The sequence below is a fragment of the Dipodomys merriami genome, unplaced genomic scaffold, assembly GCF_024711535.1.
Source record: "Dipodomys merriami isolate MVZ:Mamm:240054 unplaced genomic scaffold, mDipMer1.0.p SCAF_71, whole genome shotgun sequence".
NCBI lineage: Eukaryota > Metazoa > Chordata > Mammalia > Rodentia > Heteromyidae > Dipodomys > Dipodomys merriami.
In genome coordinates, this window is record NW_027206302.1 from 2,037,958 (window position 1) to 2,108,928 (window position 70,971).

Below are 70,971 nucleotides of genomic sequence, written 5' to 3' on the forward strand. Positions count from 1 at the left end.
AGGTTGGTTTTGAACCACAATTCTCAGCCTCCTGAGTAGCGAGGATTACAGGCATGAGCCACCAGCACTGGATTCTTTGCTAAACTTGGTTTTTAGAAGAAAGTAAAGCAAATAGGTGGGTGCTGGCACCTTCTATCTGTAATCTTAGCTACTTAGGAGTGTGAGATCTGAGAATCCTGGTTCAAAACCAGCCCTAGCAGTAAAGTCCATGGTTAGTTGAAAACTCTTAGTGGTGGAGCTGTGGTTCAAGTGGCAGAGTGTCACAAAAAGCTAAGGGACAGAGACCAGACCCTGAGTTCAAGTCCCAGTACTGGCATGTGCACGTGTGTGTGTGTGTGTGTGCGCGCATGCACAGGCGTGCGCACACAGACAGACACACACACAGACACACACACAGAGATGGGCCTGGTAAAAGATTCAGAAGTCTGACTGAAGTTTTTCCAAGCACAGAATCCATATCACAACAAGTATACAATCAATTGGAAATGATACACATTAGACACATCCTGTGAGAAAATTCTTGTGGAATGAGCTAGAAGTTTTACTGGAAAATGACAGTTCAGAGCAGAGAGCACTGGGATCAGAAATATTTGAACTTACGGAACACCTACAATGCCTGGTGGTCAGAACTCTGTGGACTCTGAGTTAGGAAACTGTCAGTGGCAGAGACAGGCAAGTTAAGTGAGCAGGGGTGCTAAGACATGCTAACAAATGAGAACTGTTGGTTCATCCATCTATCCGTAATCCATTCTTCCACAAATGCTTATTTACTGGGCTGTCCTGCTATGCTAGTGACTGGGCATTTAGTATAAACAAGACAGGGCCATCCTTATCCTCTTGAGGTTAAGAGTCTAACAGATATGAGAAGTAGGCGCAAATTCCTGTGGGAACATTTAGCAGGGGCAAGTAACCTAAGGTAAAGTGGGATGAAGGTGGAATTATGGGATACATCTTTTAGAGGACATGGTCCCAGAACTGAGTCCTAAAGGATAAGAAGGAAGGAGGCAGAAAAGACTGGGAAGGGCATTTTGGGCAGAGGGAACCAGCATAAGCAAGAGCCTGAAGGCATGAATCAGTTTAGCTCATTAGACGAACACAAGGTGTTTGGCATGACCTGAACGCATGAGTATAAAGAGGGAGACTAAAGCTGGGTGCCAGTGGCTCATACCTGTAATCCTAGCTACTGAGGAGATCTGAGGATTACAGTTCGAAGCCAACCAGGGCATAAAAGTGCCCGTGAGGGGCTGGGAAGGTGGCTCAGTGGTAGAATGCTTGCCTTGCATGCATGAGGCCCTGGGTTCCATTCCTCAGCACCACATAAGCAGAAAAAGCCGGAAGTGGGGCTGAGGCTCAAGTGGTAGAGCGCTAGTCTACAGTTGAAGAGCTGAGGGACAGTGCCCAGGCCCAGAGTTCAGGCCCCACGACCGACAGAAAAAAAAAAAAAGTGCCCGTGAGACTCTTATCTCCAATTAACTATTCAAAATCTGGAGTGGCGCTGTGGCTCAAGTGGTAGAGCACTAGCCTTGAGCACAAAGAGGCTCAAGGACAATGCTCAGGCCCTGAGTTCAAGCCCCATAACTGATGAGAGAGAGGGAGAGAGAGAGAGAGAGAGAGAGAGAGAGAGAGAGAGAGAGAGAGAGAAGACAGATAGGGACTACGTGTGTGTGTGTGTGAGTGTGTGTGTGTGTGTGTGTGTGTGTGTGTGTGTGTGTTACTAAGGCTTAAACTCAGGCTTTTTGCTGGTTAATTAGAGATAAGAGTCTCATGGACTTTCCTGCACAGGCCCCAAAAGTAGGTAGAATTACAGGCATGAGCCACCAGTGCATAGCTGCTTTTTGGAATGATTTTTTTGGGGGGGAAGAAAGAAAAATGGGATAGATGGTAAGATATCAGAGCCAAGAAAACAATGCAAATAAGAGACATTGAGGCCTTAATAAAAGCAGAACTATCTACATTAGAGAAATGGCAGAAGGTTTGGGGGGCATATCTAGAAATTGAAGCATCTAGAAATTGAATGCACAGGGCATGGTGGTCAAGTGGTTAGACTTGGAGGATAGTCTAATTAATTTGCTTATCAGAGCCTGAAACTATAAATGTACTTGAGTAATGTCTTCCTTCTCTGGTAGATCATAAGCCCATGAAGACAGGGACTGAACCTCTTTTGCTCATCACAAAATTCTAGGATCAGTGTCAGGCACAATTCTTTTTTTTTTTTTTTTTTGTCGGTCGTGGGGCTTGAACTCTGGGCTTGGACGCTGTCCCTGCGTTCTTCAGCTCAAGGCGAGTGCTCTACCACTTGAGCCACAGCGCCATTCCCGGTTTTCTAGTGGTTTTTTATTGGAGATAAGAGTCTCACGGACTTTCTTGCCCGGGCTGACTTTGAACCGAGATCCTCAGATCTCAGCCTCCTGAGTAGCTAGGATTACAGGCGTGAGCCACTGGCGCCAGGCTTCAGGTACAATTCTTAACATACAGCAAATGCTTATGAGTGAATGAATAAACGAGCTTTCAAGATGGCTGGACCCCCTTGGTTATCATAGCTGCTCTGCACATTGTCTATAGACACAGTGCACATGTGGGGGAGGGTACAAAGGTGATGAAGTGATGGATACTAAGCGGATCTTCTTTGCTGCTGGCTTCTGAACTTTGCCTGCAGCAGGGCTTCATAGCTAATTTCTACAGCCCTAACTCTGGGGCTTGTGGACCACTTGATCCCTTGACCTATTATATTCTGGTAACATCCTTGGCTTTCTTTCTCCAGTGTCCATCCTTTCCCTTATTTTCAGTAGCACGAGGGCAGGTTGGCAAGGAAGTGTAGTAAGCCACTCAACAGGCATCAAGGAATGAGAAGTCAGACACCCCCTGGTGGCATTTCAAGGCAGATGACTAACTCATTTGGCTTTGTCCCAGTTATCTTCAATTGGGTAACATGTTACCCTAAACTTGGTAGCATAACATCATCACCATTTTTTATCATACTCATAGAGTTTGAGTCAGAAATTTGCCACAGGAGACATGACTGGTCTCTGCTCGTAATAGGTGGTCTCCAAAATGTCTCCCAGTGACGCTGCTTTCCTGGTATTCATGCAACATGTAGTTTTTGCCCACATTGGATTATGTCGGTCTATCTGACCAGTGGAGCATGGTGGAAGTAATGTTATGTGCTGTGGCTTGGGGATGGTCTTATTGTGTTTCTCAGCGTTTCATGTGCTGAAAGCTTGATCCTCAGTATATATTGAGATATGAAAACCTGGGGGAAAGTAATTAGGTCATGAGAGCACCACTCCCAGAGGGGATTAATGCTGGCATAAGTTAATTCTACTAAAAGGAGTTGTTATAAAGAGAGCAAACCCTGAAGCCTGAATCCCTCTGGTTTCCTGTCTTGTCCTTTTTTGTCTTCCTTCCATACATACATACTTCTGCTACTGTGGTGCTGCCCTCCACAAGACTCTCACCAGAGGCCAATAAGTCGGGCTGCTTGATGTGGACTTTTAGTTTCTAAACTGTGAACTAAAGAAATCTCTTTTCTTTAAAAAGCATCCAGCCTCGGGTATTTTGCTATAGCGATGGAAAAAAGACTGTAAGAGCCAGTGTGACTTTTGGCTCTTGTTTCTCAGATCATTTGTTTTGGGGAGAGCCAGCTGCCATATTGTAAGGTCTCTCCTTTGAGGTACTGTGCCAATGGCCATGTGAATGGATCTTAGAAGTGGATCTTCCAACTGTAGAGAAGGTCTTGGATGGCTGCTTACCTATTTTTTTTTTTTTAACAAATGCACTCCAGGCAGAGGAAGGAATTGTGCAAAGATTCTAACATGAAAGAGAGCTTGGATATTAGCAAAGCAAAGAAAGGGGATTCACTGTTGTTACTTTCCTTGCCTAGAATGTATCCTCCTTCTTTAGATAACAGACCTCCCATTCTTCCTTTGGGGAACTTACATTTTTCACTCTTTGCTCAAAGTAAGTGTGTGTGGGGGGTCATACCAACCTAAGCTGGTGGAGGGGACAACTGAAGATCCAGATGTAGACAGTTAGAGATGGCCATATCAAAGAACATGGCCAATGGTTGGTGCCAAAGGATAAGAGATAAGAGATGGTGCCAAGAGTCCGCCTGAAGGAGAAGCCAACTCCAACGAGGGCTGGTTCATGGAGCTGAAGGAAAGCTGGAAAAATGACTGTGGGAAGAGTGAGGAGATGGGCATAGATGGCTCTAGAACTGAGTCCCAGATGGAGGATATAAGGATCTGAGACTTTGTTCCAAGAATAATGGGCAGTCATGACAGAGTTTTATTTAAAAAAAAATTTTTTTTTGTCATGGTGCTTGAATACTGGGCCTGGGCACTGTCCCTCAGCTCTTCAGCTCTTCAAGGCGAGCACTCTAGCACTTGAGACACAGCACCACTTCTGGTTTTCTGGTGTTTAATTGGAGATAAGAGTCTCACAGACTTTCCTGCCCAAGCTGGCTTTGAACTGCAATCCTCAGATCTCAGCTTCCTGAGTAGCTAGGATTACAGGCATGAGCCATTGGCACCCGGCCTATTTTTAAAATTTTTAATTTAAAATTTTTATAGTCCTGGGGCTTGAACTCAAGGCCTGGACACTGTCCCTGAGCTTCTTTTGCTCAAGGCTAGTACTCCACCACTTAAACCACAGGACCACTTCTAGCCTTTTCTGTTTATATGGTACTGAAGAACTAAACCCAGGACTTGGTGCATGCTAAGCAAGCATTCTATCACTAAGCCACATTCCTATCCCTTTTTAAAACAAACAAACAAACAGAATCTCCCCATGTGGCCCAGGCTGGTCTCAAACTCATGCTCCTTTTGTCTCTGCCTCCTGAGGGCTAGAATTACAAACATCATCCCACCAGGTCCTTGATATTATTTTATTATGAATGTTCTCGCTGCATTGTGGGGACTAGACTGGCAGGAAGCCACAGCAAGACAGGGAGATGATTGATGACTCAGAATAGGGATAGTAGATATATAGACAACGGATGGATTTGGTGACAGTCTCCAATATGGCCCCCAGCAGAACATGCCCCTTCATAGTCATGCCTCAGGTAGTTCTGCCTCCTCATGGAATCTAGGACAAACAATAGAATGCAGAGGAAGTGATGCTATGCCAGCGCTGAACCCAAGACTTAAGAAGACTTAGCAAGCCAGGAGCCAGTGGCTCATGCCTGTAATCCTACCTACTCAGGAGGCTGAGATCTGAGGATTGAGATTCAATGCCAGCCAGGGCAGGAAAGTCCATGATATTCTTTTTTTTTTTGTGGGGGGGGGGTCCGGTCGTGGGGCCTGAAGTCTGGGCCTGGGTACTGTCCCTTAGCTCTTCAGCTCAAGGCTAGCGCTCTACCACTTGAGTCACAGCACCACTTCTGGCTTTTTTTCTTTTTGCTTATGTGGTGCTGAGGAATCGAACCCAGGGCCTCATGCATGCAAGGCAAGCGCTCTACTACTGAGCCGCCTTCCCGGCCTAAGTCCATGATATACTTATTTCCAATTAACCACCAGAAAACCAGAAGTGGCGCTGTGGCTCAAGTGGTAGAGCACTAGCCTTGAGCTGAAGAGCTGAGGGACAACGCCCAAGCCCAGGGTTCAACCCCCTTGACCAACCCCCCACCAAAGCAGAAGAAGAAGGAGAAGGAGAAGAAGAAGAAGAAGAAGAAGAAGAAGAAGAAGAAGAAGAAGAAGAAGAAGAAGAAGAAGAAGAAGAAGAAGAAGAAGAAGAAGAAGAGATGAGGAGGAGGAGGAGGAGGAGGAGGAGGAGGAGGAGGAGGAGGAGGAGGAGGAGGAGGAGGAGGAGGAGGAGGAGGAGGAGGAGGAGGAGGAGGAGGAGGAGGAGGAGGAGGAGGAGGAGAGGAGGAGGAGGAGGAGGAGGAGGAGGAGGAGGAGGAGGAGGAGGAGGAGAAGCAGGAGATGAGAAGGAGGAGGAGGAGGAGGAGGAGGAGGAGGAGGAGGAGGAGGAGGAGGAGGAGGAGACAAAGAAGACTTAGTATTTTCTCTTGACCTCTCAGGAGCTCTGTTCCACCGTAGACAAAGGCCAGCTCCTCTGCTGTAAGGCCAGGTGGAAGCTTTGACTTTCAAGGAGTGACAGAGAGGCCCAGTTACACCAGTGTCCCCAATGAGCTTCTAGATGACTCTAGTTCCAGCTGACATCAGATTACTATCATACAGGAGAATGTCTTAGTCAGTTTATATGTTACCACAAAGTACCTGAGGCTAGGTAAATTTCTAAACCCATGGACAAACTTTTGCAGTTCTGGAGGATAGGAAGTGCAAGATCAAGGCACCAGCAGGTTTGGTATCTAGTGAGGGCCCAATCCTCATAAACAGTGCCATCTAGATATCCTTGCACAGTGACAGGAACAAAAGGATAGGGCATTCTCTGAAGCCTCTTTATCTAAGGGCATTAATACCATTCATAGGCCCTAAAGGATAGGGCCTAATTACTTCCGAAGGCCTACTTTTGAATGCTGTCTAATTGGGGTATAAGTTCAAACATACAAATTTTGAAGGGATGCAAATATTTAAACCATAGCAGACCCTAAATGAGATCAGCAAAAAAAACAAAAACAAACCCTCAAAATCCCAGCTCAACAGGGACTGATCAAACTATTTGTATTGTAAGCAATAATAGAAATTATGGGTTGATGTTAGTGAAATGAGCCCCAAGATAAGTATTCAAATGTTTTTTTTTGTTTTTTTCCTTTCATGCAATTTTTTTTATCATATTTATAAGATGATTTCTATGTTGTATGTCCCTCCCCCACAGTATAACCCATACCTTCACTGTATTTGATGTTGGTATAATTTGTGGTGGGGAAGGGAATAAAACAAATTATTTAACTAGGGATACAGGTGGACCCATTGCAACAATGAGATGTACAAGTCGTTATATCGAAAAACGAAGTTAACAACTTTGGTGGGGGGGTGGGGGGAGGATCGGATGTGGGGAGGGGAGGAGTATGGGAAGGGATAGGAAGGGGAAACAATGAGGTGGTAACAATGCTTGATAAGAAATGTACTCGTTATCTTGCCCATGTAATTGTAACTCCTCTGTATGGTATTCTCACAATTAAAAAAAATATATATATACAACTTAAAATATATAAATCTCTAAAAAACAATTAAGTGAAGAAAATGAAAAAAAAAGAAATTATGAGTGATTTTTTTAAGCCACTGAGATTTGGAGTAATTTCTTGCAAAGCACTAGCTAATCGAAGCATGTGTAAAAACTATTCAAGAAGTGGAAAGGAGTGGAATGGAAGAAAAGGTATCAGAATGGATGTGAAGGAGTTTAGTTTGGGAATGAGTTCAGAAATGAGAAAGGAATCAAGCTGGAAAGAGGTGATGAGTAGGATTTTGGATACATTATTTCTAGATGCTAGGGATGTGCCAGGTCATAGTTACAACAATCCTGTCAAGTGCTTTTGTCCAGGTTGTACCCTGAGCTAGAGTCGAGCAAGGACAGATTATAAGGAACAAAAGTCCACCCAAGCCAATACAAATGACAGGCAGTAACAATGGAAATATTGATTGTTGAACATGTATATCCCCAATTAGATCAGTGACTTAGTCCATTTTGATGACTATATCTTGGACTAATTAGTTTTTTGTCAGTCATGGCACTTGAACTCAGAGCCTATACGCTATGAGCTATGGGCTTTTCTGCTTAAGGCTAGCACTCTATTACTCTGAGCTATATAGCTCCACTTCTGGTCTCTGGTGGTTTATTGGAGATAAGAGTCTCACGGACTGTCCTGCCTGGGCTGGCTTTGAATTGCGATCCTCAGATCTCAGCCTCATGAGTAGCTAGGATTACAGATTGAGTCACCAGAACCCAGACCGACTTGTTAATTTATAAACAACAAAAATTCACTGCTAATACTTCTGGAACTAGGAAGCCCAGTGTCAAGGAACTGTCAGATTTAGCGTCTGGTGAGGGCTGTTCTCTGCTGCTCCAAACATGGAAACTTCTGGTCATTCCTGTAAAGGCCACTTTCTAGAAGTTGATGTCACATTGTGGCTTCTTAGCCTCAGCCTCGAGAGCCCCAGGAAGGTTACAATCCAAGTCCAATTTATTTAGAACCTTCAGTCTAAGACCCCAACATCATGACCTCAGCTTGTTCTTAGTCTTCTGGCTTTGTGGCTTTTGGTGCTGTGTGTTGCTAAAGCAGAAGATGTGGTTGCTGTCTTGGTAGATGTGGCTGTGAGCAATCCTGATGCTGGTGCTTGCTTGGGGGTATATACACAGTGAACTGGGCAGATGTGACTTTGAAAAGCTCCTGAAGCAGGGCTGGGAAGGTGGCTCAGTGGTAGAGCACTTGCCTTGCATGCATGAGGCCCTGGGTTCGATTCCTCAGCACCACATAAGCAAAAAAGAAAAAAGCCAGAAGTGGCACTGTGGCTTAAGTGGTAGAGTGCTAGCCTTGAGCTGAAGAGCTAAGGGAAAGAGCCCAGCCCCCCCTCTCCCCGCCCCCCACGCCAAAAAAAAAAAAAAAAAAAGCTCCCGAAACAAATCTTGCTCTGAATACCTTTGTGCTATTGAGACAAAACCTGAACTTTAATCTTGGAAAGTTACCAAGAAATCATAAGAGTGGAGGGTGATTTCATTTCACATGCTTGGTTGTTTCCCATAAAATGGGTACAAACATATCTGTTCAAGAAAAAAAAAAAAATTCTTAGCCGGGAGCTGGTGGCTCACGCCTGTAATCCTAGCTACTCAGGAGGCTGAGATCTGAGGATCGCGGTTCAAAGCCAGCCCGGGCAAGAAAGACCGTGAGACTCCTATCTCCAATAAACCACCAGAAAACCGGAAGTGGCGCTGTAGCTCAAGTGGTAGAGCACTCACCTTGAGCTGAAGAGCTGAGGGACAACGCCCAGGCCCAGAGTTCAAGCCCCACGACCGACAAAAAAAAAAAAAAAGAAAAAAAAATTCTTTACAACAAAGGCAATGAAAAGGGAAGCCTATAAGTTATATTTATGGCTTAGGAAGGGAAGCAAAGAAGTAAAGATGGCTTAATTTGTAGTTTCGGAATTCTCAAAGCACACAAAAATGAAAGAAGCTTTTATGCAGAACCCCAGGGAGTCACTACTGTTCAGTTATAACAACTTCTTCCAGCATCACCAGAGTCTTTTCTTTTGGTTAAATCAACCAAGTTAATATTGTACTTAGAGACCTAAGAGTCTCCTAACAATTGAAAATTTTATCTCTGGGAGAAATGTACAAAAATATTCAATAGGTTGGATACCAAAATGGAGAAAAGATAGCAAGTACCTTCCCTTCCAGAGAGGGGCCGGGGCAGGAGGCTGATGGGTCTTTCCCTCCCTCTTTCCTTTCTTTCCTTTCCTCCTTCCCTCCTTCTTTTCTTTATTCCTTCCTTCCCTCCCTCCTTGCTTCTTTCTTCCATCCCACCTTTCTTCCTTTGAGACCTAGTCTATGAATCTCAGAGTAGCTTGGAACTCATGATACTCCTGTCGTTATCTTCTTTAGTGCTGGGACTACAAATGTATACCACCACCCTTAGCTGATGACTTCTTCCAAAGGTGCATTGCTTTGACCTATTTGCTGCCATACTTCAAGGTCTTTTATGTTGGTCTATATAGTTTTTCTTTTTTTTTTGTTGGTCGTGGGGCTTGAACTCTGGGCCTGGGCGTTGTCCCTCAGCTCTTCAACTCAAGGCTAGCGCTCTACCACTTGAGCTACGGCGCCACTAGGTCTTTTATGTTGGGAAGGGTGGTGGTGGTGGTTCCCAGGCCAGGAGCATCAGCAAATCTGTGGAGCTAACTGAATCAGAAACTTGGTGTGTGTGTGTGTGTGTGTGTGTGTGTGCTCTGTGGCTTCACAAGCTTCCCAGGTGGTTCTGATGCCTATCAAAGACAAAGAACCCTGGAGACCAGGACAGAGGCCCAGCTAGTAGGATCATCCACTGGGTTCTCTGATGGTCTGAAGACAGTAGGGTAGAAAGTATTTTCAGTTGAGTGGCATGTGTGTGTGTGTGTGTGTGTGTGTGTGTGTGTGTGTGTTTTATCAAGTTGTAAGAAGTGACTCAGGTCTAGTTGGAGGGAAAGTGTGTGAATTCCTTAACTGTCACATGTTGTACCTGTTTTTCACATTTGTCTGTAGCCCCCAAGAGAATGAAAATAAAAAGAAATCCTGCCAGTAGCTCACGTGTATAATCCTAGCTACTCAGGAGGTTGAGGTCAGAGGACTGAAGTTCAAAGCCAGCCTGGACAGGAACACTGTGAGATTGTTATCTCCAATTAACCACCAAAAAGCTAGAATGGGGCTGTGGCTCAAGTGGTAGAGCACCAGCCTTAAGTGAAAAATACTAAGGGACAGAACACAAGCCTTGAGTCTAAGTCCTAGTATTGGCACAAAACAAAACAAAAATCCCTAACTACAGAGTTTAGCATCTAAGCATATTTGTCCAGGAGAGGGCCATAAAGGCAATTCCCTATTCAGTTAACAACTTGGACTTTGTCTCCTTTGTTCCTGCATAGACAGGCTGCCTAGAGACAGATACCCCACTTATAACTAGATCTCAAAGGTTCCAAGAGCTGGGGTCCTGCGTTCTATTAAGAGGACCCTAGTTAACAAAACCCTGTTTTGAGTTTAGGCTCTGCCACTTACCTGCTGGGTGATTGTGGGCAAATTACTTGGTATTTCTGGGCCTTAGAATCCATTTTTTCCCCCAACGGGAGATAGGACACAATTCAACCCAAACTGCTACTGAACACTTCTTTTCATATAGACAAGACATAGAATTGGCCATATCTAGCTGCAAGGGAAGTGGAAGATGAAGGCTTTAGCTGAGTGTATTCCTGTTCCTCTCACCTCTATAAGGCCAAAATACTAAGAAAGCAAGGGAGAGTGGATGTGTGATGACTGGCAGTCTCTGTCTCAATAGGAAAGATTAGTTCCCCCTTTTAAATGTCAGTACAGTATACCACCAAGTATGGTGGTATATGCCTAAAACCCCAGCATGTAAAAGGTGAAATCAAGAGGACTTCAAGTTTCAGGTCATTCTGGGATATATAGCAAGACTCTGCCTCAAATGAACAGCAACAACAATAAAGTCAGTATACCCACTTTAGAATTATTATGCCATATATTCCATAGGGAGAGGTAGACAAAGAAGTAAATAAACATTTATTGAGAAACATGCTGCATAGATGTTGCCAAACAACTGATCGCCAACCCTGCAAGAAAGATGTTTTTACAGCCCTATTTTACAGATAAGAAAATGTGGACTCAATCCTTGATTTGAGTTTATACACCTAATGAGCAGTGACCAGGAATTTTGGTCTGTCAACTAAATGAGATGTGAGATGTGAGGAGATGCGCCCTGGGAATAGGGCATAAGGCCAGAATAAAGAATGAAAGGACCAGACAGAGAAAACCGCAGAAGGCCAAAGTAGTGGCTGGACTTCAAGGGAAGACACCAGATTAACTCATAGAAAAGTACTCAGTAAGTACTGCAAACTCCCAAGAGCATCAGTGACCGGAGGCCCTGAAGTCACAGAAGACAAGAAGCAGAGATTTGCAATGTAGTCAATTTGGTCTGGAACTTACCATCCTCCTGTCTCAACTTCTTCAGTGCTGGTATTATAGGAGGGAGTCACCATACCTGGCAGCCTCAGGACTTTTTGAGGTTGGAGCCATCCACATCTAAAGGATGAAAGCTATTCCTGATCACTGTGCTCTCTGCTTAATAGTAATTGCTAATATGCTTGCATGCTTGCTATAGTATATCTATATATTTATATGAAAATCTTTAAATAACCAAACACCAGTGGCTCATTCCTGTTATCCCAACTACTCAGGAGGCTCAGATCTGAGGATCCTGTCTCAAAGCCAGCCTTCGCAGAAAAAGTCTGTGAGACTCTTATCTCCAATTAACCAGTAAATACTGGAAATAGAGGTGTGGCTTAAGTGGCCTTGAGCAGAAAAAGCCAAACAAGAGCAAGAGGTCCTAAGTTCAAGTCCTCATATTAACACACACACACACACACACACACACACACACACACACACACACACACACACACACACACACACAATTTGTTTCCATCTTAAAAAACCTTCAAAGCCAGGCGTCAGTGGCTCATTCCTGTAATCCTAGCTACTCAGTAGGCTGAAATCTGAGGATCACGGTTCAAAGCCAGCCCAGGCAGGAAAGTCCATGAGACTCTTATCTCCAATTAACCACCAGAAAACTGGAAGTGGCACTGTGGCTCAAGTGGTAGAGTGCTCACCTTGAGCTGAAGAGCTGAGGGACAGCATCCCAGGCCAGAGTTCAAGCCTTACGACCAACCAACCAACAACCAACCAACAAAAAAAACCCTCCAAGATAGAAAGATGACACTTATTCCATAGTGTTCTATTCTATTGCTGTCTATTCTTGCTCACGTCATGGTTTTATTTCTTCTTCTAATGTCAGGGTAGAACGCAGGGCTTTGTACTCAGTTTGCTTAACTGGCACTTTACCATTTGAGATACACCTCTAGTCTGGCATTTTGCTGGTTAATTGGAGATGGAGCCTCATGGACTTTCCTGTCTAAGCCATTTTTGGATCATGATCCTCTAGATATCAGCCCCTATTATTCTATCTAAATAGCTAGGATTAGAGGCATGAACCACTGGTGCTTTGGCACCACTGGTAGTTTCTTTTCTTTCCGTGCTATATAGTAGAGGAAATCCCTTCTTTCTCTTTTTTCCTCCCTCATCTTTTTTCCTCTCCCTTCCCCTCCTGATCTTTTATCCTCTCTTCTCCTCTACCACTGAGCCACATCCCTGGCTCCTTCTACTTTTCCAATAATTTTTTTTTCTGTTGGTCATGGGTGCTTGAGCTCTTCAGCTCAAGGCTAGTGCTCTACCACTTGAGCCAAGAGTTTTTTTTTTTGTTTTTTTTTTGTTTTTGTTTTTTTTTTTTGTCTCTGGACCTGGGCGCTGTCCCTCAGCTCTTCAGCTCTCTACTACTTGAGCCACAGCGCCACTTCTGGCTTTTTCTGTTTATGTGGTGCTGAGAAATTGCACCCAAGGCCTCATGCATGTGAGGCAAGCACTATACCACTGAGCTATCTTCTCAGCACTCCAAGAATGTTTTTTCTCCTCCTCCTCCTCCTCCTCCTCCTCCTCCTCCTCCTCCTCCTCCTCCTCCTCCTCCTCCTCCTCCTCCTCCTCCTCCTCCTCCTTCTTTTCTTCTTCCTTCTTTCTTCCTTTTCTTGTCCTGGGGCTTGAACTCTGGGCCTGGGCACTGTCCCTGACCTCTTTGGCTCAAGGCTAGTATTCTACCAACTGAGCCACAGCATTACTTCCAGATTTTTCTGAGTAGTTTATTGGAGATAAGGTTCTCATGGACTTTTCTGCCCAGGCTGGCTTCAAAACACAATCCTCAGATCTCAGCCTCCTGAGTAGCATTACAGGTGTGAGCCACTGGCACTGTTCTTGAACAGCTGTTCAGATGCATTTTTTTGTGTGTGCCAGTCCTAGGGCTTGAACTCAGGATCTGGGTCCCATCCCGGAGCTTTTGTGCTCTACCACTTGAGCCCCATCTCAATTTCCAGCTTTTTAGTGGTTAATTGGAGTCTCATGGAGACAGTCTCATGGACTTTCCTGAAGGCTGACTTTGAACTTCAATCCTCAAATCTCAGCCTTCTGAGTAGCTAGTATTACAGGTCTCAGCTTGTTTATTTTTTTGAGATGGTTCTGATATGTAGCCCAGGTGGCCTCCAGTTCATGACCTTTCGGACTCATCCTCTTGAGTGTTGGGGTTACATGGTTACCTCCACACCAGGCACTTTCAGATATCCCAGGCTCCTCTACTACCATAAGGAGATAAACTTTCATCCCTGTCTTTGGAATTTACAGAGTAGCCAAGAAGTGTTATCATGACAAGAAGTGGAAAACATCGGGAACCTTAGCTACAAGTAGAAAGACTCCAATGAGTGAGATGTCCTGGCAGAAATAAGTACTATGAGTTATATCGTCTCTTGGGCTAGAACAACCACGGAAGGCTTAAGAGAGGAGGCAACACTATATTGGACTGTGATGGATGAGCAGGAGTTTGTTGGCATTGAAGAAGAGAAATGCTTTGAGCCGAGGAAGTCAGTCTCTTGGAGGAGACACATTTTACTTAACGACGGTGAATATGGATCGTCCTGAGTCTGGAAACTCACAAAAAGACTATCTGAACTCCTAAGAGCTGGAGCATGAATTTAAAAAACTGATTTTATTAGAAAACAATACAAGATGACATCCGACTTGGTCTTCAAGGGAGGAACAAATACTTCACCAGGCCAAGAGAGTTCTGCCGTGACGGAAAAGCCTTCCTGGATTCAGAGTGGCCGTCGTGCGCGCTCTCCCAAGACCCAAGATGCAGGATCGAAGGTTTCCATCCGCGCAGACGCTCGGAACTCATCGGTGACGGCCCCGCAGTTCCCGATTTCCCAGCGTGGACATCTACACGGAGAGGTCAACGCCGAGGTCTGTGGCGCAGGTTTGCCGAGCTGGCCGGCACAGCTGAATGCTTTATGTCCGAATCGACCAATGGGCTGGCGGCACCCGGTTGCCAAGGATACGGGGCAGGCGGAGGCGGGGTCTGAAGGCGAGGGGCGGGGCCGGGGCGGGGCTTATATAAGCGGGCCGCGGGCGGAAGGCGGGGCGTGGGGTCGGTGGCTGCTGGGCGCGCGGGGCGCAGGCCGCGGGGCCGGAGGCGGGGGGAGCGAGCGAGCGGAGGCGCCGAGGATCCGGTTCACTCGCTGGGGAGACCTATGGGCCGAAGCCGTGTAAATGCGTTTTAAGGCGAGTGCAGGGAGTGGCTTGGGGAACCCCGGGGAGCGAGCGCCCGGGGCTCCGGTGCTGACCGGTTCCCGGGCCCCTTTTGCCCCCTCTCAGCAGGGGCCTCGGCTCCGCAACTGCCACTCCTCCTCGGGGTGTTGCACAAGTTTCGAGGTCACCGGCGACCCCCCCTAGCAGCGCGCCTGGCTCTGGCCCCCGCGAAGGAGGACGGGGCTTGGTAAGGGGGTTCGGGGGAGGGCGGGGCGGGACTTTCGCCCTGCACTCGAGAGGGGTTACCCGGATAGAACCTCGGCTTTCAGCCCTCGCCCGGGAGCCCGCGGACCCCACCCGCTGTGTGGCGACCCCCCCCCCCAACCCCACCCCCCCACCGTGCACGCTTAGAATGATGTAGCACGGCAGGACCAATCGTTTACCTAGCGGGAAACTGAGGCCCCCAGAGCAGTCACGCTGCCGAGAGGGCTCGCCAACCTCAGCTCCAGTTCTTCGGCTGAGAATCTCTGGGCTGGGCCACCGGCGCCCCCTTTAGGTGGGCGTAGCCAGGACCGGGGGGGGGGGGCATCCTGGAAACTTGCACACCTAGGTTTCTCAGGTTCCTTCCTCCGTTGTTTAATCCTTTCCTTTCCAATCCAGACTTTTAGAACTGGAAAGGAGCTCCGAATCCATCCATCCCTTTTACAGATGGGGCAGCTGAGCTCGGGCTGGCGTGACACGGAGGCATACAATCCCATTGCGGAATCCAAGATTCCTGACCCATCCCCACTCCTCCCAGTGAACCTAGCCCCCCTCTCCCCTCCCAAGTGTGTGCCGAGGAGGGGAGGAAGAGGGGATTGGGTGTGCCTAGATTGGGAGGTGAGCCTGCCCGTAAAGGTCCTTCCATCTCAGCCTCCTCTCCCCCACCCACAGTGTGTTGCATACTTTCTAAGGCGGCTGAGGCGGCAGTTGCTGCCGGGGCTCCATCCAGCCAGTGGCTCCTGGTCGGCATGGCAGGCTACCTGAGTGAATCGGACTTTGTGATGGTGGAAGAGGGCTTCAGCACCCGAGACCTGCTGGAGGAGCTCACTCTGGGGGCCTCCCAGGCCACCACGGTGAGGAGCTGGGAGTGGGGATGGGCATCTGTCCAATCCTCTGGAAAAGGACCCTTCATCCTATACACTCACTTATATAGCATGCAGCCTTTGCTTTTGCAAGAGACAGGCTAGTTTTATCTCCACTTCCTTGGACCTTGACCCCAAATCCATCGAGTCTCCTGCCTTGATGAACAGCCTCTAACTTTGCAGTTCAGAAATCTGTGTATTCTCTCTCTCCACCTCCCACCTCATCTCTAGGTATTACCAAGCTCTCTGAAGTCCACTTCCTTAAATAACCCTCCAAGCAACTCATATAGAACTTACCTTTATAGCCCAGTTCCAGTCTCCCTAAGGGCCCTCTGACCTCAGTTTCATTCCACCCCCTCCAACTGTATTATACATAGCCCTCCTCAAAATCAGAATTCCTTGGCAGTTCCCCATTGCTACAGGATCAAGTCTACCTCATGAAGACTACATCAGCCCATTCCCTTCTCCATTCATGTTTCCCAGTGATGAGATACCCTTAATTCACATGCCTTTGCCTAGGGCTGTTCCCTTAGTCTGGAGCATCCTTCTGCTGGCCTCTCCCCTTTACCCATTTGTAGTGTTCCTTACTTCCCATCTGTGTTGCAACATCTTGGCTGCCCCAAGGAGGTTTTATATTTTCTTTTTCCATAGCCCCTAATACCTTTTATTTAAGTGCAAACCTAGCATTTGTTGAAGGGACTTGTAATTAGTTAAGCGTCCATGTTCCTCCAGACCCAAATTAGAGCTAGATCTCTCTCTGGTCTTCTCTGTCCCTTACCATCACCCCTGGCACCAGTGGGTTCCAGTAAAAATGTGTTAATGTGAAACAGGGAGGGTTGGATGATACGGTCTCATCCACCTGTTCATCATTCACACTCAGTGTCAGCCACTCTGTGATGCCCAGGTGACCACAGTGGCAGTGGGATGAGCCCTTGTATGTAAATTCCAGAGGGTTGTGGGCCACAGCTTCTGCCTTCCCCAAACTGACCTTTTTCTGGACCAGACAGATGGCTATACTATTCTAATACACATATGCTTTGAAAGCAAAAAATGCAACAGTTAGATGGGCACCAGTGGCTTACACCTGTAATCCTAGCTACTCAGGAGGCTGAGATCTGAGGATCATGGTTCAAAGCCAGCCTGGGCAGAAAAGTCCCTGTGAGATTCATCTCCAATTAATGAGACTCCTCTCTAATCAACCACTCAAAAAAATGAAAGTGGTGCTGTGGCTCAAGTGGTAGAACACTAGCCTTGAGCACAAAGAGGCTCAAGGACAACACTCAGGCTCTGAGTTTAAGCCCCACAACAGAGAGGGGGCGGTCAGGACAGTAGTCCTGAGAACCTTCATGACCACTTGCCTTTTGGACTTGAGGAAGAAGCATTTGAGCTGAAATTTGAAGGTAGATTGGGATTTCTCTAAACCCAGCAGAGAAGGCTTAGAAGCGACAATGTGATCCAGTATGAGTTTTGTCTGCGTTGGTAAAGAAGGTCTATAGTGCAGGATTACAGAGCCTTGAATTTCAGGCTGAGGAGTTTGCCTTCCATCCTCCTGGAGGCTTGGGGAACATCCTCCCCCTTCAATGACAACAGGCTAGAGCTGAACTGGGGAGGGGGAGGAGCATGTACAGGGAGGGAGCTGGGTGTGTGGGGGTGTGTGTGTCTCACATCCATATGCCTCTTGTATAGGATAAGGTTGCTGCCTTCTTCGTGGCTGACCTGGGTGCTGTAGTGAGGAAGCATTTCTGCTTTCTGAAGTGCCTGCCTCGAGTCCGGCCCTTTTACGCTGTCAAGTGCAACAGCAGCCTGGGTGTGCTGAAGGTCCTGGCTGAGCTGGGGCTGGGCTTCAGCTGTGCTAACAAGGTGAGCTCCTGACCCCACCCATGCACTGACCATTAACACCTGCCAAGTGTGGCCTTGTTGCTGGGGGTGGATCCTGGGGAACAAGAGTGACCTGCAGTTGGCCACTGTCCTTTAGGAAGGCCACCCACCAGGAGGAGGCAGCAGGGAGGAAGGAGGAGGAAATGCATATAAAATTTGTCAGCCTTGACGTTCCAAATTGGATCCTGTATATCCTTAAGTAGAAAAAGTAGAGGTTTTAATTTTGTTTTCTTTAAAAAAATTCAGTTGGAAGTTTTAATAGCTATCTATGCTATTTTAATTAAAACAAATACTTCTATATTGTTTTTTTTAAATAATCAACCATGTGTATTTTTCTTAAGTAATCCTTGTACAATTCTTTTTTGGGGGGATCCAGTCATGGGGCCTGAACTCTGGGCCTGGGTGCTATCTCTCAGCTCTTCAGCACAAGGCAAGCGCTCTATCACTTGAGCCACAGCGCCACTTCCGGCTTTTTTCTTTTTGCTTATGTGGTGCTGAGGAATCGAACCCAGGGCCTCATGCATGCAAGGCAAGCGCTCTACCACTGAGCCACCTTCCCAGCCCCTCCTTGTACAATTCTATTGCTGTTGTAGCTGCAAATTCTAACTTGATTTCTGCTGTTAATTAGAGGTTAATTTCTTACTGCTGTCTTTTGTGGACTTCGCTTACATATTGTGACTCAGCAGTCATTGAACTAGGGTGTTATAGCTGACTCTGCTTGGGGAGGGACTGCTGTAGAGCCAGGCAGACCTTGAGTTGAATGCTTGGTTCATCTACTTTCCTTCGGTCCTTACTAGCTTAAAAAAAAAAAAAAAGCCTTGATCTATGAAGTTTCCTCAAGGTACAGCTTTGGGCATGACTCATTTATTCATTTAGCAAATAATCACTAAGCAAATACTGCTGCCAAATATATACTAGGTGAGAATATAGGCCAGAATAAAACAAATTTCAAAAAAGCCTTTCCTTCTTGGAGCTGGTATTCTAAAGAATAAACAGACAGTGAAAATGTATGGTGTTATACGTGGGAAGCAGGGAATGCTGAATGACAGTTTGATCCAGGAAGGCTTGCCAGATTTGAATACAAACCTAAAGGAAGCAGGAGGTCAAGCCAGGTGGAGAAGTAAGGAAGAGCCTGCCAGGTAGAGGAACTAATAGATGTAGAAACCTGAGGTTGAAGCAAGTCTCTAGGCAGTGGTTTGTGACATTGGCACTGCCATCATTCACAACTAGTCATGATGGTTCTGAGGCAAACCCCTTTTAACTCCCTAGTTGGTAGTATGGCTTAGATGTTGTGAGGAGGGTTCTAGAAAGTATTCCCAGAGGAGAAGGGAGGAGAGCCAGCCAGGGAAGGATGACAGGGCTGGAGCCACAGCTGAGGGACAAGTGTATATAGGATAAGATGCTCAGAATGTATAAACTAACCTTTGCCAAAGGCCGAATGCTTTTGCTCTTTGCTGTTTATAGTCTATGAGCCTCCTCTTCTGGCCCTGGCTTTCTTACAACTTGTTTCATGTGTCTATTACATGAAAATCTATGAGGCACTCAAAGGAGACTGCAGAGCCAGAGCTTTGCCCTCTTTTGCTGCCTTCCATAACCTGGTGGGCCTCCCTGCAGAGTTACAAGGGACAGTATCCAAACCCCACTAAGTAGAATCCTGGTGAATGGCTGGTCCTCTAGTCTCAGGGACTGGCTTTCTAAGGGCACAGCTATTGGGCATAGAAGTCATTGAAGACAGTAGGGGACAGTAGAAGCTTCTACTGTTGGTTGACTGCAGCTGCTGGGCCCGGCACTTTGCCAAGCCTTTTCTGTGCATGATCTCACTTTATTCTTGCAAAAACCCCGTGAGGTGATTACTGGGATTCAGACAACAGTTCTGGGAAGATACATTGAACATAGAAGGGAAGGCAGAGATTGAGTGACTCACTAGGGTTATGCACTAGGAGGTCACAGCCTGAATTTACCAATGTGGTCCTCTCAGCCTCTATTACTGTTGTCTTTTCTAAGATCCTCAGGGAGGATGTGGCTGAGCTGGCACTTGTCCAATGAGGGACACCGTGCCCTCATTTTTCATCAAGGGCAAGAGGCCTAAGCCCCATCCCTGGAGTGGGGGTATGTGGACTTTTTGGTGCAGTTACTAAGATGGCTCCTGGAACTCCCTTGCCCCTTGTGCTGGAGAATATGGTAGGCAAATGCTTTCCCACTGGGCTCCATCCCCAGGTACCTGAATTAGAACTTTTTCTAATGGGGTATGTCTGCCCTCTTGTGGCCAGTTTTAGTGATTGGTCATGCATAATGGCACCACGGCTTTCTGGATGTTGACCAATGGGCTTGGCTTGATCTAAGGCTCATGGAAGGACAGACACACATTGGACAGACTCCAGGGCTAGGGACACAGGCTATTGCTTGGCAAAGGGACGCTGGCTTACCAGACCTCTTTCCTGAGTAACTTGTGTCATCCATTTCACCCACCTCCACCCCTTGCTCTTTTTTGCCTAGGTCCCTTGCCCTTCTCCCACTTAAAAACAAAACAACAAAAAAGCTTTCCTTGGATAACAGCTGCCTCCAATACAAACACTCCTTCCTCGTTACCAAACTCAGCCCTGCTTCCCAGCCTCTACTCTTACTCCTCCAACGAATTTCCTCTAATTAAAAGTACCCAGGAGCCTCTAGGATTCAACAAGTACTTTATGTTCAACAGTAATTGTGAACTATTCAACTAATACATCGATTCATTCACCCACAGAGAAAATGAGACACTAGCTTTATATCTCCATAGATAATCACACATCGTGGGTTTGGTGGGTATATAGCACTTCAAAATACACAAAGTGTCCAGAGAAAGTATTTAAAATATTTTGGGAATTTGTAACATTCCTGGTGTGCATCATGTTCCACAATAACTTTAAACCCAGTGGTTTTGGAGCTCTGCCCATGTGGATGTGGATGGATTTGGACCTGGGCTGAAGGACAGTCCTCGATTTTCTTCATCTCTCTTATCAACATTCAGCAGGGCATTCTTTTTTTTTTTAAGTACTTAATAATAAAATACACTCCCAGTTTTAAAGACTAAAGTAGTACCTAGGATGAGCGTGAACATTGCTCCAGATCTGCCTGCTCCCCCCGTCCCCCCAGACTCTCCCCCCCTCCCCCACCACTGAGGCTTCCCATAGGGCTCACATTCAAGTTCTGACCCCACAGCACTGTCTTTCCCCCACTTCCAATCACACCTTGGTCCACCTGTCTCTCATTTTGTTGTACTGCATCATAAACCCTCCCTTCATACTTTTGACTACTTGTCATTCTACCATGGATCAGAGTCCATTTTTGACTGCTGGTATTCCCCACAGCCTGAACACTGTGAACAGTCCAAGACCCTGGCTGCTTTCTTCACTTGTTTGCATCATACAGGTCAATGGATGATCGAAAGATACCTGCCACTGGAAACAGATCTGTCAGTTACTTTCTCAGCTATGCCATTATAAGCTGTGTAACTTTGGATAGTCACTTAACCTCTCTGAGCCTCAGCTTCCCACTTCATATGATTATGAAGATTGAATTAGAGTATAGATGCACTTTCTGTGCAAAGAGTGACACATAGTAAGCCTTCCTAGAATGATATGCTTATTTGCTGATCAAGGCCCAATCACAGCCTCTCAGTGCCATCATTGCTCTTTTCACTCACTGTGCAAAAAACACATTTGCGCAATCACCCAAACTCTGGATGGGGGCACATTTGCCTCAGGGAAGTGAGCTTTACGGCCATAAGTCCAATCCTGGAGATAGGCATTTGTGTCCCCCATGTTGTTCATTGACTGTCATCACAGGCAACAGACCCAAGACAGGTTTTTCCTCTATGAAATGGGGCCAGATAATACTTCCTAGGATACTTAAAGGAGTTATAAAATAATGCATATAAATACCTGGTGTTGAAAAGTTACCAAATCCAAATTCATCTTAGGATGGTTACAAATGGCTCTTCTGTCTCCTACCATGTTTCAAGACTGGCTCTCCTGACTTGTCCCCTTATTCGTGGTGAGTCAGACCTTGGTATGGACGTTGCTTTTGCCAGGTAGCTGCTTCATAGCCTTAGCATGTTTCTTTCTCTGTAGAATAGAGCTTAGACCATTCCAATAGGTTGCAAATCCAGTGTTCCCCTGATTTGTCCTATCCTAGCTATGCACATTCACTTTGGCACGTCTGTGGTTGCTTTCATGCCACCATGGCCGTTAGGTAGTCATGGCAGAGACTGTATGGCTTGCAAAACCTGCAACATTAACATGAGCCCTGTAGAGAAAATTTTCTCTAGCATCGAGGAACTTCTTGAGACTACACCCCTCCCCTCATTATATCTGGCCTTATAATGCAAAAAACAAGCTGCACCATGTCCTATAAAGGGAGGAAGGGCTGGATGTGGAGCTCGGGGGTAGAGCATCTGCCTAGCATGCATGAGGCCCTGGGTTCATCCTAGGCACCACAAATAAACAAGCCAGATGCTAGCAGCTCACATTTGTAATCCTAGCTACTCAGGAGGCAGAGAGCTGAGGATTTCAGGTGGAAGCCAACTGAGGCAGGAAAGTCTATGAGACTTTTTTTTAAGTATGTTTTTTATTGTGAAAATACTGTACAGAGGGGTTACAATCACATGAGCAAGGTAATGAGTACATTTCTTATCAAGCATTGTTGCCTCCTCCTTTGTTTTTCCCCTACCATCCCTTCCCTCCCAGCTTCACAACTACATTCCCCCCCTCCTGGGAATGACCAAAATGCTGGAGGTGGAGGTATGACTTAAGTGGTAGTGCTCCAGCTTTGAGCAAAAAAGCTAAGAGAGAGCATGGGGCCCCAAGTTCAAGCCCCACTACCAGCACAAAAACAAAACAACACAGAAAGGTGAGGAGGAAGAGGAAGCCCTGGGGAGAAGGCTGTGTGGACTCACCCAGCACAGCTCCCCATACAGCACAGAGCTTGGGAACTGAGTTGATCTGTGGCAGAAATACTCTTCATCTTGTAGACTTTCAAGTATACCAAATAACATTGTGATTTCTTTACTTAATAAGTTAATAATAGTTATATGTTTGTAGTATGCACATGATGTTTGGTGATTGTTTTTTCTTTTTTTTCCTTTTTTCTTTCTGGTCCTGGGGCTTGAACTTGGGGCCTGGGTTTGTCCCTGAGCTTTTTTGGCTAGCGTTCTACCACTTGAGCCACAGCATCACTTCCAGCTTTTTCTGAATGGTTTATTGGAGATAAGAATCTCACAGACTTTCCTGCTCCCAGTGGCTTCAGACTGTGATCCTCAGATCTCAGAGTAGTTAGGATTATAGGTGTGAGCTGCCTGTGCCTAGCTCACACATGATGTTTTGATATATGTATAAGTTGCTGAGTGGCTAAATCAAATTGACACATGAATGAATCACATTTTGTTGTATTTTTGTGATAAGAAAACCTAAGTTCTTCCTTTTTTAGCAATTCCCAAATATGTAATACTCTGCTACTACCTATTGTCACTATCATGTAAGGATCAGTCCTAAACTTATTCCCTCTAGCTGGAACTGGATATTCATTTACTCACATCTCCTCATGACTCCACCTCCCCTAACAGGCAATGACTATCCACTCTGCTTCTCTGAGTTTGACTTTGTAGATTCTGTATATAAGTGAGATCATGTAGTTTTGGTCTTTCTGTGTATGGCTTATTTCACTTAATTTAATATTCCTCTAGATTCATTTATGTTGTCACAGATGACAGAACTTTCTTCTTTTTCAAGGTGAAATATAATATTCCATTGTGTGCATGTACTACTTTTTCTTTTTTCTTTTTTTTTTTTTTTGCCAGTCCTGGGACTTGAACTCAGGGCTTGGGCGCTGACCCTGAACTTCCTTTGCTCAAGGCTAGCACTCTACCACTTTGACCCCACTTCTGGCTTTTTCTGTGTATGTGGTGCTGAGGAATTGAACCCAGGGCTTCATGTATGCGAAGCAAGCACTCTACCACTAGGCCACCTTCCTGGCCCTGCACTACCTTGTTTTTTTTTTTTACCTTTCTTTATTCCTTCTCTCCCTCCCCCCCCCCCCGCCTTTTTTTTTTTTTTTTTTTTTTTTTTTGTGAGCACTAGGGTTTGAGTCCAAAGCTTCATATTTTCCAGGCAGGCATGCTACCACTTAAACAATATCCCAAGTCCTTTGTACTTTAGTAATTTTCCAAATAGAGTCTCATTTTTGCTTAGGCTACAGTGGATAGCGATCCTCCTGTTCAAATTTATCACATAGGATCACAAGTGCATATCATTATACTCAAATTATTGCTTGAGATAGGGGCTTGCTAACTCTGCCTGGGCTGGCCTTGAACCATGAGCCTTCTGATTTATATTTCCCAAGTACCTAGGATTCAAAATATGAATCACAGGCCTAGTTCTTTTAGTTAGCTTTTTTTTCCTTTTCCTTTTTTCTCTTTCTTTCCTTCTTTATTTCTTTCACCAGTCCTGGGCACTGTCCCTGAGCTTCATTTGCTCAAGACTAGCATCCTACCACTTGAGCCATAGCACCACTTCTGGCTTTTTCTATTCATGTGGTACTGAGTGCATGCTAGGCAAGCACTCTACCAACTAAGCCATATTCCCAGTCTAGATTTTTTTATTTTCTTTACTGTTTATTTTTTTCTATTTTTGAGACAGGGTCTCATGTGTAGTTCAGGCTGGCCTTGAGCTTGCTATGGGCTTGGGCTGGCCTTGAACTCCCTATTCTCTTGCCTCAGCCTCCTACTATGCCTAGCTATACCACATTTTCCTTTTATTTCTTTCCTTCCTTCCTTCCTTCCTCCCTCCCTCCCCCTCTCCCTCCGTCCCTTCTTCCCTCCTTTCTTTTCCTTCTTTCTTTCTTTCTCTCTCTCTCTCTTTCTCTCTTTCTTTTTCTTTTTTTTTTTTTTTTTTTTGGGTCTGGTCGTGGGGCTTGAACTCTGGGCCTGGGACTCAAGGCTAGCGCTCTACCACTTGAGCCATAGCGCCACTTCCGGCTTTGTTCATTTTTGCGTATGTGGTTCTGAGGAATCGAACCCAGGGGCTCAGGCATGCAAGATAAGCGCTCTACCACTGAGCCATCTTCCCAGCCCCTTCTTCCTTCCTTCCTTCCTTCCTTCCTTCCTTCCTTCCTTCCTCCCTCCCTCCCTCCCTCCCTCCCTCCCTCCCTCCCTCCCTCCCTTCTTTCTTTCTTTCTTTCTTTCTTTCTTTCTTTCTTTCTTTCTTTCTTTCTTTCTTTCTTTCTTTCTTTCTTTCTTTCTTTCTTTCTTTCTTTCTACCAGTCCTGGGGCTTGATCTTTTTGCTCAAGCTAGTGCTCTATCACTTGAGACACAGCTCCACTTCCAGCTTTATTTTTGGTAGTTTAGTGGAGATGAGTCTCACAGACTTACCTGCCTGGGATGGCTTCAAATGGTGATCCTGAGATCTTAGCCTTCTGAGTAGCTAGGATTAATAGGTGACTTTTAAAAAGATATCTGATAATGAATATACTGATTTTGTTAGGATGTATTTTTTTGGCAGTATTGGGATTTGAACTTAGGGCCTCATGCTACCTATGCAGATACTCTTAACTGCTGACCCATGTCTCCAGCCCTGATTTTTTTGCTGGATTGTACCTTAGTGCAATCTACCCTCGTTAGAATTTGTAATATAGGTAGCTAGGCTAATAGGAACACTCCAGCTTGCCTGGCTCTTTGTTGAGAAGGAGGTCTCATGGATTTTTTTTTTTGTCCAGCTAGGCCTAGAATTGCTATCTCAACAATCTCAACTTCTCAAGTTGCTGGGATTATAGGTGTCAGCCAGTGGTGGCACACAGTATTAGAATGTGATGTTTTACTGCCAAGGAATTATAATAATATCTATTTGCCCCGTATTTGCTGTGAGCTGGCTCCCTGGAATTGTGCAGTGCACTCCCCATGTGCTGTATGTAGCCTGTCAGGGAGTGGTGGATCACAATAAAGTCCTAATGGTTGTGACTCTGCTGTCTTAAAGGGCTACCCATTTGTTATGGGCCTCCCCAGTAGCAACTAAGACTTTACCCCTTTATGTGCTTCGTTGTGCTCCATGGTCCAATAGGCCCTGGTACCTTCTTACCACTGTTCTTGGGACTCCACAGGCAGAGATGGAGTTGGTCCAGCGTATTGGTGTCCCTGCCAGTAAGATCATCTACACCAGTCCCTGTAAGCAAATTGCACAGATCAGGTATGCTGCCGAGCATGGGGTACAGCTGCTGAGTTTCGACAATGAGATGGAGCTGGCAAAGGTGGTGAGGAGCCACCCCAGTGCCAAGTAAGCCAAGAACTACTCATAGGGTCGGGGAGGCAGGCAGGGATACTGGGTGAGGGCAGTGGAGTGAAGGGACCCAAGGAATGAATAGAACATGGGGAGGGCAGAAATGGAAAGCTGCAGAAGCAGATGCATGGGTGTCAGGAACAGCAGGGGGCATCAGAGGGATAAGCAGAAATTTGCTGTGCCTCAAATGTGCCGTGTGTGTGTGTGTGTGTGTGTGTGTGTGTGTGTGTGTGTGTGTGTGTGTGTGTGTGTGTGTGTGTGTGTGTGTGTGTGTGTGTGTGTGTGTGTGTGTGTGTGTGTGTGTGTGTGTGTGTGTGTGTGTGTACACATTATGGGGAAGAGACACAATGGATGACACACTGGCCATGGAGCAGGTACCTGAAGCAAATAGATTCTGGAAGGGTCTAAGACTGGTCATCTTGTTCTGGCTATGGCTTTTACTGCTTCCTTGGCACCCTGGGGACCCAGAGAGGGTCAGGGGTAGGTTGCATGGTGGCCTACTCTGGTTCACCCAAAGCAGCTTCCATCATGTTATTGGGGCCCACTGTGGGATTTTGATTCCCTTCATCTATTGTGAGTTTGAAAACTGCTTGGAGTGGAGCCAGTTTGGAGGATTGGAGCTGTCTAGAAGAGACCTGATGGGGCTGGGGTGGTCAGGGGCTATGGGAATGGGTCCTGGGTTGTTTAGAGACTGGGTTGAACAAGACTTAGAGATTAACTGATATACAGGTAGAGGAGGGAGCAGGATTTCTGTGTGCCCAGTAGGACCCGAGCCACGTGGTTCACAGTCCTGGTTTCTCAGGAGATGTGGCAGGAGTGGGACAGGTGGGGCTTACCCTCTTCCATGTACTGTGTCTCCTCAGGATGGTTCTGTGCATTGCTACCGATGACTCCCGCTCCCTGAGCTGCCTGAGCTTGAAGTTTGGGGCACCACTGAAATCCTGCAGACACCTGCTTGAAAATGCCAAGAAGAGCCACATGGAGGTGGTGGGTGTGAGGTGTGCGCTGGGAGCCTTCCCCCACTCCCACCCACGCCACACCCGCTGTCTCTTTCCCGGGAATTAGTCATGCTGCATAAAACTTTTCCCCCAAAGGTTGGGCCTGGAATTCTGTCAGTTGGGAATTTCCTCTTTTTTGAAAGGAGGTTTCTAGATGTTCCCCTGCCCTAGCCCCACAGTCCAGAAGGTCTTGCTTGCCCATCCCGCCCCCCCATCTCCCCCCATCCCCCTTCCATCCCCCCTCCAGTCTCCCAGTCCCCCTCCCACACCTGGCCTGGAGGGAGTTGAACCAGCCTATAGGCAAAGGTTGTACAGCCAGGCCCTGGAACTGCCTCTTTTTTTTTTCTTTTCAAGGATATGGAATAACAATGGTCAATTATATAGCTTCATTTATTTAGTTTAGTCATTATTCATTATTCATTTATTCATGATTACTTCCCACACTGCTGAGAGTCTCATCTCCATCATTCCACAGCCTGTGCTACAGGCACTTATCCTTGCTTAGTAGAGAGGGAGACATGTAAAGGTCAAGCTTCGGTGGCTTGTCCAGGCCTTACACTGACAGGTACTCCAAGTCTGGATACCTTGGGGCCCTGGCACTCCTTCCATTTCTCTCTCAGGGAAGCATTGAAGGGTGGAAGGAGCACCAAGTACCTCCTGTCTACTCCTCACTTGCCATATGGCTCTTTGCCACCCATTTAATGTGTTAGGCGTCAGTCACTGTACCTGTAGCATGGGCACATTGTCCCATGCATCTGTTCAGGGTTGAGGTGGTGGCACCTGGGGCTCTGAATGTAAGCTGAAGGCTATTCTTCCCTTCCCAGTTTTCATGTTGGCAGTGGCTGTCCTGACCCTCAGGCCTATGCTCAGTCCATCGCAGATGCCCGGCTTGTGTTTCAAATGGGTGCCGAGCTGGGCCACACGATGCACATTCTGGACCTTGGTGGTGGCTTCCCTGGCACAGAGGGAGCCAAAGTGAGACTTGAAGAGGTAATCCTGGGCTGGAGACTCTTGCTGGGCTCTTTGGGTGGGGAGTGGGGAGAGTTTGCAGGGCAGGGAGAATAGAATGATTTTAGGCCCTACCTTGATTGTGTTACCACTTATTAATCCTGTTGCTTTCGCTGAGTAAACTGGAACTCATAGAGGTTTCAGTTGCCTGACACCACCAGCCCATGAACTTAACCAGCCTATTTGAGGCTTAGCCAATATATGGGCATGTTACAATGCTCCTTGAGGATCTGAGTATGTCCTATTCACCCTCTGACAGGCTAGGGAGAAATCTAGTAGAGAAAGGAAAACCCACCTGTGAGATGAGGGTAAGAAAAATGTGCAATAGCAGTCCCTACTCTAATTACTAAGGGCACTGCTCCTTAGAAACAGACTGCTTCTAAAATCTCCACATTTAGGAACTGACCATCCGAGACAATTCAGGAAAGGATCTAAATAATTAGCTTCATGGCTCACTCCTGTAATCCTAGCTATGGAGGAGGCTGAGATTTGAGGATCACAGTTCAAAGCCAGCCTAGGCAGGAAGTCCTTGAGACTCTTATCTCCAGTTAACCACCAAAAAGCCAGAAGTAGAGTTGTGGCTCAAGTGGTAGAGCACCAGCCTCGAGCAGAAAAGCTAAGGAACAGTGCTCAGGTTCTGAATTCAATCCAAGCTGGTTCATACTTACACACACACACACATACACACACACACACACACACGCGCGCGCGCGCGCGCGCGCGCACACACACACACACACACACACACACACACACACACACACACCCATGACAAAAGAATATACACACAGCCAGGCACTGGTGGCTCATGCCTGTAATCCTAGCTACTCAGGAGGCTGAGCTCTGAGGCTCTGCCAGCCTGGGCAGGAATGTCTGTGAGACTCATATCTTCAATTAGCTACCTGAAAACTAGAAGTGGCACTGTGGCTCAAGTGGAAGAGCACTAGCCTTGATCTGAAGAGCTCAGGGACAGTGCCCATGTCTAGAGTTCAAGCCCCACAACTGACCAAAAAAAAAAAAAAAAAAAGAATATGCACACAGTTTCCATCATATTTATAATAAAAATTGTGTTTGCAGATTGGGCATAGAAATAATTAATAGAACTACTCTTTTAAAAAGTCCACAATGTTTAGATTTATCTGGATAATAGAATTAGAAACATTTATCTTTTTATTTATCTATATTTTAATTTTTTCTATAATGTATTATTAACTGGTTATTTGTGAAAGAATGATCTACATCATGGCTTCTGGAATCTGGTCCCCAAGCATTACAGTAAGTGCCCCTTCCCACTGTGGGGTGTTGAGGAGGGTATCCACCAAGCCCTGTCCCCCTTCTGCCTTTCTGGCTAGCTGTCCCCAGTTACCAGCTGGGCCTTAGCAGCTGCCAAGTTCTTCCTAAAATCAAAACAACTCTCAAGAAATAGACTTGGATCAGTAGCAAGTCTGCACCAGAAACACCACATTTCAAGCACACAATTGTTCCCCACCCCCACCAGATTGGTTCTGTGATCAATTCAGCTTTGGACCTATACTTCCCTGAGGGCTGTGGTGTGGACATCCTTGCAGAGCTGGGACGCTACTATGTGACCTCCGCCTTTACTGTGGCAGTCAGCATCATCGCCAAGAAGGAAATTCTCCTGGACCAGCCCGGCAGGGAAGGTAGGTATTTGGTGGGCAGCAGAGCCCTGTTCTGCCCTGAGGCTGGCAACAGAGGGGTAGGGGGTAGTGAGCAGTGTCTGGTTTTGGGTGCAGTGACAGGTTGGGGAAATCTGGGTAAGGGGACTTGCTGAAGGGAGCTGTATTGTCTTTCCTTCTCATCCTCAAACAATATTTAGCATTTTTTTCTCTAGGTGTGTTCAAATTCTGTGCAGGTTGAGATCAGAACATTAGGGAGGTGAGATACTCTTTTGATCCCATTTGACAGATGGGGAAACAGAGTCAGAAGGAATACAAGTGAAATGATTAATAGCCAATCAGAGGTGAAGCCTGCATTTGACCCCATATCTATCTTCTCTGTGAAGTACAGGCTCAAAAATCATTATATTTGTTTAAGTCCATTTTACAGATGACAGAATGTAGGTTGGGAGAGGTTGAGTCACCAACTCAAGGTCATTCAACTGGTAAAGAATAAAGTTCAGGGCATGCTGACTCAGAGCTGTGTGCCCCACACTGCCAACATCAGTGTTCCTCCTTGCCTGCTCCAGGTAGATTAGACCTACCTGAAGGATCTTTCAGAAGCTTGTGAGTGGCAAGTGTCAGGGAATCTGGTCTCTTAGCTGAGGGGGATGGGGGAAGATAATAAACTTGTGTAGAGGGGTGGTGGGCTCTAGTTAGAATGGTGTGTGTGTGTGTGTGTGTGTGTGTGTGTGCACAAGCACATGCACATGCATGTGTACATGTGGGTGCACATATTGACATTCGTCTAGCCATCTCTATAAACTTAGGAGACTGTCCTGTCTAGTCCACCCAGGAGCCAGGAAACCTGGCTTCTTGTTTCATAGCATTTCCTGTTATGTGCTTCCTTCTTGGAATCTTGTGTCTGGGCAGGCCTGCTCTTCTGCCTTTGCTGGAGCTTTTAGGGGCTCAGGTGCAGAGGAGTGTGTTCTGGCAGAGAGTTTTGGCTGCAAAGGACAGTGTTCCCACTGTGGCAGTGAACCCTTGTCACTATGATGGCTGTTGGTGAGGAAAAGGCAGTTCTTTGCTCTTGCTGAGCCACCATGGTTCCAGCGACCTACTGCCAGGCCCCTCACTTTCTGCTTGTACTCCTCCTGTCACCTCCCTTCCCTGCAGAGGAAAATGGCTCCACCCCCAAGACAGTTGTGTACCACCTTGATGAGGGCGTATATGGGATCTTCAACTCAGTCCTGTTTGACAACATCTGCCCTACCCCCATCCTGCAAAAGGTGAGTAGGCTCACCTTTATGGGTCTCTTTACATTGTGTGTGTGTGTGCCTTTCAATAACATCTCGTGTTTATATCTCATTCTGTTCATTCTCTTCAGAGAAGCAAACTTAAGGCCTTGACATGCTAGGCAAGCATTCTAACACTGAGCTACACACCAAGCCACATATTTTTACTTTTTTAAAAATTAGAAACAGGACTGAGGATATAGTTTAATCATAGAGCACTTGCCTGACATGCATGAGGCCCTGGGTTAATCTTCCCTCAAAAAGTAGAAAAAAAATTGACAGAAAGAGGCTAGGTGTGGTGCATGCCTATAATCCCCACCTTCAGGAGGCTGAGGCAGGGGGATCTTGTCTGGTATTTGATGCCAATCTAGGCTTCACAATGAGATCCTTTCTCAAAAAAAGAAAAAGACAACAAGGTTAAATATTATATTTCCTTTTATTCTTTTAGAAAATTCATTTTAGGGGCTGGGAAGGTGGCTCAGTGGTAGAGCGCTTGCCTTGCATGCCTGAGGCCCTGGGTTCGATTCCTCAGCAACACATAAGCAAAAAGAAAAAAGCCAGAAGTGGTGTTGTGGCTCAAGTGGTGGAGCGCTAGCCTTGAGCTGGAGAGCTAAGGGACAGCGCCAGGCCCAGAGTTCAGGCCCCACGATCGGACCTCCCCCCCCCCCCCAAAAAAAAAGAAAAAAGAAAATTCATTTTATTTTGCTTTCATAAAGTTGGGATCATATGAAATATATATGTGTGTATATATATATACATATATATATGTGTATATATATATATATATATATATATATATATATGGAGTGTAATTATTTCCATGTCATTAATCTTTCACAAGTTTTTCCATTGCTACATAGTATTCAACCAATGTGACTCTAGTGGTTGGCCATTTGGTTTCTTGTTTTGAGCTTTGTGAGTCTGGGGACATACAACTTTGGTTACTACCCTGGGGTAAATTCCTAGAAGTAAAAGAATGTTAATCTGTGATGAGTTTTTCATATTGGTAGGGGAACAAGAATGACAAAACAACAAAACATTCCTGGGTTTCCAGTGGCTTTAGTGGGAATCTTAAGAGGGAAAAATTGGCTATGTTGTTGTGTTTTCATAGCTCTATGTCTTTGAAGTCAGCTTCTCCTGGGAGAGCTCTTCTTACCCCTCATCTCTCTTTGGGGGGTGGGGGGGGTACGGGGGGGGAGGCTGTGTCCCTCTACTTCTTCTAGGGGCCTAGATATTATGCATCAACATAGTGGGTCCTCATTCCATAATTAAATATGATTTTATGTTTGTATAAGGGAATTTCCCAGACATGCTACAGAATTCAGTTTTCTACTCAGACACACTACACCCTACTGGCTACATTCTTTATATATCCTATATCCAACAGGCCACACCATACCAAAAAAGGGACTGGACTAGCCTGGGGCAGCCAAGCCCAGCTGGTAGCGCAGGCAGCAGCTCTCCTCCAGTCACCTTCTTCTCATTTGATGCCATCTCTGACTCCACTCTCCATTCCTTTCATCAGCGGCTCAGAAGAGTAGATCTTAGTCCCTGCCTACCAGTGCCCCAACCCACTTGTGCACTGTCCTGCCAAGGGCTAGGCTTTAACCAATCTCTAGACGGCCTTTCTGGCTTGGGTACCAGGAAAGATGTTCGTGTTCCTTGTGGTTTGTGCTGTACCTTCTGTGGGTGACCTACCTGAGTTTACTCCTTTGGGCTGTCAAACACTCAAAGCAATGGTTACAACAGATTTGGGAATACTGTTTTTCCTTCCCAGGGACTTTGATTTTGATTTATGGTGTGAAAGGTTGCAGTAGCTGGGTGCCGGTGGCTCACACCTGTAATCCTAGCTACTTAGGAGGCTGAGATAGGAGGATTACAATTCAAAGCCCACCTGGGCAGGGAAGTCTGTGAGATTCTTATCTCCAAATAAACACCAAAAAGCCAGAAGTGGTAGAGTGCTCCCCTTGAGCACAACAAACAAACAAACAAAAGCCTCAGGGACAATGCCCAGGCCCTGAGTTCAAGTCTCAGGATTGACCCACGTTTATATGCAGGTCCATGTGCACGCGCATGCAGACACACACACACACACACACACACACACACACACACACACACACACAAAATATATAAGTAACTTAAAACCTTCAGGGAACTTTTAAAAAAGTAAAATCCTCTCCAACACTCTGCCCTGATGGAAGTCCTTCCATATCACAATCCCTTTTCTGTCAGCATGCACAGGTAGGGCTTTGTGTTTTTCACCACACATATGTGAAGGCTAACGTTAGGGTGTACCTATGGTAGCAGGTACTGTGCTAAGCACTGTACATGACAATTACTCTCTTCACATTTGCCAAAATCCTTTAGAGTAGATCCTATGGATCATTTTACACTGAGAAAACTGAGTTCAAAAAGGTGAGTTATCTTGTTTAAAGTCACATCCTTAATAGGAGGTGATGCTTGTTAACTACAGGTTGTGAGCCCTTGGGGGCTCATGGCTTAGTCATCTCTGATTATCTGTCTGGTGCCAGAGAAAGCTCTTAACTCTTTTCCTATAGACCTACACCTTCCTATAAAGTTGCTGTATCATTGGGCATTTAAGCATTGATTGCTCTGTTTTTTTCATGTTATTTTTATTAGTCTCCCACCAGTATTCCCATGAATATTGCTAGTGTGTTCTTTGCTAATCTTCCTGCCTAGATGGCTTATTCTACATGGTAGAATGAATGTATTCATTTAAAAAACTATTTTCATATGATGAGTTCTTGAATTATTACCAGGTGTTTCCAGCTGATCTTCCCACAATCTTAGTCTAATATGTACTGTAACCACATGTACCTCTTTCACAATAAGCTCACAGGCATTGCCTCCTGTGACCTTTTATTGATGGACAGTGTATCTGAAAGGTCATATTTTAGCACAACACAGGTCTTTGATAAACTAAAGCATTTTGTTTTGGTTATTGTTTTGTATGCTTTGATGTCAATGTTTTTTTATATTTTTTATTGTGAAAATACTGTACCGAGGGGTTACAATTACATGGGCAAGATAATTAATTTTTTTTTATATTCCCTGTTCTTCTAATTTTTTCTTGCCAATCCTAGGGCTTGAACTCATGGCCTGGGTACTGCCCCTGAGCTTCTATTGCTTAAGGCTAGCACTCCTACCACTTGAGCCAGAGCACCACTTCTGGCTTTTTCTGTTTATGTGGTACTAAGGAATCGAACCCAGGACTTCATGCATGCTAGGCAAGCACTCTACTACTAAGGCACATTCCCAGCTCTGTTCTTTTAATTTGAGATATCTTAAAGTGACTTTTGTTTTTTTATATTTTTTAAACAAATAGAGAAGATATTGCAAGGGCTTGCATGTGTTTTTCATGTGATAGTTGATAGTTTTTTTCAATCTGTTCATTTGTTATTCTAGTTTTGTGATTCTGATATACAATTACGTTATACTATCATGTGTTTCTAACTGTACTCTGAGTAAGTTGTAAAGAAATTTCTCTCACTTGTGTTATTCAAGTTGTAAATTATGTATGCATTACTCCAGTGTTTCTTGTTAAGGAAATAGAATGTTTACTGGAGAAAATTTAGCACAAACAATAAAATTAAAGAATTTATAAATCTCACTGGTAGCACATAACTCTGAAAATTTATCTTGATTCCTCCTTTTTAAAAGGTATTACAATCTGGACACTGGTGGCTCACACCTGTAATTCTAGCTACTTAGGAGGCTGAGATCTGAGGATCACAGTTCAAAGCCATCCTAGGCAGCAAAGTCCATGAGACTCTTATCCCTAGTTAACCACCAAAAAGCCAGAAGTGGAGCTCTGTAACTCAAGTGATATAGAGCTAGCCTTGAGCACTAAAACTGAGAGGCAGTGCCCAGGCCTTGTGTAGGGGCACACACACACACAGACACAGACACAGACACAGACACACACACACAGACACACACACAGACACACACACACACACACACACTCACACCCCCCCCAAAAAAGTATTATAAGTACATATTGTTTTCCAAGAGCACACACACACACACCAAAAAGTATTATATGGGAAGTGGCGCTGTAGCTCAAGTGGTAGAGCGCTCGCCTTGAGCTGAAGAGCTGAGGGACAGCGCCCAGGCCCAGAGTTCAAGCCCCACGACCGACCAAAAAAAAAAAAAAAGTATTATAAGTACATATTATTTTCCAAGAGGTTAATTTTATAAATTTTCAATAGTTAGGCCTTTCTACTCAAGATTATACTGCATTTCTTCAATTACTAAGATTTTAAAAACCTCTGTAAAAGTTATTTTCATGCAGGGCCTTCACCTTTTTTTCTTTTTTCTTCCCTTCTCCCTCCCTTCCCTCCCTCCTTTCCTCCCTCCCTTCCATCCTTCCTTCCTTCCTTCCTTGTTTCCTTCCTTCCTTCCTTCCTTCCTTCCTCAGGGTCTCATACTTGCTAGGCAGGTACTCTACCACTGAGCAAGAACTCTACCACTTGAGCCACCGCACCACTTCCATTTTTTTGGTGGCTAATTGGAGATAAGAGTCTCATGGACTAGCCGGGCGCTGGTGGCTCACGCCTGTAATCCTAGCTACTTAGAAGGCTGAGATCTGAGGATCGTGGTTCAAAGCCAGCCCGGGCAGGAGAGACCGTGAGACTCCTATCTCCAATAAACCACCAAAAAACCGGAAGTGGTGCTGTAGCTCAAGTGGTAGAGTGCTCGCCTTGAGCTGAAGAGCTGAGGGACAGCTCCCAGGCCCAGAGTTCAAGCCCCACGACCAACAACAACAACAAAAAAAAGAGTCTCATGGACTTTCCTGCCCAGGCTGGCTTTGAACTGTGATTCTCAGACCTCAGCCTCCTGAGTAGCTAGGATTACAGGCATGAGCCACCAGCACCCAGCTTTCTCTTTCTCTTTTTTTTTTTGTTCCAGTACTGGGGCTTGAACTCAGAACCTAGCTTTTTCCTTGTTAATTGGACATTGAGTTCCTGCCCAGACTAGCTTCAAACCACAATCCTCAGATCTCAGCCTCCTGAGTAGCTAGGATTACAGAAGTGCTACCAGGGCCTGGCTTTCTAAATGAGATTTTAATTATAAGGTTTTGTTCTATATTAACCCCCCCCCCTTTTTAATATTGCCTTGTTCATCACATTTAAAAAAATTTTTTAACACTTTATGTATACAAAATTTATTAGGAATTATTTATTTATTTTTAGAAGTTGAGGGATTAATGAGGAAGTGTATTAGGTCCTATATGGTTTTAGTGTTTGACTTTATTTCTTCTGGGGAACTATTCTCATTTTAGGCCTCAAAGGAAAGTAACTGGATTAGTGCTGGCTCAGAATTCTGTTCGTATAACTATGTCAGAACTTGCAGCAAGTCATGTCCCCTCTAAGTTTTCTAATCTCTAAGACCAGTTGTGCAACTGTGCTGTCTTACCTCCTAGATAGGATATGAAGTTGTAGTGGGAACACTTTATAAAAAATGAGGAAACCCTGACCCTTTTCACCGAGGGGCCCAATGTACAGATAATTAGGCATGTTGTTTAGTTGCCTTCAGTTGTCAGACTTGTAAACAAGGCTGAGATTATCATCTTTTTTTTTTTTTTTTTTTTTTTTTTTTTGCCGTGGGGTCTGAATTCTGGGCCTGGGTGCTGTCCCTAAGCTCTTCAGCTCAAGGCTAGCACTCTACCACTTGAGCCACAGCTTTTCTTCCGGCTTTTTCTGCGTATGTGGCGCTGAGGAATTGAACTCAGGGCCTCATGTATGCAAGGCAAGCACTCTACCATTGAGCCACCTTCCCAGACCCTTGTTGTCATATGCTTTGGAATATTTTTTTTTAATAGTGGGTTTAAATAGCGAAAAGGAGCCTTGCATACTGGTGTATGCCTATAATTCCAGCTACACAGGAAGCAGAGAGAGGAGGATTTTTGTTTGAGACCAGATCAGGCAAATGAATGAGACCCTATCTAAAAGGGAAAAAAAAATCCTAAATTAAAAACTAAAGGTGTTGAAGGTGTAGCTCAAGTGGTACTTTTTGCCCAGGAAGCTTGAGACTGAGCTCAAACCCCAATACTTCCAAAAAGAAAAGAAAATAGTAAAATGGTAGATTTGCTTTACTTTTTTGTAAAGTTTTAAAATCTTATTTTTATACTTTTTATTTGTACCACTAATAAAAAAATGACAGAATGCTAATGTATTAGAACTCCAGGGTGCCTTTTCTCTTTATTGTGGGAGAACTATTAAAGCCTGTTTTCTTAAACATCCTTGTGGATACATTTATAGAGTGTTTCTTTCCTAAATCTTTAAATGTTAGCTTAATGTTTCTTAATGATGGCAGCTAAGGGAGATGATTCAGAGAAAGCAAGATTAATTTTACTCATTATCCAAAAGCTTGTAACAAAAAGAACATTAAGTTAAATGAACAGTATTTGTTTCTCTCCCCTTCCTGGAACAGGAACTTGACAAGCATAGGAACCTTAGTTTTTTGTGAATGCACAGTCACTGATGCATCTTCACCTCTGGTACCAAAGCCTGGCACATAGCAGATGCTCAATTAGGACTTGGTAAATGAACAAGTCAAAATATAGAAGTGTTCTCTTTGTTTCTTGTGGCATATTGGGGTTTGAACTCAGGGCCTTGCATGTGATAGGCAGGTGCTGTACCATATGATACACGCCATCCAGCCCTTTTAGCTTTCATTATTTTTTGAATAGGGTCTTGCTTTTTCTCCTAGGTCAGCCTGGACTGTGATCCTGGACTGTGATTCTCCTGTTTACATTTCCTGCCTTAGCTTGGAGGACAAACCCCTACTATCAGATCCAGCTTTTCTTTGTTAAGATGAGGGTCTCCTGAACTTTTTGCCTGGGCTGGCCTTAAATAATAATCTTCTTAATTTTAGCCTCCTGAGTAGGTGGGATTACACATCCTTGCCACTGCCTTTAGCTCCATTCTTAGGTTGAGTAATGAATGCATGTTTTTTTTTATGGGTAGGACTGATTTCTTATTAACTAATTTCAAATATGTGAGTGTTATTTCTGCTTATAGAAGCTGAGACATATTTTTCCCTCAATTTTATTAATTCCTGTTCCTGCTAAGGTGTCAAAATGACTTTTCTTTTTTTTTTCTCCATTCGTCTTTACTACCTCCTTCTAGACTTCTCTATGGCTTTAATTCATATCTTTTCTCTTTTCCTTCTTGTTTTCAACATCTGTCCATTTAAAAATATTGCAGTGAGCAAGGCACTGGTGGCTCATACCTTTAAAACTTAGCTACTCAGGAAGCTGAGATCTGAGGATCATGGTTGGAAGCCAGCCTGGGCAGACAAATCCTGAGAGACTTTTATCTTCAAATAGCCAGCAATATGCTGAAAGTGGAGGCATGACTCAAGTGGTAAAGCACCAATTGTGAATGGAAAAGCTGAGCAAGAACATGAGGCCCTGAGTTCAAGCCCCAATACCCACACAAAAACTATTACAATGAACATCTACTTGGTGCTGGACTGCCAGGTCCACAGGAATTAGGGAAGACCTGTACTGATGACATCCCTGGACTTGTAGAGTTTTGAATTTGTCAAGAAATTTAGGCCAAACCAGATTCCTCACAACTGTCTCATTACTAACTATAGTAAGTGTTATAGAGATAAAACTTGGACAGTTTAGAGCTTTAAGAAAGGTTTCCAGAGCCTATCTCTTCTGGAATCTACAGGAAAGGTAGGAAGTGGCAGATTTCGGGTTCTCAGGGGACAGCCTGGGGCTTTAAAGGAAAGGGTTGGGAGAGGGAAGCTGTTGTTACTGGAGTGAGAATGCAGTGGAAGGTGGAATGGGGATGGGGACATCTTGTCCCTTGGTGCTCACCTTTCCTCGAGGGCTTCCTGGACAGAGGCTCCACACTGTGACTAACTGCACCTCTGGGTTGTCCAGAAATGATCTGTATCATAAACTTCTTCTCTGGATCTGGAAGTCATTTAGGAAATATTAAAAATACAATGTTCCTTATCATCTATTCAGTTGCTACATTTATTTTTTTCTTCTTCATTTTCTTCCATCAGATTTTATGTATTGCGGCACAGGGATTTAGTCCATTTTGCATTATTTGTAGGTAAATTTTATAGAAGACTTAGATAAATGGATGAAAATATGTTTATCTTCAGTGGAAGGCTGGATATTGTCCAGATTATCTGATTCTGTAGGGTCTCTATCTTTTATTGTCCCTGAATTATTTTACGTTATTGGAACTTACATGATACTTATGGTAATGCAGATAATTTCCTCCCATAGAAATGCAAATTTTATCTTTTGGGATTCAGCTGATTATTGCCCTATAGACATTGAAAAGATTTAAAATTTTACATCCATTAAGCAAATATATTTTGCTTTTCTTAATGACCTGTATATGTGTGGGTTTCTTTTGAATTTTCCTTTGAACCAGTTGTAATATCTTACTGTTTGCTTTACTGATGGAGTCACTAAAAGCTTTGACATATATGCATTTTATATGTACACAAAGGGATGATTTATTTTCCTTAAAAAACTACTTAAAATGAAAAAATAAGAAATGAATGTTCTACATATAGAACTCACCGGTCTTCTTAGCCTTATGAATATCTAGTAGGTACTATTTATCATTCACACTTTACAAATGAGGAAACTGAGGCAAAGAGTGATTATCTTGTCCAAGGTCACACAGCTAGCAACTGCTGGAACCTGGCTGCCAAGTGCAGGGGCCCACAAATTTGGGGAAGTGGGGAGGGCCTTGGATGCCAGCCTAAGAGGGCATACAGTCTTCACCCTGTTGGCTATGGGAGCCATGGAAGGCATTTAGGGGAGGAAGTTCCCAGGCTGTGGTATGTGCAGGAGGGCTGACACCATCTTTGTCTCCCACAGAAACCAGCTGCAGAGCAGCCCCTGTATAGCAGCAGCCTGTGGGGCCCGGCGGCCGACAGCCATGACTGTGTGGCTGAGGGCCTGTGGCTGCCACAACTACACGTAGGGGACTGGCTAGTCTTTGACAACATGGGCGCCTACACCGTGGGCACAGGGTCTCTCCTCAGGGGGACCCAGGCCTGCCGCATCACCTACGCCATGTCCCGAGTAGCCTGGTAAGGAGGCCTTGCTGCGATATGGGGGCGGGGGTGGGGTGGGGAGGCAATAGGGAAGCTTGGGGGACCTGAGACCCTGCTGCTCTGCAATCCAGTTTGACTGGGAGCCCCTGGCTGCTGGCTCTAGGTGAGGTCTGTGCCATGAATGAAAAGCTTACAACTCATGGCTCTGTGAAAAATGCCGTGCTGGGCAGGGCTGTGGCTCTCTGCAAGGCCCAGGCCTGTTCTTCAACAGGTGGAAGTGGTAGGCAGCAGTAGGTGGGAGGGGCAGACAGGAGTCCTGGCAGAAGGAACTCAGTGTGGTGTGTTTCATCCAAGGTACTGTTTCAGGTTGGCTATGACCAGAGAGGAGGTGGCAGGCAAGGCCTGGAGACCCAGTGAAGGGCTGGGGTGGTGGGAAGCAAGGACTGAGTTAACACCTAGAAAGACCACACTGGAGATACGGGGTTCATTAAGGAGGGCAAGGATAGACAATTCAGCAGTGATATTCACTAGACATTATATTGGAGACGAACTATACAACCAGAGGGGAGGGGAGACAGGAGAGGGAAAACAGAGAGAACAAGGTGTGGGGTGACACTGTTCAAAAGGAAATGTACTCACGACCTGACTGTAACCCCTCTGTAATCATCTTTGTGATTTTTTTAAGCATAGACAGAGGTGGCTGGTCAGGTGGCAGCTCTGTGACCTGGGAAAGGCTTGTTTCTACTCATCGAGCCTCAGTTTTCTCATCTAGGAAATGAGTCTAACACTAGCCCTCTCTGCTTCACCAGCTGGTGCTGGGATCCTGTAAGGCCAGAGGTGTAGGAGATAGAGAGTTATGCCTGTGGAACCCTGATGTCAGATCTTACATTACACAAAACCCTAAAAAGATCCATGTTATCACCAAGTGATGTAACTGTCCTGACAGATCCCACAGCTGGTTAGCAGTGAAGGGCCAAGGGAACAGGAGCACATTTGAAACTTCACATGGTGTCCTGAGGTCCCAGGAACACTATCAAACCCCAATCCCCAGGTCCTGATAAGACATCAGGAAAGTTGCATTTTTTTTAACCTGTGAGGGGCACAGATTGGACTTAGTCCTGAAGGGAGTCAGGACCCATTGAGGGTTTTTAAGAAATGGGGCCAAGCCATGTTTAAAGATAAGGAGATAGAGATTGAGACAGAAGGAGCTCTCCCACAAAGGTCACCAGCCTGACTGCTAATTTGCTGTTGATCTATACAGATCAGCTGAGAGGAAGGCCTTCCTGCCAGTGTGGGACTGGAACATGCGTGAAGTAGGGAAGGACTAAGGGGAAGCACTGGATAGAAGAGGGAGGGTCTTGTGGAAACGCAGATTCCAGCAGAAGCAAAGGCCAGGCTCTTGACATAGAACCCAGCCCTCCTTCTCTACCCACCATCCACCATTTCCCAGTCTAGTGGTGGCTTGCTGCCTGGCACACTGGCAGTGGGGGACACAGATGTCTTCCCTACTTTGCTGTAGGTGAAGCAATGTCAGGGATCTTGTTGTTTCCAGAGTGAGTCCCACTGTGTTTGGGTCTCTGGGGGTGTCTCCGCTCCCCTGAGCTCTGTCACTGAAGCTGAGATCTAGAAGTAGAGGAGGAGTTAGTCAGGAGAGGGCTGGATGATACAGGCAGGAGACAAGCACAGTACAGGCCCAAGAAGGTCCACTGAATGACAGGATAGCATCTGGAGCCACTCAGAACAGAATGAGGGCAAGGTAGGCTGGGTTGATCTCTTGGGGCCTCAGCATGGAGGGAGAAGCTGGCGACTCAGGAGCAGGAGTCTATCTTTTGGAAAGATGCACCAGTGCTGGATCCCTCTGGAAAGGCTAAGATTCAGTCAGAGAGCCTGTGCTGGCAGTGTGAATGGAACAGGGTCTGGATTTGCTGGGGCTAGGCTACGTGTGAGACAAGAGTTCCTGCGGTGGCGAGCAGTTGGCCCCATACTGGAGCTCTTTATCCATTAGGGGACAGAGGAGGAGAATTTGTGTGTGGGATTGTCAGAAGGGAGCAGGGTGTTGTAAGGTGACTTATCCCAGAAAAATGGAATATTGGAGCCCTTATACAGTTAGCAGGCTACAGGCAGCCAGTTATTACAAAGGCCTGCAGCCCCTAAATATACACAGCACAGCTAGGAAACAGGCTAGAGAGGAAAGGAAGAGTAAAAACAGAGTAAAAACCAGCAAACCACTTCAGCTCTGATGGAGAGCTGAGTAGGAATGCCATAATGACTGGAAACAAAACAGGAGACAGGACATGACCACAGAGAGACACATGGTATGGCATAATGGCGTCTGGGCTGGTCTGGGCCTAAATAGGGTCAAAGCAGGAAGTAGGTCCACAGGAAATCCCCAGTTCCAGCCACTGGACTGACAGAGTCAGTAACCTATCAGCCAAGGGCCTGGTGGGGGGGTTTCCTTCTCCCAGTCTGAAGACAAGATGCCGGACCCTACCAACCACTATGTGTCCAATATGGCACTGGCCAGACCTGACCTTACTTCAAGGGAATGAATTGTTCACAATCCTTAAGTCTGGGGGCTGGGGACTGGGGACTGGGATGTGAAAACTGGAATCCTAGTTCTGCCCCCTGCTAGGAATATGGTGCTGCATAGTTATTCTTGATCCTTAGATTCCTCTCCAGTAAGACAAAGGAGGTAATGTTTCCCTTAGAGGGGTTCCCATGGTTCAGGGGAAGATGTAATTAGACACATAGAAAGTGCACAATAAATGTAGGATCCTTTCTCTGGGCACTGGGGTCAGGTCATCAGGCTTCCCTGGCCTCTACCCTTGGATTGAGGCTTGGAGGCAAACCCACCCCCAATGGGGCCAGGACTATATGTATCTCTTGCCCCCAGGGAAGCACTTCGAGGGCAGCTGCTGCCCACAGAAGAAGACCAGGACGCTGAGGGCGTGTGCAAGCCTCTATCCTGCGGCTGGGAGATCACAGACACCTTGTGTGTGGGCCCTGCCTTCACCCCAGCGAGCATCATGTGAGCGGGCCTGCTCCCCCCCCAACCCCCGAACCCCAGCGGGGCCGCGGAGATGCCTCTGGGAGAGGTGGGGAAGGCGGTGAGCAGGCACCCTCTGGCCAGGACTCTGGTGCCTGCTCTGCTGCCCCCACACTCCACCTGTAGTGTTTCTGCCCTGTAAATAGGACCAGTCTTACACTCGCTGTAGTTCAAGTATGCAACATAAATCCTGTCCCTTCCATCCGTGTCTGCCTTCTCTGCAGCGCAAAGGGCCTGGTCAGTCAGGTGTGGGGGTGTTCTTGGGGTCTTCCTTAGTCTCCTTCCCACCTTTGTAAATATGAAACAAATAAATATTTAGTAGTTTTTTTTAATATTCCAGTGGAATCTGGAAGTTCAATTCACAAAGCAATCAGGGCCAGGCCTGGGAGAAACTTCCCTAGTCACCATGAATGAACCCCTGCACTTCCACTTCTGTACTGCCATGCTCTGAGCCCTGTCTACAGGGTGGCATCTCCCACTGGTACCCACCTCTCCCGATTTTCCCCTGTCTTCTTCACAGGCCTCTATGCCTGGTCTCCTGAGGAAGGGTGAGATGTTGGGGCAAGGCAGGGGTCAGAACAGCTTCATTTCATGGACTCATGACAAGCTAGTGGCCTCGGTGTGATCCACCACTCAGCCTGAGGTCTGGCTCAGAGCAAAGAAAACTGATGACTTGATACAGCTGTGGAGCAAAAGGGGCAGAGTCCACATAGATTGCTTTTTTGTTTTGCGGTGCTGGACCTTGAGCATGCCAAAAGCAAGTGGTCTACCGTTGAATTGCACCCCCGCCCCATAACCCATTTTTCTTCTGGGAGGTTTTAGTAAGCCCTGTGTCCTTTCAGTAGAGTAATGCCAATATATTGTGGTTGGTTTGGCTCTCAGGCAGTGAGTGTTAGAATGAGGCCAGGCATAAAGTTTGTTGTGTCCAGTGCCAGCGGGCACTGCCTCACTCTGGCACGCCTCAGATGGGCAGTTCTTACCAGGACAAAGTCTCTTTCATACTGCCAGGATTCTAAGCTATGAGCCTTGAGAGTGTGAACTGCTGAGAAAAAGACATCAGATTTTAGACTGCCCTCAGCTGTAGGGGAACCCTAAATTCTTTTATCTACTTAGCTTTCTTTTTGTGCTGCTACGAGGCTCGAGCTCAGGGTCTTTCACTCTCGCTTGGCTTTTTCCACTCACAGCTTGTTCTTTACTTTTGGAACCACATTTTCAGTTCTGGCCTTTTGATGGTTAACTGGAGACTAAGAGTCTTTTAGATTAGTCAGCCCAGACTGGCTTTGAACCACCAACCTCAGATCTCAGCCTCTTGAGTCGCAGGATTATAGGTTCAAACCACTGGAACCCAGCAATTTTTATTTTTAAGTGAAAAAAAAAGATATAACTCAAGTAGCATAAAAATCTAGCCCTTTAAAGCATAAAAGTGAATGGTCTTCAGTGTATTTGGTTGTGCAACTATCACAACTACCAATTCTATACCTGAAACTCCCTAAAGAAGCTCCTTACCACAGCGGTCACTCTTTTCCCTGTCCTCAAGCCCTGGCAACACACATCCACTTTCCATCTTTATAGATTTGCTTCTTTGGACATTTCACTGCAATAGTTTTCATATTTTCTTGAGGGCAGGCTTAGCCACCCTGCTTCACTATTGCACATGGCACTGAGGTCATCTAATGAGGCCATGTGCCATGTGTTCAGAGGAAATTAGGCGCAACATCTCCATTTGCAAGGTTGGGCCTCGTTTTTGTACTCAGGACATCAGGAGACTCAGCACACAAAGAGGTCTCTTGTTTCTTTGGTAGCCACCCAGAACCATGCTGTCCAAATATTCCCATACTGGTCCCAGGGCTCTGCTTGTGAGCCTGTTTCTGAAATGTCTTCCAAGCAGCTGAATCCATTCATACAGCTGCTTTTTTTCCTCCTCCTCGTCCTCCTCCTTCTCCTCCCCCCCCTCTCCTCTTCCTTCTTCTCCCTTTCCTCTCTCTCTCCACCCTCCTCCTCCTTCTTCTTTGTGGTGGAAATGGGGCCAAACATTGGGTTTTCTTTTGAAACTGATAACTGCTGGCAAGTTATAGGTGTAACTCAATACTTGGTTGGGCGCTTGACTTTTTCTGTGATTTTTGAAGTGACAAGTAGCTTGACCTGGAGCTTCAACAGATCACTCCCACTGGAACCTTTCCCGTGTTTCTTGTGCTATTTGCGGTAAGGATTTGAAATTTGCTTTTCTGAGAAAGTTATGTACAGGGGTCTCGATGTGACTTATTTACTCCAGACAGGCCTGAACCTTTCCCTCTCAGGGCTTGTCCTTTCTTCCTCTTCTCAGTCCACCCTTATTCAGAAGCCAGATCCGTCACTCCTGTGACTCCATTTTACCAAGAATGACAAAGTCCTGACCAAACTACCTCTGACTCCCACTCTTCCCCCCTCACTAATCCTGGCCACACTGACTCTCCATTCCTCACATCCCACTGCTGGTTTTGCATTTACTCTCCCCTCCCTCTGGAATGGTCTTTCCTGTGGCAGTCACTCACTTAAGTCCTTCTATTCAAATGTTTTCCTCAGGCAAAGTCTTCCTGGATCACCTTTGAGAAAACACCACTTCCAAGTCTCTTTTTCCTATTAACTGGCTTTTCTTTCATATTGTACCTATCACTACTACTCATGTTTGTCTGTGTAGCATCTGTCATCCTGTCTAGAATGTAAGCTCCTTGGCAGCAGGAACCCTATTTATTTTTTCACTTCTGTATCCTCATCATCCAAACAGAGCAGGTGCTCAAAAGTATATGCCAAATAAATAAACATAGCTCTTAACCAATTGTTAACTCATTTGTAAAATGTGGCTACTCAATATATTTCCTTCAATGGGTAGTTATTATTAAGTAAGATGGGTAGAAAGCACTCAGCTCAGTGCCTAATATATCATTAACTGCTTAATAAATGACACTGGAAAGTCATTTCTTGGATGTTTATTTATTTCTTTTTTCGTCAATTGTGGGGCTTGAACTCTGGGCCTGGGAGCTGTCCCTCAGCTCTTCAGCTCAAGACTAGTGCTCTACCACTTGAACCACAGTGTCACTTCCTGTTTTCTGGTTGTTTATTGGAGTTAAGTTTCACAGACTTTCCTGTGCAGGCTGGCTTTGAACAGCAATCCTCAGCTCTCAGCCTCCTGAGTAGCTAGGATTACAGGCATGAGCCACTGGTACCCAGCCTGGATGTTTATTTCTTACCAGGGCTAGGTCTGTGCTAGAGACTGCTAATGCAGAGATGAGACTTCAAAGAACCTACAGGGTAGGAGTCATTGAGAACTTGAATGAGACAATTTGGAGCAATATGGAGCACTATATATTTCTGAAACACACACATGACAGGACCTTAGAAGGCCTGATGGTGCCATGTTTTTCCTTTATCCCCCAGCCTGGGAGAGGTAGGCCTAGCCAAGGAGCCTGATGGAGGTCAGAAAGGATGAGATGTCCTCTCTGCTCCTGCTCATAAGGGAGATGGTGACTCTGAGCAGGAACTGCTTTTCTACCCCACCTTCAAGAAGTCCACTTGTCCATGACAGCTAATGCTGCCCTTCGCTGCATTTTAAACTCCTTTCCTGGCATCTATGAGATGAGCAGCTAAATTTGTGCAAAATTACCTGCTAGGGGTCAGAGAGGATTAATGTTTTGAAACATGAATCAATCCTGTCAGTCATCTGCCATAATCCTCTAGCTAATTCCCACTGAGATGCCAATAAAAACTAAATTGCCTAAGATCCCTGCCTACTCTTTTCTCATATTGCACTTCCTCAGTATCTTGAACAAACTAGTTTTAATAGGGTGAAAGGTAACCCCCAGAAAGGAATCACTTGGTCCCCTCTCCCTAGCTCTTGAATAATCCTTAGTTTGTGCAGTGACCACTGGAAGAGCTGGTAGGAGGGTTGCCAGTGACCTCAGGGTTACAGTTGGGAAGACTCAGCTCAAGACATTTAGTGAGCTAGTCTATGGCCAGACACACTCTGGGTGACCTTGGGGTCAGATTGCCAGATTAAAAAAAATAGGGTACACCCAGTGAAATTTCTGCTTCTGTGAACGAGGGATACTTTTTATCTTGTGCAATATTTGGGGTATTTTTTAAAATATTAAAACAGTACTCGTTTGAAGTTCAGCTCTCACTGGGTGTCTTTTTTTTTTTTGGTCGGTTGTGGGGCTTGAACTCAGGGCCTGGATTTCCACTCAAGGTTAGCGCTCTATCACTTTGTGCCATAGCACATCTTCCGATTTTCTTGTGGTTAACTGGAGATAAGAGTCTCACAGACTTTCCTGACCAGGCTGGCTTTGAACAGCGATTCTCAGATCTCAGCTCCTTGAGATTTCTTCTTTTTTTGGGGGGGGGGGGGTCTGGTCGTGGGCCTGAACTCTGGGCCTGGGCACTGTCCCTCAGCTCTTCAGCTCAAGGCTAGCGCTCTACCACTTGAGCCACAGCGCCACTTCCGGCTTTTTTCTTTTTGCTTATGTGGTGCTGAGGAATCGAACCCAGGGCCTCATGCATGCAAGGCAAGCGCTCTACCACTGAGCCACCTTCCCAGCCCCTCAGCTCCTTGAGTAGCTAGTATTACAGGCGTGAGCACCGGCCCCTGGCTGGAGTCTGCATTTTATTTGCTAAGTCTGACAACTCGGCCTGGAAAGTCCTCTTCGGCTGGCTGGACGTCCCTCTATGGATTTCGTTTCCTCCATCCGTGGATCCGGGGTGTTTCTGAGAGTTGCGAAGCGACTCCTTTAGGCGGAGAACCCCCACATCCTCCTGCTCAGGACCCGCAACTTTCGGGGATGGAAGCGATGCTCTTAATTACGGCAGAACGGAACCATGGCTGCGCGGCTTCTAGCCGCTGGCGTCGCCCCGCACGGTCTCTCACTCCGTCGGCTTCCTGTTTCGTGACGTCACTTCCGCATCACCGGGCCGCCACAGGGTCTTGCGCGCTCTGCCCACCCGGAGGCGGAACCGACCTAAGTATAAAAACCAATGGAAGCCATTGGTTGAAAGATAACAGCGGCAGCTCCGCCTCCAATGGGAAACGGAACTTTCGCTGGCTCCGGGGGGAAAGAGGTCAACCCGGGACGAGAGTGGCGTGGGGGGCGGAAGGCGGGACGGGGGGGAGAAGTGACCCGGAGTCCACCGGAAGGCCCCGCTTTACCGGAAGTAGATTCTGGTCTGTCTGCGACTTCCGCAAGTTCCTAAAGAACCGGAAAGCCGGGTGGACGTGAGGAGACTCGTCTCTGCCCTCCCTTCGCTGTCATTTCATACTTGGGAGATGACATCTTTCTGACAGCAACACGAGGCTTTGAAGGAGCTCTACCGAGGAGATGTTTGGCATTTTACTTTATTATTTTTTTTGGGGGGGTCTGGTCGTGGGGTCTGAACTCTGGGCCTGGGCGCTGTCCCTCAGCTCTTCAGCTCAAGGCTAGCGCTCTACCACTGAGCCACCTTCCCAGCCCCATGTTTGGCATTTTAGAATAACGTAACTACTGTCTGTTCTGCCCTGCTCTCACCCTTCACTAGTAGTATTTCATCTCATCTACTCTGGATTTTTTTTTTTTCTTCCGTTTCTGGAGTTTGAATTTAGGGCCTGGAGATACTATCAGATTAAGGCACAGACCCCCTAGTCCCCGCCTCCCCCGTGTTTCTTGTAGCTTATTTTTTCGGGTAAGGGCCTCACTTTCAGGGGTTGGCCTGGGACAGCCATCCTACTTTCACCTTCCTCTGTAGCTAGTGCTATACCAGGCTTTTTGAGGTAGGGTCTTGCTAGCTTTTCCCTCCCCTCCCATGCTAACCTCCAAACATGACCTTTCAATCTCTAGCAGGTTTGAAAAAAAAATAAAAAGAGTCTATCAAAGTAGCTTGCTTCCTTTCTGTTAATTTTTTGAGAATTGTTTTTCTGAAAAAGTTCATGCATTGCCCAGGTGGCTTGGCTCTTGTTAATATATTTTAGTTACATCCTTTTTCTTGCTGCACTTTAAGACATCTTTCTTAAAGTTCCTTATATTTTAGTTATAGCCTGTTAATTAAGCCAAATACTTTTGCAGTTTGTGAACTTGAGTTCAGCCAGTGTGAGCTTAGTGGCCAGGCCTGCTGGGTTAGGGATAAAAAAGGAGCAGCCTGCCTCCTCTGTGTGCTTGCTTGCCAGGTTATGGCACAGCTTCTGTAGAAGTAAACCTTGTCTTACTGAGTTACTTTGAATATGTGGTCCTTATTCCTACATGACATCCCAATAACCTGAGGTATTTCTAACACTGGGCTTGCAGGCCTGCTCCCAGTGCAGGCTTGAGGTGTTTACTTTATGGATGCCAACCTTTCACTGTCTCTGATGGAATCCTGGTTTTGCCATTATAATCCCAGCACCTTATCCTCTCTGCCAGTTTCTGCTTCTGTAGAATGGGATAACATCTATCTTCCACTATTATAAGGATTAGGTTTTTTTTTAAAAAAAATACTTGATGGGGGGGGCCGGTGGGGGGATGGAAAGGGATGGGAAGGGGAAACAAAGGAGGAGGCTACATGCTTGATAAGAAATGTACCCATTATCTTGCCCATGTAATTGTAACTCCTCTGTACAGTATTTTCACAATAAAAAATAAGTTAATTTTAAGAAAACATACTTAAGGGCTAAGAATGTGGCTTAGTGGTAGAGTGCTTGCTTAGCGTGCATGAGGCCTTAGGTTAGATTCCTCAGTACCATATAAACAATAATACTAAAATCATATTAAAAATTAAAGCCATACTTAAAACACTCAAAAAGTTTCTGACAAATTAGAAAATTGAAGCTTAGATGTGAATTAACTTAAGAACAGTTAGAGCAAGTTGGGAAAAATGTTTGCCTAATCTAAGGGACCTATCAATCACCCAAGCTGCTTTTATATACAGACTTGGTCACACTGAGAGGCCCAGTGTTTTGGGGGAAGCTCACCAGGACCTGGGGCTTTATGCCTCTGACTTCTGTACCCACCATAGGCTACCTTTGTTGTGGCACCATGATAGGGAGCTCCTACGCTGGGGCTCTGGGCCAAAATGTCAACCTTCCCTTACTTCACCTGACTCCCAGGAAGAAAATATAATATTTTAGAATAGTCAGAAATAAGAATTTATGAAAATTTGAGAGCAGAGGACTTCTGTATTTTATATTGATATTAAAAACAATGTTCACAAATACAAGGAACAGGCAAGTGAACACACTTCAGAATAAAAGCATTTTTCAGTCTGTTGCTAGTTTTGGACAGTTGAGTGTCTGGGTAGTATCACCCCACCTTTCTTCCTGCTCTAGTCTCTATGACCTCTTCCTTTATGTGGTTTAGGATTCCCAGAGAGCCTGAGTAAGAGCATTGGTCCTCCAGTAAGGAGAAATACATATGTCCTGGTAGGCAGTTAGGATCTATCCATTCAGCACCTCGGTCAGTACTCTGCTTTTTTCTTCCCTCCCCTGAAGTCCCATGCATTTAAACCTATTACAAACCTTTGCAACTGACTTCGGTGGAGGTAAGTGGTAAGAAGTAAGAGGAACTGGTTGGAGAAGGGGATAAATTGAGCCTGGACCCAGGCAGGAGGGGAGGAAGCAGAGTGCTGCCTAGATATCAGCAGTCAGCTTCCTGGGATGGAGTCTCTGGCTAAGAGGGAAGTACCCAAAGATACTGGTCTTGTTAGGGACTAGGCCAAGATGTGGGACTCAACATTAGCAATACAGAATCCTGGACCATTGGTATTAGAATCCTGACAATCCGGGCTGGGAAGGTAGCCCAGTGGTAGAGTGCTTGCCTTGCATGCATGAGGCCCTGGGTTTGATTCCTCAGTACCACATAAACAGAAAAAAAAAAAAAAAGCTGGAAATGGTGCTGTGGCTCAAGTGGTAGAGAGCTAGCTTTGAGCTGAAGAGCTGAGGGACAGTACTGAGGCCCAGAGTTCAGACCCCACCACCAACCAAAAAAAAAAAAAAATCTGACAATCTGTCTCAATAAACACAGGGAAATTGAAGCCCAGTGAGGTAGAAAGACCTGCTCAAGATCTCCTAAGGTTATCTTGAATCTACCCTGGGAATCATGGAGACACATGAAGCTTGGCCCTAAATTGAGATTTGACTTACAATCACACAATTCCATGATGGCTGGTTTAAGCTCCATTTGAAACTCAGGGGATCACAGTTCTGGTGTCATCACTGGAAGCATCCTCAAAGTTTAGTTAGAAGCAGTATGGGATTTCCCCCGTAGGATTATCCAGAGACTGGCCTAATGTAGTCATGTTAATTGTTTCTACACGGACAGGTAGGCAGACCTCTGTGTTTATCAGAATGAATGGAAATGACCACTGGCATCCTATAACTTTAATAAAAATTGACCATAGCTCACAAAATGGGCAATGTTTAAATAAAAATACTGGTGGAGGTGGCCCAGATTCTGGGAGTTGAGGAGGCGGGACAGGGCTCTCCTGCTCATAGGAGGCCCCAGTGAGTGGCAGTAGAGTCAAGCTTAGCTCTTCTGGCATTTTTAAGATGGGTGTGTTCAGGCACCCCCAAGTACAGAACTGAAGCTCGAGGATTAGAGAAGCCAAGGCTGAGGAGACATTTTGTCTTGATCTTGCAGGCTAACTTTTGGACTTCCACCTCTAGTTGCCAGCCTCTCTGCATCCTAGAAGGTTCCAGACGCCTGGCTGATGAGGGTCCTTGTCTAGAAGTTGCTGAGGACTTTGATCATTCTGTGATACATGTCCTTCAGGTGCCTTTAGTCACAGCAGTACACCTCCAGGCTCTGCTCCTTCAAAGCCAATACCTCAAGGTGGACTCTTCTTTGTTCTTCATGGTCGTATGCTGTGACAGAAGGTGCAGATGGACTTGTTCAGTGGCCACCTGTTTTAGTATGGCTGAGGCTGCAAAGAAGAAAACTACCTTTCCCAGATTCCTTTGCAGCTAAGGATGGGGTTCTGACTCAAGTTTCCACCAACAGAATCCCCTGTGGATATGTGTATTTGGGACCTGAGTTAAGTGGAGAAAGGCAGGCTTCAGAACAACCGCTTACTGGTGGGGACGGTGGCAGTGGGAGCGCAATTCTCCAGTCAGTGGTTTCTCACAGATGGGAGCAGCTTTCCTGGTCATGAGAGACCCAGTAAATCTGGCAGCTGGAAATTGTTCTGGACATTCAGCAAAGACTGCTTCTTCAGCCCTTTGAATAATTTTGCAAGCCACCAGGGGGCTGGCAATAAATCCTTGTCTAATTAAGCCAGCTTAAAGTGGCTCTTGTTTCTGCAGTAGGGTTCTAAGCGAGAGAAATGCCAAGTCTGAAAAGCATTCCAGCCTACAGGCTCTCCAACAGCTGCTCCTAGTGGTCTCTCTGCTTCCTAGCAGGTCACAGAGACTGGCTGGTGAGGGCCCTTGTCCAGAGCTGCTGGAGACACTGATCATTCTGTGATGGCATGTCCTTCAGGTGTCTTTAATTAATGGCCTCTATTTCAGCCTCTGGGGAGCCCTTAATCTGCCTTTAGGTGGTGGACAGGAAAGTGACATGGTAGTTTAACATGTGGGCTCAACTACTGGGTGCCTTCCAGAAGCAGCATTTCAGACTTTCAGACCATGGGAAAAAAGGAACCACAAGCTCTTCATACAAGGTAGGCAGAAGGTATTCTTAAGCAACCCTAGGATCAGCTACTGCCCATGTCCACTGTAGGCTGGGGTCAAGACTTAGTCAGAGTCAAGTTTTAGACCATGAGCATAAGAAGATTTTAGGCTGCCAACTATTGGCCACATTTGATCAACATCCCAAGGCCAGGGCAGCTGGACAGGAGGGAGGCAGAGGGAAGGAGTCCTCAGGGGATGAGGGTAGGCAGAGGCTGCCCTGAGAGGCCATGTCAAGGTCAGGACAACAAAACATCAATGCTGGGAGAGAGTTTAAGAAACATGGAATACCATCTCCATGTCACAAGACAGGACGAGGCAGCTGGAGGATGAATCACCAGCTTGAGGTCTCAGAGTGGCTGTGGTAGGCTCAAGTCCAGGCCTCCCATCTGCTAGGAAGGGCGCTTGCTGGTGGTAGTGGCCCCAGGAGGCTTTGGTCCTTTTCTGAGCCTGGACTAGATGCGTACAGTGTTGATCCGCAACGGCTGGACATTCTTGCCATTGGCGTGGCTCTGGCCAGGGCTGAAGTAGGAGCAGAGCTTACCAGGGAACTTCTCACGGAAGGTGTAGAGCCAGGACATGTCATCGGCATTATAGAAGATGAGCAGGCCCTGGTCATAGTCCAGAAAGACACCCACCTTGTCAAGCTTGTCCCGGACGTTGAGCCTTGTCCAGGGCTCTGTGCAGGCGCTGTACTGGTTGCCATCATGCATGACAATGCAGTAGAAGCCACGGCTTGGCTGAATCTGGATGCTGCCCTTGCGACTGGCGGCTTCGTGTGCCAGCCCAATCACCCACTGGGTCTTCTCTGCCACCACCACCTCCCAGTAGTGGACACCACTACTGAAGGCCTCGGAACCAAGCACCGACACCTCCACGTCGAAGCGCTTTGGTGAGTCCTGTAGCGGCTGTGGGTGTAGGTTCCCATAAGCCACGATGGTGCAGTCATCAGACAGGATCAGGCGCTGGTGGGCAGTACCTGGATCCAGGGTCAGGGCAGCAGGCACTGTGGGGTGTGGAGAATGAACACATCAGTAGAGAGAACACAATAGTGTCTCCTCCAGAGAAGGGTTGTGGCATATGCTCCCAGGAAGGTCGCTGACATACCACATGGCCCTGAATAGAAGCCTGACCCCTTTAGGTCTCATCATCCCACCCTGTAAAATGGAAAGGGTATTGGTTAAAGTCTGCTCTCAGCTTCAGGCAAGCAGGAACCTGGCTGTGTGGTCACTGCGTGGAAAAGGTACAGAATGGTCATTTTACAGATGTGGAAGGTCTGGAATTCGGGAATTTCAGAGCTGAAGAGAACATAGATTATTCAGATGCTCCTGACCCCTAGAGGTTGATTTGGAAATCTGCAACGGTATTTAGGTTTATTCTTGACACAGGTGGGACCCAGGGATGCCTAAGACCCTGTGTGAGAATACACAGGACAGTGCTACTGAAGGACTAGCTCACTGTCCAGCTTACCAGTGATGTCCAAATGTCATGTGGATAATGACCTGAAACTATAATTTAATTCCATTTCCTTTATAAATGTGAAATGTTTTCAGTTTTAATATACATTGAGCATCTGCAATGCAACTACCATGCTGGAGGAAGGCTGGATTTTTTTGGTTTTGGTTTACAATTTCATTAAGGACTATCTGCCTTCATGGTAAATACATCTCCCAGGGCAACATCTGTATGAATGAGACCATGTCCCTGTATGGGTGGCACATGAGGTAGAATAGTGTTTGACCTATAATATGAGCACCTGGCAGCACCGTTACACTTCCCAGGGTTGTTCTGAGTGAGTTTCTACACAGTGACACACAATATTAAAAATAATAATTTCCTTCTATTTCTCCTTTACATTATTATTACAGCAGATAAATATATATATACATGTAACTATATATATATATATATATATATATATATATATATCTGTGCAATGATTGTATCAGCTTTGAGACATTACAAATTCTTTGTAATGAGAAGTAACAATGTGTATGGAAGAGCTGAAAATTACTAATTCCCAGTCAACTCTTCCACTTGATAGAAAGGAAAACCAAGACACAGGGAAGGAAACATGACTGATCTCAAGTCAACCAACACCCAGCAGAGCCACAAGCAATCTGGCCCCAGTGCCTTCTACCAGCCCCAACCCACTCAGGCCCCAAAGCCATTGCTCATACTATCCCCCTAACTCCTCTCTGCTATTGTGATTACCCCACAAGGCTCAATTCAAAAGGATTGTACTGCTCAGCAGGCATGCCCCCTGAATTCCTGAGCTTTCTTGGTCTTGCTCCTTTCCTGGCATGGGACATCATCTCTTGTGCTCACCTCTTTCTTCATTTGCACGAGGAATGCACGCATTGTGGAAGTAAACAATCTCTGTGTGTCCATTGGCCAGCACACAGCCTGCACGGGGCAGGCCCTCCAGAAATGCTTACTGATATAAGTTGATCCTTTGATGTTGGGAAGAGGTACAGCCTGGGTTACCTGCCTGTGGGCTGGCCATTCTGGATTAAAAGGTCTGATCCTAACATCTCAAGAATCCTTATCAAGATCTCTTTTTACACTTCTTCTTTATTCTGATGACCAGCCAGAGCAGTAGAGAGAATCCTGGGCTTCAATGTCTGTAGCCTGGAGTAGCTATTTCCAGCCCTAAGCTGGAGAGGGGAGAAGTGGACAAAAGGGCTCATGCCACAGTTCCTCAGGGTGAAGGACTTCTCCATCCGGAGCTCTGTTCTTTCGTATTTGTGTGAGTGGGAATATGAGGACACAGGCTGGGATGTGGCTCTCCAAATATCTGTATGATGGACTGTCCCAACAGGGAGCAGCAGCCAGCTCCTGACTTGTGCTTCTATTCCTACATACACTAACAACAAGCTGGTGACTGATAGATCCCCCTCTTCCTGTCAGGAGTAGTAAATTTAGCCTTGCATTTCACACTTTTTTCCTCCTGCTCTTAGAACTCAGAGGGCTGTAAGGATACAACCAGCCCTGGGAATAAAGGGACACAAAAGAAGGAGCCTAGAGAAAAAGACTGTGAGTCCAAGGCCTGTGGTCTGACTGGTAACAGTGCATCTGGTGAGCATCAGAAGGCTCCTGGCCCAAGGCATTGTGGGGAATTCCCATGGGTGGGGAGAGATGTGTGTGTGTGTGTGTGTGTGTGTGTGTGTGTGTGTGTGTGTGTGTGTGTGTGTGTGTGTGTGTGTGTGTGTGTGTGTGTAAGGGAGGAGGGAGACAGAGACCATGGAGACCATGGAGAGGATCCCCTAATCAGGCAGAGGTAGAGGCAACCCTAGAGCAGTCTACAAACCGAGAGGGGAGGGGCAAAAGCAGCAGCAGTTAGTGCTGGGGAGAATGTGACTTGCATTCCAGGTGCCCAGGATGTTACAATACACAAACCTTGAAGTTTAGGATGGAAGGACCACAGGGAGACTGGCAAGAAAGCATGAAGACAAGCCTCAGACTCCTAAGCCATTGTTGGGCAGTATGGGCCACTTCTGGAGTCACTGAGCAGTGGGGAAAATTCTAGAAGGCAGTGATCAGGTAAACAGGGGAACCTGACTATACCAGTCCTGCAAGTGAAGCAGGGTAGGGCCTTTTGTGACCCATCACAGCCCTAAACCCCCAGGGGCTAGTCTCCTAAGGAGGGGGGCTAGAATTCTTTTTTTTTTTTTTTTTTTTGGTTGGTCGTAGGTGTTGAATTCTGGGCCTGCACACTGTCCCTGAGCTCTTCAGCTCAAGGCTAGTGCTCTACCGATTGAGCCAGAGCACCACTTCTGGTTTTCTGAGTGGTTTATTGGAGATAAAGAGTTTCATGGATATTCCTGCCCGGGCTGGCTTTGAACTGCGATCCTCAGATCTCAGCCTCCTGAGTAGCGAGGGTTGCAGGTGTGAGCCACCGGCACCCGGCTAGAATTCTTATAAGACAAGTGTAGCCTGGCTCTCAGGGACCTCCTACAACCTCAAGGGTTAGTCTGGAACCTGATCTCCCACCTTATCATTATCAGCGGGTCCATTTTCTCATATCTCCTTTTTCCCTCCCTAAATCTGGCAAGAATAACAACCTTCAGATCTGAGAGAGAAGCCAATCCCCACAGCTCATGATTCACCCCCAGCAGACGCAATTGACCTTGTGAAACCAAGGCAGTCCCCTGGGCTCATCATTTCTAGGCCAGAACTCATTTCCAAGCTGTGGGACTCTGAATTCATAAACACAAAGGTCCAGTGTGAGGTGGCCTGTCTGTTCTCCAGGCATGTCCTTTCTTGAAGCCTGAGACCTCCGGCCACAAGGCAGAAAGAATAAGGGCTGTGGGGACCTTAGGATGTGTTTATTTCTCTGTCCCAACCACCACCCAGGCAGCAGAAAGAGCCCTCTCAGAGCACAACACAGTACCCCACTACTTGGCAGCAAGTGGCTTGTGTTTCTTTGTTCTCAAGGACAGCGGGGGGCAGGGACAGCAGGGGCCTAACTGTACAGGAAATGTGCAGCTTCTCTCCCCAGGCCTTCCCAAAGTCTGTTCCCTGAGTCCTTCCACTTTGTCAGACCTCAGCTGCCTGGCAGGAACATCATACAATTCCACACCCCCCTAGGGAGGAGGACCACCATTGCAATCCTGAGGGGCACAAATTACTGCACTTATTATTTTGTTTTTGAGGGAGAAACAGAGGCTCTCTGAGTTCAGGGACTTGCTCAAGCTGCTCCGTGAACTGAGGACCAAAGTTGGAACCTGAGCTAAGTCTTCTTACATCATGTTCTGTCTATCCTGTGGTCCCAGAAAGTCTGTTCAGCAAGACTAGGGGAACATCCGATGATTCAGGAGAAGAATAACCAGTAGCAAGTGTTTACTCAGTTACAGGATTATTATCCCAAATGTATAAATTCATTTGTTTCCATCCCTACCCTGGGAAATAAATGTGACTGTCCCTGTTGCACAGATGAGGAAACTGAGGCTCAGCCTGGGGCACTTTGCCTTGGATCAGGAGGGCAGGCCAAGAACCCGCTGGGAGTCAGCTATGATTGGGTCCAGATGGGCAGGGAGAGGAGTGGCAGGAGAAGCAGTGTCGGGTGTCTTGGGACAATGGGCAGGCTGGCCCATGGCAGGGATTAGTGTCTGGGAGCTGGGTAATCAGGCCAGGTAGGCAGAAGGATGGCAGTGGGAGGAGGGTTGGGGGGGGGGGAAGGGGATGATGCTGATGGAGAACAGGACAGGTGCTCAGTGGAGTTCATAAGCAATCCAGTAGGAAGCTTTGTGCTATGGGGGGAGGGGACAGGAAGCTTTTATAAGCCACAGGCTGGGTCCCAGGGGTACCCCTCCCATCTGGTGCTGGCAGAGGAGCCAGAGTGACTTTACAGGCCCCACAGACAAAGGAAGGGGCCCAGTCAGCGGGCCCAGCAATCTGATGTCCCAGGGGCCTCTGCTCTGAGCAGGGTGTTTGGGGGCATACCCTGTGTTCCCTTGGCCCTTTGACAGGCAGCATTTTCTGTGGTATGGATGGTCTCAAGTTTGTTTTCCAAGGGACACTGGGAGATGTCACGACACTTGGATTTGGTGAAATGAGGCAAGAGACCCTACTCTATGCAGGTCAGGGACCTCAAGGGCTCCAAAGGAAGTGGTGCTGAGGCAGAGAGAGCTGCTGAGGCAGACATCAGCAAGTTCCCTATCGGTTTGCTCACTGATGAGGGAGGTGAAAAGGAACTGGCATCTCTTACTCAGAGGAAGGAACTGAGGCTCTGAGGTGGAAGGGCTGTCCAAGGCTGTGTGGAATGGGAATCAACTTCACCATCATTCACTGAGCATCTATTCCATGTAAGGCACTATTCTAGAAGCAGAAGCTAGACTTGAATCCACTCTTCATTCATCAACCAACCTTGACTGTGCTGGATGGTAAGGCTGAGTCAGACCCAGTTACTGATAACCGCTTAGAGCTCACAGTTCAGAGACAGAGCAGCAGAGAGACAAAGAAAAGGACAGAGACAGACAACAACAAAAGAGCAAGCCCCCAAATCTAGAAAAGCTTCTCAGAGGAGCTGATTAAAAACTAAAAGGCAGCTGGACGCCAGAGGCTCACACATGTAATCCTAGCTATTCAGAAGGCTGAGATCTGAGGATCATATTTTGAAATCAACCTGAGCAGGAAAGTCTGTGAGACTCTTTTTCTCCAATTAACCACCAAAGAGCTGGAAGTGGAGCTATGTCTCAAATAGTAGAGCACCAACCTTGAGTAAAAAAGCTAAGGGACTCAGGCTCTAAGTTCAAGCCCTCAGACCAGCAGCACACACACCTAAAAAGACAAAGTTGAATAAGAATTGGCCAGTAAGACTGAGAATGATGGAGAGAGCTCCAGGCAAAGAGAACAGAACAGGCAAAAGCATGGAAAAAGATCACAGCCCACTTATAACCTTAAGATGGCTCAATGGAGCCAGTGTGATACAGATGGAGGATGAGACGTTCGCAAGGGCCAGGTTGAGGTCCCTAGACTGCCTCTCTGAGCTGGGATGAAGCAGATGGCAACTAAGATAGAGAGCTCCTAGACTATCTGCTTTTTTGGGGGTGGGGTGGGGTGGGGTGTTCCTGGGGCCCAGGCTGAGAAGAGAAGGGGAGCCTGGATTCTTGCCTTCCTGGCTTATTGCTGCTTTCCTACGCATGGCCCTCATCCTACTGGGCTGATGTAGGACTCCTCAGGATGGGAACACCCAGCAACCAATCCTGGACAACAGCCTAGAACCACCACCCAGTCTGCCAGGAAATGGGCTCTTCCCCATCCCCTGCTCCCTTTGTCAACAAAGGTCCAGAACTAGAGACTTCCTTTCATATCAATCACAGTAGGAGCCACCTATCAGAAGAGGCCTGGCATCCATGGGGGCATCTCAGCTCTTATACCCTCAGTGATGGCCACAGGCTCTTGCTATTCCTCCACGGGCTCAATTATGAACATCTTGGGATCCTCCATGCCCCAGCCCCAGATCCATCCCTCAGGCTTCCAGCTCCTAGTTCAAGCATCATTCTGAGCTTCGCTGGCCCCTCCCTGTCCTGCTTTTCGCCTCTTGTTCCCTCTGAGCTTCCGTGGCACATGTAAGTCCCTTGTCATTATCCTGTCCCACTAGACTTGAATCTACTGGCTTGTCCCCTTTGACTCCTCTACAGGGTTCTACTACTATTTGTAGAGTGAGAATGAATCCAGGGAGGTGTAAGAACTCTGACTGCTGTGTGACCTCAGGAAGCCAGTGAGCCCCTCAGAAGCTCCCCGGCTGTCCCCCCAACCCCAGCTGGTATCAATGGAAGAACATCTGTATTTCTATCTGGAGGATGGGGTTTCTAATAGAACCTGTCTCATAGGATGGGATTTGCTGAGCAGGGGGGTTGTGTGGGTGCCCAGAACAGACCCTAGGACAAAGGCAAGGCACTTTGCTCATATCCCAACCTTGCCTATCCTGACCAGCCCATAGTAATTCATACGTTTTTCTGGGCCCTTTTAGGGATAGCAGGGAGAGTTTCACCTGGATGGATGTCCTGGAACAGAGACTTCCAGATGGTGTACTGCAGGGGGCCTGTGTATTTAGAGGTTGGGAAGTCTTCGTATGTCAGGTTGGTCTCGTGGATTTTCCCCTTGAGTCTGAAAGGACAGCAGAGAGATGGTTCATTAAGGCCTGGATTCCTCCCACACTCTGAGGCCCTGTGGCCACTTTGGGGGTGGCTGACAAAGGGTGAGTTCACTAGTGAGACATCACAGATTCAGATGCCAGTGTCTGCTGGTACCACCTCTGACCCCTCCAGCCATTACCCTCAGTCTTTGTATCTTTCAAGTGGGCACTAGGCTAGCACCTGCCTTCTAGGCTTGCTGTACAGATTCCATGGTGTAATATACATTGAATGCTTACCACAGGGGCTGGGAAGGGGACTTAGTGGTAAAATGCTTGCCTTGAATGAATAAGGCCCTGGGTTCGATTCCTCAGCACTACATAAGCAGAAAAAAGCCAGAAGTGAAGCTGTGGCTCAAGTGGTAGAGCACTAGCCTTGAGCTGAAGAACTTAGGGATAGCACCCAGGCCCAGGGTTCAGGTCCCACAACCAAAAAAAAAAAAAAAAAGCCTTACCATGGGGCTTGGCTTATGGCCAACACCAAACTCATGATTTTGGTGTTCAGTGTTGATCCCCAAAACTAAGGTTTGTGTGTGTGTGTGGGGGAGTTGTGTGTGAAACCTTTGATTCCTGCTCAGTCACCTTGTTGAAGGACCTTGGCCTCCTGATGTGGTATCTCGAAGCTCAGTTTCCACATGCATGAAATGGGGTTGACAGTGGTAACTACCGCTAAGAAAGTTATTATAACACATCACTATTACTGTAATATATTATTCTATTATTATAGAATACTATATCAACCTAATTGTATGTAATATAAATATAACACACATAATACACTATAAGATTATAGATACAATCAAATAACTTATCCTATAGAATACCAACAGCATACATTATACAGAGAATGATATAAATAAATAAAGCTTTCAACCCAGACTCTGGCTCATAGCAGATATTCCATAAATGATTGATGAAGGAATGAATAAATGGATCTCCACTGACATACCCCACTGCCCACAACTGCCCACATCCCAATTTCTTTTCTTCCTTTTTTTTTTTTTTTTTTTTTGGGTCTGGTCGTGGAGCCTGAACTCTGGGCCTGGGCGCTGTCCCTCAGCTCTTCAGCTCAAGGCTAGCACTCTACCACTTGAGCCACAGCGCCACTTCTGGCTTTTTTCTTTTTGCTTATGTGGTGCTGAGGAATCGAACCCAGGGCTTCATGCATGCAAGGCAAGCGCTCTACCACTGAGCCACCTTCCCAGCACCCCCATCCCAATTTGTTTGCATGGGCTAGGAGAGGCAGCAGGTGGCACTTACCGCTCAGACAAGGAGGCTACCCCTGCCAGAAAGGTGTGCCGGTCTGTCTCAGCCAGCCGCTCCTGCAGGATCTGGGTGCCCTCCTGCACCTTCCGTAGCTGCTGGCTGTACCGCTGGACCTTCTGCTCTATGTCAGTCAGTGTGCGGGCCGTGTCAGCCTCCAGCTCCTCCAGCATGGCCTTCTGCCGCTCTCGCAATAGCCGGTGCAGGCGTTCGAAGGCCTCGCCAATGGTGCTCCGCAGGCTCTTAGTAGAAGACTGTGGGGAGACAATCACCAGGGGTTATGCATGGGACACAGGTACAAGTAGGGCTTAGCACAAACCCTACCATGTTAGTCTCCAATGACAACGGGAAGCCAAGAGCCTCAATCAGCAGAGGTAAGGTGGGGATGACATGAGTGGATGGTGGCACAATCACAAGTAGGTAGGGACGGCATATAGTTCCATGAAGTCCATTAGGAAATGAGTGAAATGGTCTAGAAGAGACAAGAAGGCTGAGGAGGCAGAGATGGGAAGCTCATCTGGGCAGGGAAGAGGTATAGAGAAGATGCATGAGAGAGGATGTATTCAGTCTAGGAACAGAATGGTTTTGTGTGTGTGTGTGTGTGTGTGTGTGTGTGTGTGTGTGTGTGCGCGCACGCGCGCACACGAGTGCTTGCACACATGTATGCATGCACATGTACACCAGTACTGGGGCTTGGAAATCAGGGCCTGGGCACTGTCTCTTTTTCTGTTCAGCACTGTGTTCTACCACTTGAGTCATAGATCCACTTGCAGCTTTGGTGGTTAAATGGAGATAAGAGTCACAGAAGCCAGGCTCCGATGGCTCACGCCTATAATCCTAACTACTCAGAAGGCTGAGATCTGAGGATCTCGGTTCAAAGCCAGCCTGGTCAGGAAAGTTCATGAGACTCTTATCTCCAATAAACCACCAGAAAACCAGAAGTAGTGCTGTGGCTCAAGCGGTGGAGCACTTGCCTTGAGCTGAAGAGATGAGGGACAGCACTCAGGCCCAGAGTTCAAGCCCCACGACCAACCAAAAAAAAAAAAGAGTCTCACAGACTTTCCTGCTCAGACTGGCTTTCAGCTGCAATCCTTTATGATCTCAGCTTCTTGAATAGCTAGGATTAAAGGTCCATCTAAGTGAAATCTTTATTTTTCACCTTTGGCTCAAGAGGAAACAAGTTCATGAAAGTCAGACAGCTTCACAAAGTAACAAGGTACTGGACAAAATTTACCTTGTCCTGAGACCTTAGACTCTAAGCTAAAGATCAAAGACTAGAGTGGTCTGTTGTCAGAAAGGCCAGCATGTACCTGCATGGGTCTCTGCTTGTGGTCACCGTGAGGCCCAGGAGGATGAAGAGTGAAAGACACAGGGTTTGGTTTCCTGCAGCCTGGGAAGAGCTCCAGCTCTGGGTCTCTAGCTATGGCAACATCAGTAGCCTATGCTCTATGAATCTTTATTTTCCTATCTGTGACATGGGTAGCAAAAATGACAGGGAAGGGTTTGGAGGTGTGGTTCAGCTGTTAGAGCGCTAGCCAATGAGCAAAAGTGTCAGGTACTAAGTTTGAGTCCTGGTCTCAGATTTAAAAAAAAAAAAAAAAAGGCTGGGAAGGTGGCTCAGAGGTAGAGTGCTTGCCTCGCATGCCTGAGGCCCTGGGTTTGATTCCTCAGCACCACCTAAGCAGAAAAAAGCCAGAAGTGGCACTGTAGCTCAAGTGGAAGTTGCTAGCCTTGAGCTGAAGAACTGAGGGACAGTGCACAGGCCCAGAGTTCAAGAGTTCAGCCCCCACAACTGACAAAAAAAAAAGGCCACGGATGGCAGGAGTTTGCTGAGGACAAAGTGAGGGGGTGTCCATCAGATGAGAGGCAGAGCCTGGGTATAGCAAAGGGATGCATTCTAACATGCACCCCTGGGGAGTCTTCATGGCTTTGAACAGGACATCTATGAGAGTGGACAGTGTCCCTTGTGGGTGGATGACGGGCAAAGGGCACAGCCTGAGGAAAGCTGAGAGGCAGGCGACATAGGACACGGCAGCATGTGGGGCCTGCCTCTGCAATTTCACTTTGCAGGCTTCTGGCTGGCAGTTCATGGAGTCAGACACCCCACTGTGTTCAGTGCCCAGGGCTCTGCAGGAGGCTCCACAAAGGCTCAATTAGGGCCTGTTCCCTCCCGTGGTGGCTGCTGGCCTGCAGGAAAAGCTGCTGGCAGAGGGCCAGCCTCCCTGCGCATGCCCACCCAGCCGGCCAGGCAGACAAAGAGGGGGTGGAGGAGAAGCTGGAGAGAGACAGCCAGGCAACCACAGCCTCCCAGGGCCCCTCACCCAGGGAGGGCTGAGGCCACTGCTGACGGGGAGGATGGAGGTCTGCCTCCCTTCCCCACACTCTGAAACTGACCTCCACAGGCCTGTGGGTCCTACATCACCAATCTGGCTCCTCCTAGCCTATGGTGAAGCAGCATTCATCCAAGGGCCACCCCTTGCAGATGGAAAATCTTGGTTTGCCCCATCTTGGGGGGCAATTCCTCATCTAAAACTCAGCTTGGAAGCTCCCTTCTGAGTTACCTTTAGGGAAGTTAAGCTGTTCCCGGGGCCTGTCTTAATACTCTCTGTCTTCCTCAGCCCTGTCCCCTGGGCTCCATCCCAGGGCCTCGCATCGGGCTGTGGCTCAGGAGCTGCGGAGTAGTCTAGAGGGAAAGAGGAACAGTGTGTCCTTGCTGATAAAACTGAGATAAGACATTGGTGGTTTACGCTTGTAATCCTTGCTACTCAGGAGGCTGAGATCTGAGGATCACAGTTCAAAGCTAGCCCAGGCAGGAAAAGTCTGTGAGACTCGTATCTCCAATTAACCACCAGTAAACCAAAAATGGTGCTGTGGCTCAAAGTGGTAGAGCACTAGGTTTGAGCAGAAAAGCTAAGGGACAGTACCCAGGCCCCCTAGTTCAAGTCCCCTGACCAACAAAAAAAGAACAGTTCCAAGCGGGGCATCAGTGGCTCACACTTGTAATCTTAGCTACTCAGAAGGCTTGAGATTTGAGTATCCAGATTCAAAGCCAACCTGGGCAAAAAAAAAAAAAAAAAAAAAAAAAAGCATGTGAGACTTTTTAATTGACCAGCAAAAAAGGCAGAAGTGGAGGTGTGGCTCAAGTGGTAGACCCTTACACTCTGTGCTGTCATGAAGGTGATGCTGTTGTAGGGGTGAAAATAAAGGGAAAACATAGATCTCAGCACAGAGAAAAGCTCAGTCCAGTAAATACTTTCTAGGCTGGAGCTACACTGCCCCAAACCTTTTTGGTGCCTTGGCTGAAAAAAACAGCCAGCAGCCAGGCCCACCACATCCCTGCAACATATGGAGTTTGCAGTGGCTTTTTTAGAAAAAACACTGCCAAGAACATGACACCTTCTGGGCCGACCAAGGAAAACATAAGAGCCAGAGGAGGGAGTCCAGACAGGCCCCCAGGCCCCACCACTGGAGGGCAGGCGCCACAGGAAAACCAGTGAGGCCCAGGTGAAATATGGCCTCAAAACCTCCATCAGCATTTCTTGTATAAATACACTGGTCCAGACAGGAAGCAGAGCTGGGGGAAATGGGAGGAGGAGGGAGCCCCACAAGATCCCCCAGAGGCAGACAGATGGACAGGAAAGCAGGGCAGGAGGAGGTCACTGGAGAAAAACAAAAATGTGGGGGTGGGAAAGGGAAGCAAATGCGCTAGGGGTGGGGTGGGGTGGAGAAAGATCTGCAGATCCTTGCTCATTCAGGGGTTATTCCTCATCTCCAGAGAGGTGCAAAATCACCAACTACACAGGGAAACTGAGGCTGTGAGCCACAATAAAGCTATAGTCCTCTGACTGTTTCTCATTGGCTGCCCATTGAGGGTCCTGCCTGAAGGCTCTCTGGAATGTTCTCTGAAAAAAATGTGTGGGATGACCTCTCTGAGACCTCACAGTGGGTTGGTGATCATGCTGGGATACAGATCTGGGTTTCCAATGGTTTCTCCAGGGCCCAGGCTGACCTCTGGGGGCTGGAGGTCCCCAGCTCTGCTCCAGCTGCTTAAGAACAGAGCCAGCCAATTGCTCTCCATGCTCCACACTATGTGTAGTTCCTCTGTGATAAGTGGGACTCCCACCCACCAGGCTCCATCCAGCCCTGGATTGCGTCCCTCTCTACTGCACAGAAGGAAGGCTAAGGGTCCAGAACATTATGCAGTATATCCGAAGTCACACAATTAGTGCCCAGATTCGAATCCACAGTATTAAAGAAAAAGCTCCCCACACCCATCACTGTAGCCAAGATACTGCAGGGTCTTGCCCTGTTTTTCCAAGTCTGTATCTCTATGGCCTATACATAAGAGGGCTGGGAGATGATTTGGCTTGGACAGAACAAGCTCATGGTTGGCTCTTTGGGCGACGCTGTGCTTAATAAGGGGAGCAAAAGCCCTTCAGGTTTCCAAGGGTCCCTGGCCCCATCCCATCTCCCATCCCAAACTGGAAGAAACAGACTCATCCTACATCCAGACATCAAAACTCAAATCCTCGCCTTCTTTCAACCTGAGGTGGGTCTTCCTCTTTATTTTCATTTAAGATCTTTGACATACCTCTCCCATGCCAGGTATGGCACTCACAGGGAAGTCAGGTCTCCAGGTGGCGCCGTGGCCACGCCCCTCCCTTCCCAGATGGCTCCGCCCCCAGAGGCCCCGCCCCCGCCAGGCTCAGCTCACCTTGGTCTCAGCCAGCTGTCGCTTGAGCAGCTGCAGTGCCTCGGTGTGCTCCCGTTCGCTGTCCTGTAGGGCCTGAAGCTGTTCCTTCAGCTCCCTCTGAAAACACATACAGGTCAGCACAGGGGACAGGCCACACCTGACCTGGGAATCCACGGTGATGGAGAGCCCAGCCCTGCTCATCCAGGAAGCCTTATCCTGCCCTCTCCTATCCATATCACCCCTTCTCCTTGCAGATCAACCACCAGGTTCTGTTCAGTCCATTTCCTAAATATTTCTAGGATCCCTCCTCACTTTCATCTGGACGTTTGCAACAGTCTCCTCTCTGGCTTTTGGCCTCTCCAACTCCACACAACCTCTGCACACACACTACCCAACTCTGCCCCTAGTTAGTCACTGGTTCCCCATTTAGAACGCTGATCCACCCATGATACACCATAGCTCATAGCTAGACTCATCCCTCACATTCCCTAAGCACGCACCTGGAACAGGCACTGCTCTCAACCTTAGTCTGTGTTCATTACTTAGACCCTCTGAAACTCTAAGCTAGGCTATGTCACTCTGATGTGGGGAAGGAAGGCACACAGGCCAAGAAACTGATGTCATGGCTGGAACTCTAGCAGCCATCTTAGGTCATGAGGCAACGGTAAATATGGAAGTCACAAGCCAGAGGATTAGAGGAAGGAACTGAGAACTGTGGAGCAGCTAAGCCACTGATATGCTCAATGATATGTAGAAATCTAGCTCTTTGGGTTAAAAAAAAGGAGGAGAAATGATGAAGGAGGAGAAGGAAGAAGAGGAGGAGGAGGAAGAGAAGGAGGAGGAGGAGGGGAATAGGGAGAAAAGGAAGGAAAGAATGAGAAAGAGAAAAGGAGAGAGGTAGGGAGGGAGAGAAAGAAATGGAGAGGAAGTGTGAAAGGAAGAGGGAGGGAAAGAAAGAGGGAGGGAGAGGGAAGCAGGCAGGATAGTGTTTGCCAATTTCTATGGTGTCAATGCTCCTGCCAAAGCAATCTCAATTTGTCAAGTGTGAGGTCACTGGGTGCAGAGTCAGGAAGAGATGTATACAAGCAGCTCTCAGGAGCTGGTGCAGCCAATACAGCACACTACAGCCTGGATCTTCTCCTATGGACTTGTTTTCTATGACAGAGAAAGATATCCACATGGAATCCAGCTACTTGTCAGGTCATTTCTAATGTATCCCTTTCTCTTGGCTGAGTACAGAATGACTGCACTCAGACACCCTTGAGTCTGTCCAGCTTGGTACTCCATCTGACAGAGAGGAGATATCTAAGGCAGGCCAAGTGCTACAATCCCCATTTGGGGTTCTGATGAGTTCATATAGGGCCCAGCCAACCAGATAGTTTTGTCAGTATTTCTGAGAAACAGTTCTGGATGCTACTGTGCCTCACACTGCTCTGGCACCCAAGAGACCTAACAAATTTCTGCCTAATGTTGGACTAAGTGAATGAGAGGACTGGCCTGTTCCCTTCCTCCAGGACCTCCCTTCACTCATTCCATAAAATGTGCAGAGGTTCTCCTTGGGCCTGCATAGTGCTGTGTCAGAGATGGGAACAGGGATAAGGGACAAACCCCTACCCACAATGCCATGTTGTGTGCATGAGTTGAGGAGAAAGGCATGAACACAGACACAGGAAAGTGAATGTTTGGACAGTGTTAGCGAACTCCAGACCTGTTCCTCCTCACTGAGGAAACATGCTAGCCACCTCTGTGAAGGGTAGGTACCCTACTAACACCATCCAAGCCAGAAGCAGGGACTTACCCTTCACACATCCTGCCCCAAGTCAGCAATTTTGTTTGGAATGTGATCTCTACACAATGGCCCCTCGTTCAGTTTTCATACCTTCTTTTCTGGACTGTGGTACAGCCTCCTTCCTGCCTTTGCCTTTTCCCTGCTGCTTTAAGCCCCTGACATAGCAGCTGGAGTAACAAATGTATAAAGGCTTCTCCCCAACCCTGGTGTCTTTCTGCAGACTTTCCACTGTCTGGGAGAAGGGTACAAGGCCTTAGGGTGGCAATTCAAGATCTTCTACCACCTGCCCCAACTTTTGCTAGGTCCAATTATGGCTGCCAAGAACCCATTCAGCTATTTAAACTGCAATGACTTAAAATGAAGTAAAATAGACCAGTTCCTCAGTAGTAGTGACCTAATTTTAAGTGCTCAATAGTCACCAGGGACTAGCAGCTACTATTACCAGTCAGTGCAGATGTAGAACTTTTAGTGTTCGAGAACGTTCTATTGGATAGCACCAAGTGTCTTGTAGTGTTCACCTCTGGCCTTTGCATGCGCTCTGCTCACATACTCACATGCCTATTTTCTCTCTACTGTGGGACTCACCTATATTAAGACCTAGACTAAAAGTCCTCTCTGCTGAGACCCCATTTCCTCCACTCCCAGTGCTGCCTCAGATACCCCTGTGTGGAAAGGCCCACTTTGCACGGCTGTGGGCTATTTACATTTTAATTCAAAATTACCTGTTAATCTCTCCTAATAGGACCTGAGTTTATAAGGGTGGAGACCAGGTCTGAGAGATTTTCACACTCTCAGTACCTAGGACAGGGCCAGGCACAGCCTGACCTCCTGCTTTGGTAGAATGAACCTGCCTTTGCAGGAGGCAGGCAGGGCTGGGTCCAAGCTCCCCTCTGCAAGGTAGGGGGGGGGGACCCAGTCAATGCAATCAGATAAGATAGGAAAACAGGAGTAGCAGCCCAGCAAGCCACTCTCACAGGACAGAGCGTAGGAGGCAATCTGTGTTCTGCATCACCCTCCACCCACAGATCTCCTTCTAGGCTGGGTCATACAGATTTGGGTGAGGACTTGGCTAGCTCTAGCCACCTATTGTGTCCCTGGGATGTCACCCAACCTCTCTGTGTCTAGTCTCTTGCCTGCAAAAGGTATACTACTTCATTTCAGAGTTGAGATAGGACACAGGAAGTTTTTAGCCTCCCAGGACACAGACACTGGCACACACAGATGCCTGGAAGATGGGGCAGTCCTGATGTGTATTAGGCTCTTCCAACACTTCATATGTGTCCAAGGGGCCCTTCCCTGCCTCCTCAATTGCAAGAGCAGGAAGAACAGGAGGGACCATCTGTTCTAATCCTCCAATTGCCAGGACAGGAAACAGAAGTCCAAGGAAAGGGAGTCATTGGCCTATGGCCACCCAGTTCACCAGTGTAGAACAAACCGGAAAGCCTACTCCCAGCAGTGAGGTTGGACAGGAAACAGGAACCTGTTGATCAACTCATAAGTGACAGAGCTAACCCAGAGGCAGGACTCTGTAACCACAGCATGGCAGAGGCTCAGGATCAGAGGGGCTGGGAGGAGGTGGACCTGGTTTGTGGGTTTGAATTTCATAGGCCTCTCATCACCTAGTTCTGACAACAAACAGCAAGGTCCATCTCATGGATGGAGGAATTAAGGATCAGAGAAGTTAGGCAGCTTGCCTGCCTGAGGCCACACAGAAAGAGATGGAAGCAAGACTCTGAGTAACCCTAAAACTACCCAGCCTCTCTGTCAATGAACTCAACACAGCAGTGGTTTCTGAGCACTTACTGGGTATCAGGCTTTGTGCTGGTCACCCTGGGATTTGATGAGTTTGTTGAGGAGGCAGAAACTCGGATATTGAGAGAAAACAATTCTCATGGAGAGCAGTCTACCTAGAAACTGATATAGCTGTCACCAGTGGGTCATGCTTGTGACATTCACCCTTGACCTCAGTTTCCCCACATAAGTAAAGCTGCAACAGCACTGGCTCCAAAGGACTGTGACCATCAGATGACTTCCTCTCTGACCCCGCATGCTGTCCACAGTGAGTTCAATCTATCTAAGTCATTGTCACTCTATCATAAGTATATTCAAACCAAGCCTGTGAACTGGGAACACATGGAGGATGAGCTTTACTTCCAATGGAAAAATGGGGAAGAAAGGTAGCAGGGCTCCTTCAGTCTCCAGCATAGGCCAGGCCATTTCAGGTGGGGAAGACTGATTGGGCAGGAAGTGGAGAGGCTGGGGATTGCCCAAGCCAGGTATGAGCCAGGTGAGTAGAGTAACTAGCTAGAAAGGCCAGCTGGGATGAACTGGGCTGAGGTAGAGGTGGCAGAGGCCCCAAGTCCCCGCTGGAAGAGCTGGTCCCATCAGAGCTGAGTGAGGATAGAGAGAGGACTGTAAGTCACAATGAACATACAGTTACACAGTTGGTTATTTTGTTGTTGTTGTTGTTTTTTGCCAGTTCTGGCGCTTGAACTCTGGGCCTGGATTCTGTCTCTGAACCTCTCTGTGTTCAAGGCTAGTGCTCTCCTACTTGAGCCACAGCACCATTTCTGGCTTTTTCTGTTTATGCGGCACTGAGGAATTGAACTCAGGGCTTCATGCATGCTAGGCAAACACTGTACCACTAAGCCATATTCCCAGCCCAGTTACACAAATTTGTCAGTTGCAAGGCCCTGCCATTCCCATCAGTTTGAAGAGACTGGGATTGGGCAGTGACCAGAAGCCAGGACTCAAATGTTCCCAAGGCCAAGGCTCAGATTGGCCTACTCTTAGTTAACTCTCTTTCTGGCCCAGCGGGACAAAGCTGCTGAGGAAGATATTTC

At 46.9% G+C, this 70,971-nt stretch overlaps 2 protein-coding genes across 2 annotated transcripts in view; one reads left to right on the forward strand and one right to left on the reverse strand.

Moving 5' to 3' along the window:
• The first annotated feature begins 14,653 nt into the window (after nt 1–14,653).
• On the forward strand, nt 14,654–45,921 carry Azin2 (antizyme inhibitor 2). Its single transcript, XM_070008819.1, has 11 exons — nt 14,654–14,808; nt 14,902–15,022; nt 15,709–15,890; nt 17,586–17,759; nt 25,906–26,078; nt 26,945–27,079; nt 27,904–28,069; nt 29,586–29,748; nt 30,880–30,992; nt 39,886–40,100; nt 42,958–45,921. The coding sequence occupies exons 3-11, from the start codon at nt 15,786–15,788 to the stop codon at nt 43,094–43,096; spliced, it is 1,383 nt and encodes a 460-aa protein (XP_069864920.1). The 5' UTR covers nt 14,654–14,808; nt 14,902–15,022; nt 15,709–15,785; the 3' UTR covers nt 43,097–45,921.
• A 4,362-nt stretch (nt 45,922–50,283) lies between these two features.
• Nucleotides 50,284–70,971, reverse strand: part of Trim62 (tripartite motif containing 62) — a 26,695-nt gene continuing 6,007 nt past the window's right edge. Inside the window, exons 2-5 of the mRNA XM_070008816.1 lie at nt 66,361–66,456; nt 61,644–61,900; nt 60,243–60,358; nt 50,284–53,750 (exon numbers count right to left, since the gene is read on the reverse strand). Of these exons, the coding sequence (XP_069864917.1) occupies nt 53,200–53,750; nt 60,243–60,358; nt 61,644–61,900; nt 66,361–66,456 (1,020 nt within the window). The 3' untranslated portion in view covers nt 50,284–53,199. The remainder of the gene's footprint in view (nt 53,751–60,242; nt 60,359–61,643; nt 61,901–66,360; nt 66,457–70,971) is intronic.

Excerpts from the sequence above, each read along its gene's own strand:
- Azin2 (XM_070008819.1), top strand. The coding sequence starts at position 15,786 with ATGGCAGGCTACCTGAGTGAATCGGACTTTGTGATGGTGGAAGAGGGC. Across the intron at positions 29,749-30,879 it reads GGACCAGCCCGGCAGGGAAG|AGGAAAATGGCTCCACCCCC; the intron begins GTAGGTATTTGG and ends CCTTCCCTGCAG. Across the intron at positions 30,993-39,885 it reads CTACCCCCATCCTGCAAAAG|AAACCAGCTGCAGAGCAGCC; the intron begins GTGAGTAGGCTC and ends TGTCTCCCACAG.